The 71,702-nt window shown below is 42.8% G+C and overlaps 3 protein-coding genes across 5 annotated transcripts in view; all 3 read right to left on the bottom strand.

Moving 5' to 3' along the window:
* Nucleotides 1-15,214: 15,214 nt before the first annotated feature.
* Nucleotides 15,215-44,448, bottom strand: MTX2 (metaxin 2). The gene is made up of 10 exons (XM_068195957.1): nt 44,312-44,448; nt 31,608-31,655; nt 30,575-30,621; nt 21,366-21,438; nt 19,981-20,057; nt 19,141-19,233; nt 18,409-18,447; nt 17,885-18,010; nt 17,192-17,268; nt 15,215-15,704 (listed from the first exon to the last, which is right to left on the bottom strand). Exons 1-10 carry the CDS (start codon nt 44,349-44,351, stop codon nt 15,497-15,499), a joined length of 828 nt encoding a protein of 275 aa, XP_068052058.1. The 5' UTR covers nt 44,352-44,448; the 3' UTR covers nt 15,215-15,496.
* Nucleotides 44,449-56,270: 11,822 nt separating this feature from the next.
* HOXD1 (homeobox D1) lies at nt 56,271-58,392 on the bottom strand. Its single transcript, XM_068196808.1, has 2 exons — nt 57,815-58,392; nt 56,271-57,677 (listed from the first exon to the last, which is right to left on the bottom strand). Exons 1-2 carry the CDS (start codon nt 58,239-58,241, stop codon nt 57,406-57,408), a joined length of 699 nt encoding a protein of 232 aa, XP_068052909.1. The 5' UTR covers nt 58,242-58,392; the 3' UTR covers nt 56,271-57,405.
* Nucleotides 58,393-65,340: 6,948 nt separating this feature from the next.
* Nucleotides 65,341-71,702, bottom strand: part of HOXD3 (homeobox D3) — a 14,083-nt gene continuing 7,721 nt past the window's right edge. For all 3 annotated transcript variants that reach the window (XM_068195954.1, XM_068195953.1, XM_068195955.1), the window contains exons 3-4: nt 68,121-68,666; nt 65,341-67,719 (exon numbers count right to left, since the gene is read on the bottom strand). In XM_068195954.1, the coding sequence (XP_068052055.1) occupies nt 66,968-67,719; nt 68,121-68,616 (1,248 nt within the window). In that variant the 5' untranslated portion in view covers nt 68,617-68,666 and the 3' untranslated portion in view covers nt 65,341-66,967. The remainder of the gene's footprint in view (nt 67,720-68,120; nt 68,667-71,702) is intronic.

Raw genomic sequence — 71,702 nt, 5'->3', positions numbered from 1 at the left:
GTGGAAATGCACTTATTCTCTAGCAAGAATTTCTTAAGAGATGTGTGACCAAGCAGTTTGTAATCTGAATTTCCAGATAGCTGAAGCAAAGGAGGACCAACTGAGTCACAGCTTCAGATGCTAGTAGGAGGTGACCACTGGGGTCAGAAATCAGAAACCAGGACTATGCTGGCCTGTAATTTTTATCTTTGTTTTGTCTTTTCTGAGACTTTTTTCACTTCCTGGTGGAAATGTCTTAAGAGCAGAGAAGTTTGCCACAAAAGCAAACCTGGAGAGAGATGATGTGAGGCATGTAGGGCAGATCCTAATGTGGGCTAGTTCCATTTAGCTAGAAGTCTGTTGTAATCCTGAAATTCTTAGAAATGTAAGCATTACATTCAAATGGGATGTTGGAAGCAGGTCCTTGCTTGCAAGTTTGTTCCAGCCTGCAAGCCTGCTAGAGCTTGTGAATTTAATTTTAGCTCTGGAACTTGCTCCAGTTTTGTAAGGTTACTGAAAACCTGAAAGAAGCCAGATTTCTTACATGCACCAATAATAGCACGACAGTGTTTTCTCAAGAATTAAGACACACCCACCCACACACGCCCCCCCACCCCAAAAACAGTGCCCCCCAGCACCAAGGGCTGGAACCAGGTTTTCCCACGTGTCAAACACATGCTGGACCATTGCTATTTGATAGCAATCATTCCCCACCCCTTTCCTCCCAGGACCTACAAGGATTTAATTAGTGAGTTTTTTCCAGCCTCAGAAACCAGGAGACACAAAGAAGACAGGAGCCAACGTTTCTTGGTGCTGCAATTCATACTGAGCCCTCCTTAGCTTTGTCTCTGCTGCCTGCATTGCAAATAAAGAAAAAAAAACTGTTTCAAAAGTTAGAGCTGAGTTGGTTTGACTAACAGCGTGCTCCTTGCAAAGTATTTGTATTTGAGCTGATTAAACATTCATTATGTATCAGGTACTCAGCCTTGTAAAATTGATCCAGGAAAGGTTTGCTGCACCAGCTGTGCTCCTGCCTTGCTGGCTGTGTGTTGAAGAGTGCATTGCTTTTGCTCCACACTTGAGCAGATAGCACAGCTAAATTTCCCTGAAGCAGCCTGCGAGTGAGGGCACCAGAACAGCTCTTTTCCTGGCCATTAATTCAAACATCATGCAATCAATCAGATGAATCTGCCCTCCTTTGCAGCTCTTCTGGAGATTGCTGTGCTCTCAGCTCCCTCGAGTCACCTCGACTCAGTAGCCCATCTTCCTTTACTTAGAGTCCACAGTAACCCACGGGCAGGCTCGTTTTGCCAACAGACATGTATCACACAATGGTTTGGGAGAGAAGGGACCTTAAAAATCAGTTCCAACCCCTTGCCATAGGCAGGGGCATCTTCCACTAGACCAGGTTGCTCAAAGCCCCATCCACAAGTGGCCTTGAACACTTCCAGGAATGGGGCATCCATAGTTTTTCTGGACAAACTGTTCCAGTGCCTCATCACCCTCAAATTACACAGCCATCACTGCCTGGCATCAACAGATTGCTGTCTATAAACAGAGCTGACATGAAAGCAGCAGGCATGGCAACACCCCACGAGACCACAAACATATCTCTTATAGCCCTCCTCTCTGAGGCTGTCCCACAGCCTGGCTGGGTTTTCATGGTTTTCTTAATTTTGATCACATGTCAGAGCTGAGAGTGGCACATCAGCCTTGAAAGAGCCCTTTGAAAATGCCTGTGTAGGCAGTCTCATCTCAGCACCAAGCTCAACTGCTCTGGAGCAATGTGCATTTTAAGGAGAAACAGCTTTGGCAGTCCATCCATTTTCCTCTCTTGATGCTGCATATTTTATGTCACCACTGCATTGCAAAATGAATACTCCATATTATAAAATTAATATTGGAAATATTTCCTCTGCATTTTATAGACTTTATTTGTCCTTTGTTTTCATGAGATTATCTTATTTTTGCCTCTGGAGACTTAATAGTATTATTATCAAGGGCAAACAAGCCTGGAATTAATCTGATTTAATCTTTAATTATTACTTATGATGGGTTTTAGATTACATACCAGTATTGTCGAATGCCATTTTACGAGCTAGAAGAGAGAGATGCACAGTGAGCTGGGGCACTGGGATTTCTCTGAGACCGCCTCAGTGAGGTTTTTCAGCAGTGGCAACAGCCATTGTGTGTTGAGAAGTTTGGTTTAAATTGCTATTGCTCTAATCAAGCAAGCAGGGACGGCACTCGGACAGGAAGCTGAAAAAATTATAAAACTTTTAAAGCTGAGCTGAGAGTACCCACCTGGATAATTTCATAGTGAGCTCAGCTCAGGCAGCCCTGCCTTCCTCTTTGGCAGCAGCTGTTGTCTGGAAGGTTCACAGAGCATCTGCTACAACAAGGAATAAAAGAGAAACTGAAAGATTAGTGCACATGTGTTTAGTATCATCTATGTAAAGGCAATGGGGTATTTCTGTGGCTTCTTTTGAAAGCTGGTATGGTTGAGTTTCCCCCTAGAGTGTACCTGGCTGCCTGGCTTGCAGAAATCCTCAACTATACAGATGAAATTTTGGGCTCTCTGAAGTTCACAGATAAACTGCAGTTGGCATCAGTGAGAGGGAGGGAGTGAGACTGAGATTTTTTCCTAGCCTACTTCCTGCCTGCCCGGAGAGCAAGGGCATGGATCTGGCTGTGTCAAACATCCTGCATTGAAAGATGCTGAAGGTGACCTGCAAAAGCTGAGTGCAGGCCTGTGAGCAATCCATTCCTAGGAGGACAGTGATAGTGCACAGGTGAAACAGCCATGTGTTCATGTAGGGAAGTGGACACATCTTTTGAGATCATTTCCAGGCTTCCTAGAAAGGAAACTCTGGAAGCCCTGATGTTTGGCACTTTGTAGGCATCAAAATCAGTAGCAGGGCAGCATCATTCTCTTAAAGATGGGCTTGCAGACCCTGGGATAGTGCTGTCCTCAGCAGGGTTATGCTTTCTGCATTACTCCAGATTAGGAAGGGAGTTGGAGCTGTGTCCTCAGGACTAGCAGGATTGAAAATACCTGATTTCAACTCACGTTACCCAGTAGGAAAAATTGCTTTTAAATTTCTCTTTTTCTCTCAGTCTTTTTCTTGTTTTTTAACTTGAAGAGTGATTGCAATAATGGAGCTGAAGGGTGACCAAATATTGAATACAAATTGTTTCATTTAAAATAGGGCTTTATAACTCCTGGCAAGTCCCAGACAAATCATTCCTAAAACCTCCTAATTCCTTATGGCTGTCCACATTTGAAATTTAGTTTACATGAAGATTTAGGAGTAGTGCTAAATAATTACACGACAGGATAATCTGTTCTTTTTATATAAGATTATAATAATTTTTAAATCTATCCATGGAGTAGTTCAGCAAAAACTGTTCTTCAGCAGCTATTTTGGGTTAGCTCAATGCATAGTCTATTAGAGGTATTACTTCTGCTGCAGAGTAATGAATCATATTTGCAGCCATGAAGTCACTTGTGTAATTGTCATTAAATATAACGAATGCAGGGCTATTTAAAGAATTTCAGGACTGTCTGATGTTCTGGAAGACACTGTTTCTCTGGAGAAAAAGGGTCGAAGTCCCTTATTCCAGCTGTTCTCAGTGGTTTAATATGGAAGAAAGGGCACTGTCAGGGTTTGTGTAATGGAATATTGTCATGCTTTTGCAATTCCTATATAAAGTGAAAAGAGGGCTTCTTCATTTGGAAAATTGACCTGTAAGCAGGGTATAAAAGTATAGCAGAACTCCTCTGCATATTAAAGCTTTTATTATTGATTTAAAAACCATTCTCTTTGATTATTTATTCTGAGCCCTGTGTTAACACAGGACTTAAACCCCCTATTGCAAATCAAAGCAGAAACTCTGAAAATACTGATTGTTGCAGACAAATTCCCTGGTGCTTCATTTGACAAAAAGATGGATTAGAACAAACTCCAAAGTGTTATTATTACCCCATACATGAAAGATTGTTTCTTTTATTTGTATTAATTACTGATTAGCACTTTCTGTATCTTCAGCTCTTTCAGATCTTTTGAATGAGATGTATTGCTTTCCATAGTTTCTTATCTAAAGGGAACCCTGACAGAAAACTGGTGTCTAGCCACTGTGCACAAGGAAGTCATTGTGCTGAGACACTGTTCTTCAGGGAAAACCCTGGGTGAGATTCTTGGAGAGGTAAAAATAAGTTCACAAGTAATAATGTCAACAGATCATTTTCTATCCAACAAAATTGTCCTGAGTAAATGTATATAAATATAAATATAAATATAAATTGAAGCACAGAAGAAGAAGGAAGCTGAGTGTGTGGGGCGCCTTGGTTGTGTGGTACTTGGGGAGCAGCCTGGAGCTCTCAGCAGTCCCAGCTGTAGGAGCGTGGGGCAGTCCCTTGCTGGATGGCTTTCCAGCCCTGCAGGGCTGCCCAAACCATTCCTCTGGGCAGACTGGCACTGCTGGCATTATCTGCCTGTGGAAATGTTTGGGGGCTTTCAGTTACTTGGAAAGAAACCCAGTGGAGTGGCTCCCACTGCAGCTGGGACAGAAAGCTGTGGGACATGCCCTAGCCGAGGGCATAAGGGACAGGGTGGCTTCCGACTGCCAAGGGCCACATTAGCAGTCAGCCCTGGGGCTGGCAGCTGCTCCCAGACCTTACAGCTTGGTGTTCCAGTGGTCTCAGCTGGGAGGAAGAGTCTCCTCACACAAATCCCCTGAGTCTCACTGCTCAGAGGGAGCAGAGGCCTTTCTCTTTGCCTGGGGAAAGGCACTTGAAGAGCAGCAGTTACATAGGTAGGTGGAGGAGGTTGTGCTTAAGAACTTTAAAATATTATTGAGCCCTTGTTTCCCTGTGGAGATTTCAAAACAGAAAACTCCAAGGCAGGTTGCTAAGAGTAGGGATGCAGGTTCAGCATCCTACCTGAGCGTTCGGGGGAAAAAAAAGGTTTCCTGAGGTTCAGTGGTCTGGTTTTCATATGTTTTGTGCACATAACAAAGTGTTTTGAATGCTAGGAAGTGAGGCAAGGTATCAATTAAGGTATCAATTAACATGAGACCAATGTTTTGTCAGGTGACTGCATGAAATTCAGTGATGAACCTTTCATGGTCCAGGTTATGTTAAAAAGGGTAGTTTCAAAATAGCCTGTTGTACGTCATCAGTTGATATGTCATTTTCCATAATTCATGAGCACTGGTGCAAGATTAGACAATGGAGCCTTGAGTGAGAATTCATTAATTTCCTCCATGGTTTTAGAAATGTCAGAGGTGCAAAGCTGAGAATAATAAAAGTCAAACTCCTTAGATAGATCTACTGTGCTAGGAAGAATATTACTCTGAGCGTCTCTGATAGTATACAGTGTCTTAGCGTGCATGTGTCTTTAATTGGTATGCAAGGAGTTTATCTGCTTTACTGCCTGCACTTATCAGAAAAGATATAAAATGGGATGGTGATAATGGCTGCCTTCAAAGAAAAAGATATGTTCTTTCAAGGGTGTAAGTGCAATAAATCTTTCTGCTTTAAGGGCTCACTGGAAGCAGAAAGATTCTGTTCTGCTGACAACTGAATGTGGGGAATTTTCCCAGGGGAAAACAAATCACATTTCTCCATTCAAAATATAGTAAAAAAAAAAAAAATCACTGAAATGTGATACTCCAGAATGTATATTACAGTATTTCCCACTGAGTCCTTTACCAGTTAAGCACACTCGCAGTTCTGAAATGGTTAATCAAAGGTGTCTGGCACTGAATATGTTTAGAATACACTTGTAAACTCTCACAGTAATCTGCAGTTCAAATTTAAAAAACAAAAGACTAAAAATAAGTGGTCAGCTTTAGGTCTTTTTTTAAACTATACCGCAGGAATTAATTTGCCAGGAATAAGAGAGACAATGCCGAGGTCATTGCTATTCCAGAACCATTCTGCATGTCTGTGGAAAGCAGAGTTAATACTACCGGTACCTAAGGCCTCTCAAAGGGATTTTTTGTGAGTTGAAATCATTTTATTTACTTTAGAAAAGCCCACATTATTCATAAGAATCAAATGTTGTGCCTGACTGTTACAGCAAAACAAAACAGACACGGGTGTTTTAAATTAATCTGTCAGTATGGTGATTTCCAGTGCTCACTTTGTTCATGCAGCCAGCAACTGATGTTAGCATGAATTTAAATAATTCTTCTTGCTCTGAATAATGACCATGAAAGTTGAGTAATGGTATCTAGGAAATATCCAAACTTTTGAGGAGCTGCCTCTTATCTAGGACTGTTTGCTTGCTCCTCATCTCCCCCACCCCTAATTGCAGGGAGGTGCTCCACACAGCATATAACTGAACATAATACAATTTGATTTGTGTTACGGCGTTCTCCAAAGAACAAATCTGTAAAATTACAACATGTGAAAGCTTAACACAATGATACAAAATGGCAGTGGCATGGTTCATATCTTAAACTGACAGACTGATGGTGATTATTGCAAGGACAATGCCCTGCATATGTCAAACAATTTGCAAATAATTTATGTCACCTTATCCTCCATTATTGTTTTTGCAGAGGACATAAACTGTGTCACTAATATTAAACTGTCGGCAAAAAAAAAAGCCTACCTCAGCTCTTTCCTAGCTGAGAATGCAAAGACATCTGCACGGAGACAAACATGCATATGGCCATCATTTGTCCAACATCTTACACATTGTGAAGGTTTTTTACTTGAAATGCCAACCTATGTGGCAGATGATGTATGTGTTTCTTCAGTCCTGTGATTACCAGCACAGAGCTGCTCTGCAGTGCTCTTCACCTCATCAGTTCCACAAGCTGCACTCCAAGGTGTGTGAAACATTTGCAGGGAGATGGCATCTGACATGCAGCAAGGCAAAAGCATTCTGGTGTGAATATTTGACTCCAGATTTTGTTCAAATCAGGGTCAGATTCTGACCTGGAGAAATTAGTGTGGGTAGAGATTTAGCACTACAAAATAGCAATTTGAAAACGGGAATGAATATATTTTAAAGATTGGGAAGCAGAAGGAAGTGGTGCTGTCTCCTGTGTGACTCCCAAGGGGCTGCGAAGGAGAGGGGAAGGGGGAGGGCTTTATAAATTACCTGGGCTTTATTCTTTTGGAAACAAGCAGAGGACAAGGCAATCTTAGTCATTTCTGTTTGTTAAGTTGCATCATCTCAACTGCCGGGTTCTTTGTTTAGGTTTTGATGGTTCATTTATTACTACCAAGAAATGCCTTTGAAGAGTGATTTTCAGAGGCTGTTGTGGTTAAAAAAGCAGCAAAGAATGCAGTGTGGTGGTTGGAGCATGGAGCTGGGAAACGAGCCTTCAGCCTCCCGCTCTAGATTTTGCCCTGCTTACATTTGGGACAAATTACTTGCAACTGCTGTGGCTTGACTTACTCTTATGTCAGGCAGGTTTTGCTGTGTGACTCAACCAGTTGGTTAAATTCACCAAGTATTTCATAATCTTCAGCTGGAAATCATTCGTTTGATTGTAGATCAGTGACATTTCAAATAAGATGCATCAAATAGTTTCTGTTGGCTTCAGTGCAAGAGATGGTTCCAAATCACTGTGGTGAGATGGACAATGCACTGACAAACTCACTGAGCTAAGGACTGGAAGGCAGCTCGCTCCATTCTCTTGCTGCTACTAGTTTTTTCTCTTTTGGATGCTTCATTTAAGCATTTTGCACTTTTAACTCCCTCAGGAGTGAAGAATCTTCTCCTTGCCCTTCCAAGCTTTTCTCAGCCTGCTTCTCATTAAATCAGAGTTCATGGCTACATTGATAATTTTTTAGTGTTATAAGACATAAATGCCAATGAAATTTGAGAGAGCTGCATTATCCATACGAGTTTTAATCTCACTTCCCATTCTTTCAATGTTGAATTTTGTCAAGATTAAAAAAAAATCCCAGTTAACACCAATTACCTTGTTATTGCAATTGTTTGTGATTACTGAGTTAGAAAGCAAATTTTGGCATTCTAATTTTTTGGAAACAAAATGTTTTTTCTCTGGTAGCAGCTTTTGGACTCCCTATAAAAACACAGAGTAGAAGGATGTAAGCTTTTAGGATGATTCTTTGCCTAAGCAAATCCTTGAAAGCATGTTTGTTTCTCTACTCACACTAAAGGGATTTTACTGGCACAAGAAATCTCTTTCAAAGCAGAGGGAGGAATAGAGTCCACAGGTGTGAAAACCTTTCCCAGGAGTGGGACCCTTCCTTTTCTCAGTGCAGGAAGACCTTGAAGCATGAGAAAGGGCAGGGGAATCACAAAGGATATCAGGGAGAAGGGGCAGCAGTTTGGGCCCCAGGAAGATGCACTGAACCAAATGAAAGTGCCTCCATAGAAACAGGTCTGCAGGAGCTGTCCTCTGTGTGTCAAAAGCATTTCCATCAGATGACAGGCAGCTTTTTCCACAGCAGTGGCTTTGGGCTTTGCCTCAAATGTGCTTTGGCACAACAGCAAGACTTTGCACTCACATTTGCATGTAATACACAAGTCATGGTCAGGCCTGTGGTCTTTACACACACGTGCAGAAACCTACCTGTCTTTTGCAAAATGTTATAACCTACGACAAAACATGCTGGAAAGTTTATTTAAGTAGTAAAAAACTTACCCTTCCCATAATGCCCCCAAACTACTGATCTTCATCAACTGGTTCCTTAAACATGCCACAACACAGACTTAAAGCTGCAAATGAAAGAGATCATGGTGATAGCCAGTAATCTCAGTTACACACTTCTTTGCTAGGAGGCATCATAGATCAAGGTGCTACACACTTGTGAGGAAAGGAGCCAGTAGAAACTACAGAGGAACTTAAGGGAGGAATTTACAGGAATTAAGTTAGAAACAGCAGTGGACCTAAACAAAAGTTTTCAGTGTCTTGACAAGAAAAAAAAACTGGCTAGCTCTTACATAACAGTCCGAGTGATAACTGAAAGATGAAGGATAATTTCCACAAGATAATCTCATGTAATAATCCTGTGTGTTGGTGAAAAAAATGTTGATCTCAGCAGTGAGAGAATGTTATAACCAGAAACAGATGCCTTCAAAGTCAAGAAACCTGGACAAAACTGTACTTTGTAGCCAAAAGTTGAAAGAGATGTCACCAGCCATGAGAGTATGGCAGGGGCAACCTGAGATGTATGACTAGGGAGGTGGACTTGCTGTTGACAAATTCTTGGCAGGAAGAAGTGACAGAAAATGTAAATTCATGCTGAGAGAAGACAACCTTGGAAGAGATAAATGCTCCGGGGACTGGGTGATGCCATAGTTTGGCCAGACCAGCAGGGTGATGATTGGTCTTCTTTGCAGGTCTACAGAATTTGTCATGGCTAAGCTTCACTGATTCCTCCCCACAGTACCTACAACAAGGTTCATTCAGATACATTCTGCTGATTCCTTCTTAGCCTCAGAAGATGGTCTTTTGTTTGCAGCAAGCCATTTGCTGCTGTTTATATTTTCTATGAATGATCATCCTTTTCATTCTTGTTTTGAGTCTTTCTATGAGAACTGAGAACATAAACCCTGGAAGACTGATGATTTGAGCAGTGATTGTAGGGAAGGTGACCATTATGCCCAATATTCCTAAGATCTTTAATTTTCTTCTTAAGTGCAGAATAAACTTCTAGGTATGAAAATCTGGATGAGAAAACATATACCTGACACAACACTTACTTAGAAAAAAATATCTTTATTGACAAACTGGGTTACTGTCAACCCAGTACTATCAACCCACAGCTACTGCCAGGAGAGAGGTGAGTTCATGTTGACCTCTCATGTCAGCTCATTGTTTCAAGTCAGCTTCTGAGCACGTTGGCTTGTAGACAGGAGTTACTTTGGCTGCCATAGATGTCATGTGTGGCATTGATGGCAGTCCATCTGTGTCAACAGTGTGAAGTTCTTTTTCTCAACTACCACCAAATTTGAGGTCTGCAGCAATAGATGAGAATGGTTGATACTCTCTATGGAAAAGGCCTGTCCGTTCTTTCTAGATAATGAATTACTTGGAGCCAAAAGGGGTCTCTAAAGCTCTCACTTTAAATTTTTTCTTGTAAGTCTCAACAAGTGAAGAATCAACAATGTGTTTTCAGAGGTGAGGAATCTCTCCCAGGCTGACTTCTTTGACCATAGTAAATTTTTACATCTCATTTATGAACTCAGGAATTAGCACTTCTGGGGGCACTGCTACACATCAGCTCTTCAGCTGCCTGCAATGGCTGTCAGGGAGGGGATGCGGTGTCACCGCATTTGGTGGCTTGGGGCTCTAGCAGCTCACACAGACCTCATTCCAATGCAACCACTTCTGTGTAGGCCAACCCTTTCTGTAGGTGAGATACATGTGAAATACACCTGATCAGGCAGCTGTCATTTGTGGGCCTTTTTAATGCCATAGGTGCCTAACATTCCCAGTATGGATACTGGGTGTGAACTTCACTCTATCGATGTCACCGATCTTGTTTCCTGCACGCCTGTTACTGCCTTCACACAATGGTATTTTGCCAGGCTGGTAGCTGTTCCTGTGGCAAAACCTTCCAGCCTAGACAAGCCCTAGAAGCTTAGTTTCATTTCTTTCAAGGCAGTTACACAACAGGCCTCAAGCTCCCTGCCAAATGCTGTTTTTTCACAAAGTTGGCTCTGGGGATGTAAGCCAAGCATCACAAACCTGTGAAGCAGATGAGTGCATGTTAGTCAGTGAATGACAGAGTAGATCAGCCAGGAAGTTTCAAACTGCATCAGACTATAGCCTGACTTTGCTAATGCTTTCTACTTCCTACTCCTACTTTTATCCTAAGATCAGATAACGAGTAGCAGTTTTTCTTTGTAACAATTCATTAATCAGAGAAATGATCCTTGCTGGTGTTTAGATGTTTTACTTAATTTGGTACTTCGGGCCTGCTGCCCCAGTAGTGCCAAAATTATTATTTCTCACCCAGCAGGTGATAAATAACAACTTCAGTCATGATTAATACCATGAATTTCTCAACCTGACTAAGGCAAAAACTTCAAACCAGCAGAACAAGTGGGTGCTAATTGTTGTGAGAGCCATTGGAGCTGCACTCTGCTTATAAAGAAAGAAAGCCACAGGAAATGAAGTGTTTTCTAGCACCACAGCTGATCCTAAGAGGCATCATTAAGTGCAGCTCAGCAGCATTCTCCATGTGTAAGGCTATGCTACCCTCTTTTTTTTCCACAACACTGAGCTTTAAGTACATTTAAGAGGCAGGAGATTGCCAGGTTGTTTTTCTTTCCCTAGGGAGGAAAATGAAAAATTAAACAAAAGGCAGAGAAAACAGCAGTTTAATATCTCATTAACACCACTCAGTACTAAAATTTTTATAACTGATACGTGAAAAGTGATAGATCCTAGCAAAAGCTGCTCCCATCAAAACCCCTTCACATGTCTCCCTTGAAATCTCATCACATAATAAAAGGCAGCATCAAGAGGCTGCCCAGTCAAGGAGAACTTGCTTCAGAGAGGGACAGGAAAACCAGAAGATCAGGGAGGACTGTCAGCTGGTAACAATGATCCAGTATTATAAATTAGCCTGTGGCTGAGACCATGGCCACTTTCAAATCAGCAGCTGGTTTGTTACAGCCTGTGGTGGAGTAGGGTGGTTGCTCCTTTTCCTGTGCTGTACTTAAGAGTGGCACAGGGCACATAGGATCCACAGTCAGCTGTGTGTACAGTGCTGTGCTGGTCAGGCCAACGAGACCTTCACATGTGGAACTGGCACCTTATATATCTCTGATAGGAGCAGACACCAAAATCCAGCAAGGACATGAGCAGATAACTGTGCTGCGGGGGGTCTGTGCTGAGCAAGATTAGTCCACTCCACAGTCCCAAAGAAACATCTTTGGAATGGAGAAGCAGTCTGGTTTTCACCAGGACTTCCCCAATTGTTTTAGCTCCATCAGGTGAATAAAGTGTCTCCTATTTTCCAACTTGAGCACATAACTATGAAGCTAATTACTTGTGGAAGGAAAAGACTATGAGAAGCAAACCACAATGGTCAGGTGATTTGTACTCAGACTCAATTATGTCTATTCACTTGTAGCCCTGAGATCTTTTGTGACTGTGTGCTGTTTTGGTTGGGTAACTCCTGCACTTCCTTGTAGGGCATATTTAGAAGGTGAATGATAATCCATAGTACAGTTGCTTCTGACATTTTTTTCTGTTAGAAATCTAAATATTGTCTTTGGGGAAACTATAGAAGTTCCTGCTATCCCTCTTCACTCAAAATAGCCTGTAAGAACTTTGTATTTTTGAGCCTGAAAAGCTAGGAAAGAAAACCATCAACCATCATCCCCACTGTCCTGCTATGTGATACAAACCACAGGCGTTCCTGGCCGGATTCCTGTCTGGTGCAGCAGCTGTGCTTTAGTCATGGGAGATCTCCTAGAAACACCCACAACTCAAGAGTAAAATTCTCACGGACTGCACATGCACAGCCTTGTCTACTAGAGGGCCACTCAGACCAGCAGAAAGCCCTCGCTACTTCGCCTTGGAGAAGGCAGCTCAGTGTCCTTGCTCAATCCCCTTGCAAGAAAGGCTATGGAGTTGGGGTTGGTTTGGGGTTTTTTCCACCCTTGTTTTATTGCTGGTGTTGTTAGAACTTTTCATTCCCTTTCCTGAGCTGTGCCCAGCATTTCAGGAGCAATCAGTTTAAGTGTCCTTTGTAGGACTGCAGCTCCACTGAGTTAAAGCACAGCTTGCCAAGCAAGCCGAGGTCCTTGGAGCTCAGCCCAGTCTGCTCCACAGCACCAGTCATGCTACCAGTGTCACTTTAAAAGCATTAAAGGTTTCTTGTATTTATGAAGTACAAAGTCTGTCATTTGGCTAGGATTTTAATAGCTAGTTTCAACATGGGTAGCAAAGCCAAGATTTTCCTTCTAAGTTTAGATATCACCTAGAAAGAGGTGCAGCCTGAACTACAAACCAGCTATGTAGCAAATATGCCATACAGAAAGAATCCTCTTCAGTCAAAGAAGTAAGGAATGCTCTTTTCCATTTAAATGAAATTATCAAAGCCATGCACGAGGAATGAGGGGTGGTTAAACTTTCAGAAACTTCAGTGTAACTTGAGAGCTCAGTCTCTGCTTGTCCTCTCACTTCAATATTGAAAACTTGATGTGATTTGCCTGTCTCTGTATCCTTAAGTGGAGTCTGAGTAGCTCAGGTGGATTTACACAAACTTTGTTTGCAAGAGATCAGTATCTTTTGCCCAACCATTTCCACAGCATTTATTCTCTAGATGAGACATTCAAAGCAGGTTAATGCATATCATTCTGTGGGCTTTTTTTTTTGCTACTCTGGAGTTATAAAGCTCGCTGTATGCTACTGCACAAGATCTGCAATAACTTGCTGTTCAGCATTCAAGGTGTATTACCAGAGTTTGCTCTGCCTCACCTTGCCAGAATACAAAAAGTTTCATTCAATGCTGTTTCAAAGCAATTGCTGAAATTTGGCTACAAGGTGGCTAATGGCCGCTGAAGCCTTGAAAGAGGAGGAACACATGCCCACCTGCACTTTTTCAGACCAATACAAATTAATAGGTAGGTTTAGAAATCCATTAAGTAGATTAGTCCTGTAGTTCAGTCTACAGGTAGCAGAACTGTGAAAATAACAGAAGCTAGCTTAAAATCTTTCCTTGTGAATAGCAAGAGGTTAAAAAACCAGTTTAATTACCCTGGATTAAGATACTTGAGCTTTCACACAGGATTTCCCTATCACCATGGCATGCTAACTTTAGTCTGAGTGCTCAAAGTAGCATGTATCACAATATTCTCTCCAAACTTAAAAAAAAAACAAACAAGTTTGAAAGAAACATCTGGGTTCTCAGCTACCAACTGGTTTGATAGTGGAAATGGTCACTATGCAATCAAGAGCTGATGGAGTTTAGTTTAAAAAGGTATTCAACATAGAGACGTGTGAAATTTTAAGACTGAAATGCAGGACAAGGGCAATCTGCCTCTCCTGGCAAGAGTGGTGTGATGAAAGACCAAGACACCCTTATACACTGATACTTAGTGGATTTGACTGCAGTAGGACTTAAGACTTTTATATCAAAAAACAGGCAGTAAGAATTCAGCTCTGTTTTCCAGTCCAGCTGGCAAGAATGGCTCCCCACAAAAGCAGTAAGCAGGAGTGGTTCAGGAGCCTGTCATGGGAGATGCAGCCAGTCCAAGGCATGCAGCTGCTTTCTGCTCAGTTTTTAAGAGAGAAAGAAATGCCAGCCAAAACCTCATGACCATTGTATAACCATTTATAACCAGTTCAAGCCATTAAGTGTTCTGACACTGATGCATATAGTCAAATGGACATATTTCAAAATAAGAACACAATGGTTCCAACAAGCCAAACAGCCTGAGCTGGTTCCTAGCTGTGCCCATAACTTACTGAGTGCACAAGGTTTGTTTCTGCCACCAGCATGTTCCTGGTGATGCTTTTGGAAAAACATCAAGCTCAACTGACACAGCAGAACAGAGTAGTACCATATAATGCACTTAAAATAATACCAGTTAGATCAGTCCTTACCTACACACAAGAATTCTCCCTTGAAAAGTTCCAAGTTGCCAGAGTTTCTGGAGCACGACAGTGATATTTCTTTGTTTACTTTTGTATCATTGTGGCTACATGTACCAAGAAAAATGTGGAGGCAGAAGGACCAAGATATGCCAGCCACAGGCTCACAGTGACTCCTTTTTCTATGAGAACCACATCTGGTAGATAGATCAAAGTTCAGAAGCAATGTCAACATACTGGAAGTGGAAACAGTGAGGCAGACACTTACCTAGCAAATAAGTTTCTTAAAGAAATTGCAGGAAAAGCTGGGGATTAAAACTGGGAAGCTACAGGAAGAAAAAAAATTATAACCAAAAAACCAAAGAAGAATGAGAGATAAAAGCAGAGGCAAGACACACACAAGATGAAGAACTGACAGCCAGATGGTACTTTGACACAAAAATAGGAACTGACTGAATAAGATCACATTAATTGTGTGCTACAGAGCTCCAAGACATTTTTTTCACCCAATTTCTGAGTAAGTTTTAGCTGAGGCAGACAAACATTAAGATCTCTAATGCACACTTTCATTCCCAGCCTAGTCATTCTAACTAGTTCACAACTTTCTTCCAAGTGTCCTGTCAAAAGGATCCCACTTGTGGACTACACAGAAATTAAATTTAGTAAAAGAGGCATTCAGAAAAATCAGAGATCAACTTTCAGTGTTTTATTTTTTGAAATAGATACAATACTTCTCCAAGGTCACTTTACAGTAGGTGGCATACAGGCTATTAAAATGGAAACGCTCATACAGACATTTCAGCTTAAATGTGCACAGTATATTCTACAACACAGAAATTGTATTTAACATTTTTTCTTGCTCCAGAATGATTTGGCAGCTTCAAAAAGCTAACACACATTTCCATTCTCAAAATCAATTTATTGAGAAATGATAAACCCAAAACTGCAACGTGATCCACCCCAAGCACCACGCTTATCTCAGCAAGGGCCTCTTGGAAGATCGGGCTGCAATTGTAGAGCTGTCTTTCTCATGACCCTCAAAGTACTGCTGCTCTATTCGCCGACAAAACGCTGTGAGGTTACTGTAGTTCTTCACTTTTTCAGAGAGTTCATCAGTGATTAGTTGAGTAGTAAGGATTGTGAACAGATGTCCAAACACCAGAGCATCTAATTCAGTTGGACTGGGGAAAAAAAAAAAAAAAAAAAAAAAAAAAAACAGAATTTTGGAAGACAAGTATTTTGGAAGACAAGTCCTGATTAAGAAAAGAACCGTGCTGTTCTGAGTAACCTTTAGCTAGCCATGCAGTCTAAGAATTGGGATGAAATCAAGCAAGGCTAAACCAAATGTATGAAATCTGTGTATAGGGTATATTAAGAACCCTGCTTGTTCTCAGGATGGCATTTTCCTTGCTTTAGGGAGCTTGGAAATGTGGAAATAACATCTCAGACCAGACAGACTTACTGATCTAGTTTCAAACCATGCTCCACCTTTTAGTCTTGTAACAAGGGCAAATGCTTATCAGGTGTTTTGTGGCTCTTCTTCTGCAGGTGTGTGTTAAAAAATCCAACTATTATCTCACAAGGGGAAAAAAAAGGAGTTGAATGGAAGCTTACAACCCCCATTCCTTTTCTTGTGCTCTGCAACAGTTTGGAACTATTCAACCAACAAAAAAAGGGAGTTCCATGGTGGCAGCAGCTGGAACCATCCCTTTTCTGAAAGGGGATTACACAGAAGAAAACTGGTTTTTTGGGAATGTTTTAGGTATGATGACCCTTCTGACCGTGGACCTTTAAGTAGTCCATGTAAAAATAATTTTTTTAAAATCTAGTAATAACTTGAGTCCCCCTTTACTAACATTCAAAGGCACAGTGAAGAGAAGTAACCAAATGCTGCCATTTGATGACATCTCCCTGTTCAAATGCAGTAAACTGAAATCCACTCCTGAGCATTTCTAGACTGATCTATGCACAGGAGACAAGAGGGTGCTAATGTGATGTTATTTAAGTCTGTAACATTTCCAAAATTGTGAATTACTGGAGAGGAAAAAAAAATTAAAAGAGCATATTGCAATTTAAAGAAACTAGTAAGAGCAAAGGACATTCCATGGAGGTCAAGTAATTTCTTTTTTCTCTCCTGGCAATCTTGTTTTTCACTTTGCATTTAGTTCTTTGTGGATAAGCTAGCTTCTCCCCTAGTTCTAAGAACTTACAGGCACCTTCATGCTAATTCAATTCATTCAGAACTGCTTCTCATGTTAAGACAAGCTGTCCTGATCAGGTTGGTACAACATACGAACTCCTCTAGCAGAGAATGTTATCCAAGAAATACAAGTAAAGCTTTAAATGTATCATTTTTAATAAGAAAGTAACAATATTAAAATGTACATTTGTAGGCTACATAAGTTGTGGTAGAACCTGTAGAGAAGACAAGCAGGAGTAAAACGAAATCATAAATACAACAAACTTACAGAAGCTTTGTCTTTAAAACCTTTAAATACTTATTCCTGAAATTTCATGTTTAGATTCCAGTCACACATTTGTATTTTTACAAGTAATCACACAGCATTAAAACAAAATAGGAGTTTTATATAAATACACTTGTATGTATGTGGGTATATGCCTATATCTCATATTGCTGGATGCAGTATTTCAATGAAAAGTAACTTACTGCTTATTGAAGAAATATGGTTGTGTTCCTAATCTCTGGGAGAGAGCATGGCAGCACTGATCTACATCTTCAAGCACCTATCAAAATACACAAGAAAGAAAGAAAGATCCATATTTTCAGGAGGTAACACCATTGCAAGAAATAACCTCCTTATTCTATTTGCACCGACAGTGGGAACAAGGAATGTAACATGTTGGAATATCAAAAGTTGTTATAGTCAATCAAACCTACACAGCAGGCAGGTAGCAAAGTGTTACTTAATCTAACATTTGATGTAAGGCAACTCTGATTAAGTGCTTCCCATAACATTTACAACTAAGCTTAATAAAAGGCACTGACTTAAACCCTACAACCTGCCACAATTCCACAAAGAGTGCCTATCAGCATCATACAGGAAGCAGGGCACAGAACTCACAACCTATTTTTAGGACTATGGCCTAAACTAACACTGACAGAGTTGTACACTCATAGCAAAACATTCTTCCTTGAACCCCATCAGGTTGCACATCATTTAAAATTTATTGCTGCTGAAGGCAAATATCTGACTCCTGATAATGTTTAAAGTACAAAATATACATTTCACTACATCTGTTTCAGGAACATGCTACTCTCCAATGCCTATTAAAAAAAAAAAGAAAAAAGAAATCAAAAGGAAAACAGGGTAAAGAAATAAGGTTCATTTTTCATACTTACCTGTTCAAGTGTCTTTCCAGCCCATCCGATGGCTTTCATCTTTCGCCTGACCTCCCACTGCTTCTGATAGGACAAAATGCGGTTCAGAGGCCACGGGTATGGAGAGCCATACCTTGGGTGAGTAATCTGGTTGAAAAACAGAAAGGTACTGTGTTATAACACAAGAAAATACAGATACCTCTTGAACAAAACAGCTGATATTTAAACATTTCTCTCAGAAAAGGAGCTGCAGAAGAGAAAAGCAGCTGTGTGTATGCTGTAACTATCTGCACAGAATCCACTGTTTGCAGCATAACTATTTAAAGCTATTATTTCAGAAACATAAACAAAACCTGTATCTATTCTGTAGTCAGCTCCCTCCAATAACACAGCTTCCCTAAAATGCAAGTGAAATTAAAGTGAAAAGACTTTATCATTAATGGTATAAAACCCCATGTTTCATTTATGAGTAGGGACTTGCAGTTGTGAGCAAAAGTGTTTTCTCATTAAATTTTAATTAAGATGAATGCTGCAGAACCACTCACCTCCTCTACTGTAACATCATCACACCACTGGAGATAGAGCTAGAAAAAGAAAGAACACTTACTAAAACTTTCTAATAAAGGAGAATACAGAGACAATCATTTTTCACTAGCAGAATTTTCTTTTCTAAATTAGATTAAAATTTCCATTTCATTTCTTCTCATAGACCTTTGATGTACAAAAAAAAAAAAAAAACAAAACTGGAAGGCAAAAGCCCAGCTGCTAGTCCTTACTTCACCAGCACCAAAACTAAGTTGAGACCAAAAGCCTGCTCCACACCACACCCAGCTCCAGGCACAGGTGACCAGCCCCTCAGTCACCTGCATCCTCCCAGTGCTTCCAGCACTGCTCCCAGGCCAGGACTGAGGCACCCGAACTGGCCACAGACAGGCAGCACAGAGGATCCCAGGCTCCCAGCACACACAGCGTGCACATGGGGACAGTGACAGGGTGCCTGGCCAGCCAGGGGTGCGGTGGGACCCCAGGAACCACTGGCATTTTCTGGTCAGTTACTTCTACAGCTGTGTGCCACACTTGACATAGGTGAGGGGAATCACACATGGCTACAGGAACAGGTCAGCAAGCAACCCACAGTGTAGGAGAATTTATTCCTTATTATTCATTTCACCTCAAAAGCTGATAACCTAATCTAGGAACAGCACTACTTCCACTACAGGGAAAAATCCTAAAACTTTCTTGCCTACAGCGTGTAGCGTTACTAGGGTTTGCTGTACCTCTGCTGTCAAGAGCATATTATTGACCAATTCCATGTAGGCTTTCATCTCAGCTTTTTGGACTTCATCCAACCCATCACTGAGAGAATGGCCCTAATGGCAAAAAGAAAAAAAAACACACATGTAAGAACGGGTATTGGAATATTCAGCAACATATGACCCAAGGACCTTAAACATCAGTGAGCTTTGGCTCACATCCTATTCTCTTACGTAGTTCAATAAAAAATTACGTATGAAATTTTTACATACAGTATCCTTTACAATTAAAACCAAATCATCATAATGTAACTAATCTAATCTATAAGAAATCTAAAGTAATCTACAAGAAATTTAGACTATTATCAGTTATAGAAGGGCACACTTTGAGCATACAACCTCCTGGTTAGTGTATCCTTATGGCAAGAAGTAAACACAAATTTACATCTGTGATACAGATTCAACTTCAGTGAAAATATGGCATTTTTTAAAATAGAGGGGAGGCTGGGGGTGAGAGAATAAAGGCAAAGTTGAAAGGTATCTGACATTTCAGGAATTAAAACAGTCAATTCTGGGCTTAAGACCTCTGAGACCCAGAGACAAAGCATATAGGAAAACAGTCTCAGAAACTGGCTCTGGTATGCAGCTATTCTGCATAGAATTTACTTGGAGATTTTGAGGAAATTACAAAGAAAAACATCTTCACCTCAGGAACTCCTGTTCCACGATACCTTTCTTTTAAAACAGCACTAGATTCCTATATTATTTAAACAAATTCAGTAACATTCCAGAAAAGCACACAAAATCAGTGCAATGCTAAGCAGGATTAACATTCACTAATTAATGAAAAGAGTGTACTATTACCTTGGCTTTTACAAACTGGACTATGGGCCCAAGTTCAGATACTACTTGATTTCCCACATGAATAAAGGGTACCTTGCCTGTAAAAGGAGAAATGTATTGTAGTAATGAGACAGAGGGTGATGGGATGAGAGAAGGGAACAAATGCAAACCTTCTCTGAATTATCATTAAACCAATGTAAAGAAAGAAAACAAGGTAAGTGAGTAAAAGTGGGTAAAAACAGTAAAGGACTCCAGGAGTAAGGGAAAAAAGAATACGTGTAATTCTGCCTACATTTAAAATTGAAGCAGTATCATCTTCCCTCTTGTGCTCCTTGTTTTTAGAAGAAGAAGGAAGTGTTCAGACCTAAATTATAACATTAGATGCCAGTAAGTGTGGGCATGAGGTGTGAGTGGCAGAGAAGCCACAGCATGTAAGTGTCACCAGTCCTAGTCCCGCACATGCAAGATGTTCCTGTGTGCCTGGATTCAGCATTTCAAATTCTCTATTTACTAACAAATAATTCATATAACTGCATATTTTGCTTTTGCAGAGGTTTCACTCCTGCCAAATAATTGCTGGTTTTGGGTATTTTTTTAATTGCCTCATTTCACTGTTTTAACCAAAAATATCAGTACCAGCAGTAGAACCCATATAGCTGGCAGACATATACTGACAGGCACTTCCATGTGACTGTCATCAGCCAGAGCCAGGTAATCACTAAATATGGACCTCCTCACACAACAAAAGTCTGGGACAGTGTGCAAGGATCTCGGCACCTTGCGTTCTGTAATTCTTTCTGAAATTTGGGCAATATTCTGAAGCTGCTGTCTGGGCATTTTTAGGTGGTCACCTCCAACAAAAACAGGGTGTGTACCCTTCTAATACTTAACTTTTTGGTGGTGGGTCTGGATTTTTTTCCAGACAGTCTCATGGATCTAAGGAAGATTTAAAATCACCTGTCACCCTTAACAGTGAGAATGCACCCTTTGGTCTCCTGTATCCTAGCAATCAACTCCCACCCAGAGTAACAAAAGCGAACCTTTCTCCAGTATTGTTTCACTCCAGCCATAGGAAAATAGAACAGCATTTACTGGAATATTCCCTGGATGCAGAATAAAGCCATTTTGGACACATATGTCTTTCTGCTTTAGGACATTTGAGAGAAGGTTTCCATCAGACGCTGAGCTGTGTGAACACTTCACACAGGTACTGTTACACATTGTGCCAATGTTGCTTTGCATTTCACTGTTTTGATCGCTTGCAGAGGAGAAACTGCTGGGGAGGAGGGGGAAAGGCAACCCACACACAGTAGCACTGCCCGGCTGTTATCAGCAAGACAAGGCCTAGTTGCCATGGTATCAACATGGAGGTGTAACACAGTAATCTAAATGAAGGCCACACTTACCAGATGGGGACATGTACTCAGCGTTTGCCCTGCAAATCACCCGGACTGGCAGATTGCACATTTGCAAAAAGGCCTGGAAACAAAGAGTCGCATTTGAAAAGCATTCATACACCAGTGGCAAACAAATGTGGTGCTCTCAGTACATTTGCCTGTGTCAGCTGGTTCCCAGCACACACTTATGAAAGTATAGTTCCTTGCATACTGTTTTTAGGAAGAAAGAAGAAGGGTAAGTAAAAGAAAAACAAACGCATTTTAATTTCATTAGACAACTGTTTATCATTCAAACACTGACTGGAATTCTTCTAATGCAGTTTCATCTGTTTTTACTGTTTTTTCAAGATGGGCAAAGAAGCAGTATCTGACAGAAACAATTAGTGCTGTGGCTGTACAAAACTGAGTAACATTTTGCCCCTTTTAAAAACCAAAATACTAATTTCTCCTGGCTAAAGCTGGCTAGTCAAGGTAATGTTATGTAACATGGCAAACACATATGGCACCTTCCCACATTATAATTACAATAGCTGCCAGAAATTTTGCTCTGTGATACTGTCAAAGCACAAGTCTGGTTTGGGACAAAGTATTATTTTTAATTTATGGGATTCATGGAGAGCATAAGTGATTAATTTACCATTTCCTTCTCTATGTGTTCTTAGATTCAAAGCTTTCTCAGAAGGATAACAATTTCTGTCAGCACCTGCCACTACCACAAAATCCATAGGCTGTTTCTGTTGAAATATCAAAATATCAAGACAAATATTTGCAGTTTGGACAGAACATGGCAAATAAGGAATCTCTTACTCACTAGAGACTCTCACAACTCAGCTCAGCCCTATCATTCATTTTGTGTCTGCAATTAGACAGGTCACAAGTCCAGATTCCAAAATTATTCTATTGCCTATTTATACAATGAGACTTGAGGTAAAAAAGCCTAGAGCAACAAGGCTCCCACCATGAAGAAAAATAGTGCTGCAACACAGCACTTTCTACACAAGCCTCCTCCCTGCTCTTCAGATGGCAGGATCTAGCAGGAAACCACATTCTCACAGCTTTAGCTGCTCAGACTCTAATCACACACATGAAAGCAACCTAAACCTTAACTTTAAGATTTGCTACTCTTCATAATAGAGCACAGATTCTAGTAATGTCAGAAATCATTTAGTCTACCCTTAGTTAAAAAAAATCAAAATGAAAAAGAAATTTAAGACGACCCTACAGTAAACACCAAATCAAAAACCTGAGAAAACTTCCTTGGAATAGTCATCTTCAGTTCTGATGAATGCTTCATTAAATGAGAGACCAGGACTGACACTGAGAAGAATGATTCAGGCTTAAAACTAGATAAACCCATCCAATACTGTATATACCACATCAGGCCTCCTGTGAGGTTCTGAAACAGTGACCACTGACTACTGGAGCAGCAGCTTTACAAGGCTTCTTCCAGCAACCCCCTTCAGTATTCCCATGCCAAGATCTGTTCAATTTCAGTCTTTGTCTATATTTAGGATTGGTTTTAAGATGAGTGATGAAATAAACCTAAATATGTAATACACTAGGTAATATTAATAGTATAACCTAAATATAAAACACAATCAACCTAAGAAAATAATTTTTAACAAAACCCTGCCATTACATCTTTTAAGATAGAAGCCCAGGGAATAAAAAGACCAGTATGTCTGTCTATTATGAGCTGTAACTTGTATCCAAAGCATGACCTGCTCAACTTTAAGTGCTCCTTACATAATGTTCTGCAGCAAAATGAAGGAAAGGTCCACAGTATAAGACAATTTTTATCCTTATTGAATCTACACTGCTTAACTAATCATTAACTAGAGAAGTAGGCCAGTATCTACTTCTTGCTTCAGCTTAAACTAATGGTCCACTGGGCACCCTTCTAGTCAACGAAAATATTCACGTGAATCATTAAAAGACAACAGTATTATCCCAAATTAGGAGGGCTCAGCCTAAGAAATAAGCATTGCAATTTGCATGACTATGACTACTTACATTATTTCATTGATGTAACTGACTGGCTTTGGGAATTATTAGCATTAACAAGTCAGGTGGTTTTGACTTTTCAAGCACAGCGAATGCATTCCATATTTATGGAAATTATAGTTTCTTTTAGAAAAAAAACATGGACAAGGATCATGACCAATGCATTCCTATAAATATTCATTGCCGGAAATTTTTTCTGATGTGTTCAACTAGGTATGCTAGATATTAGACAATAACTGATATTAGACAGTAAGTGGCATGAACTATTACCAAAATAGTTGAAACTGGAACAGATCAAAGAAATCCTAGAGAGAGAATATAGGACAAAGCAGCAATTTCTCTGAGTCTTTATCTCATTACATGCTTTAGCCTAGTGATCAAGGGAGGATTTGTTCCCTTTTTGACCACTCACGCAGAATGTCAAGAACCAGCACATTTGGTGTGCAGATGGTATGAGACCACCATGGCTTCCAGCTCTGATAAAAGATGCCACGGAACACTGATTACTTCAGCTCAGAACATCTTGTTTCCCTTTGGGTACCTCACATACACAGTTTGAGCAGGCAAGTTACCCTTGCTTTTCTTGTGAGAGAAATCTTTTTCTGTGAGCAAATGAGAGTGTGCTCAGCTCTTCTGAGTGCTTTTGGGCAAGAGATTGAAGGCTGAAACCACCCCAGTGCAGTTTTGCTGAGATTTACGAAGATAACAACAACCCCTTCAAAGACACGGCATCAAAAGTTGAGCAATCTGAAAGACCAAGGGTGCAGGCTTATTCTAGTACATCAGAATAACATCCTAAATTTGGCTGATCAACTTAAAAAAGGACTGAAAGTGGCCAACTGAATTCCAAGTAATATACAATCTAGTATGTTACTAGACACCTTTGTGAAAATTCAACAGGAAATGGCAAGCAAGTAACAGCAAAACTAGAAACAAGACATTTAACTAAGACATTAACCCTGTTCCACCTCACAAAGACGCCTCTAGTTCCAAGTAACAGCATTAAATTTCCAGCTCCCTCCTCCTCTGGAAAAAAAAGTGTACTACCAAAGAAGAAAGAGGGTGACACTACAGGCCTCAACCTGGATCTCCTCCAGCACCAGACACAGAGTGTATCCTTTCTTTGGATGAGGTTAATGTAAGAAACAGATAAAGGCATTAAAAAATAAAGATTTGGCTTAATAGAGTCCATCAGTTTCTCTCCCACACATGCTTTCTGCGTCTTTCCTGCAGTCTAACAGTCTCCTCTCTCACACTCTTCCAGCCTCTCTAGCTGTAGCATTACCTAACACATAGAAAGTGAAGAAAGAAATATGAAAAAACATTTTTAGCAATGATACCTCTCTTTTTCCAGACTGAAACCACTGAGTCTACAGTGCTGCTACTGCCCCTTTGCACCTTGTTTTTAATGGGAGACTCTGCTGTAGACAGAGATGGAAGGTTTCTGCACATCCATGAGGAGAAAGGGATGAGAAGGAGGCAAACAGATGCAACCAGATGAATAATATCTGTCCTCCCCTAGCCTCCCAATATTTACTGTTACAGAGTAGGGAAGAAAGAGTTGTGGACAATGAACTGAAGAAAAGTATGGGGAAGCCTCTCAGTGCATTTCCTGCCCCACTGCACACTGATCCACACAGGACTATGGTTTGTATTGAACTGCCTTATGCATACAGAGAAGAGCATGAGCCACTCTCTTCAAAATCAGGTGGAACAACCAAGTTCATATTTTTGTTGTGAGAGAATGAGGTAACTATGTGAACAGGGCTGATAGGAAGCTTTGAGGTGACACTTGTTACAAAATTAATCAAATATCTTATGTCTATCATTCATTTCAATCATGGCAGGTGACACTTCCTGCCAGAATTATGGAGTGTATTTACAACAGCATTGCTTAAAAGACACAATCCATGTAAGGCTTGCTTCTTCTTATAGCCCACCCAATTTAAAATTCAAAATACAAGTAGAATGCTGGATTTCAATTATCTAAAAAAACAATCACAGCAATCACCTTTGCGCTGATTTGGCATAGTTCAAAAGCCCAGAGCCCAGAAACTGCAGCCAGACACGGGACACCTCACCCCACCCTTCCCTTCCTCCTCCCTCCCCATCCTCCTCTTCTCACAGGACTGACATTCTCATCTCCGCTGCTGCCCCCCCTGGAACAATGCAAGAAAGGGGTGCCATTGTGTCTTCCTCTGATGACAAGTATGGGAAGTGACTGTGCATGAAATACAATGGGAAGGCACAGGAGAAGGGAGAGAGGAGTTTTCTTGTTTATTCCTAGAGTTAATTGGTTTAGGTGTGATTTTGCTCTCCCTTCCTCTTTGCCCTGCCAGCTAAGGACACCGTCAGTTGAACACATGACATGCGTGGGGCAGCAAATCACCCTGTCAGAGCTCCATCACAATGCTCTCCTCTTCCCCTACAGTTTCCTCCCTGAAAAACACATATGAGCAAACACATACAATCATTAAAAATGAGTTACAACTTGAAGTAAATCATATCCAGATTGTAGTTTCTGAGATCAGAGGCAAGAATGAAATTACTTAAGCCAAGACTCAAATAGTTCACAATTTACGTCGCCACATGAGGAACGCTATTTTCAGATGGCACAGTCCAGGCTTCATTTGAAGAAGATATATTCATGATTAATTTTTAATAAAGAACAAGCCATTCCAAGCCATCTCTTATTCAGCAGCACTTCTAAAGGCACTCACACAACATACTGTTAGGAAGAGGGAGTGAAATGCATTTTCTGTTTTCATTTTTATGTTATTTCATGAGCATACAATGGACAGTATGTGATGACAACTAAAGAGTTATTCTCTACTTTACTGCAGGAACACATTTTAAAATTAAAACCCATGAAGAAATCTACAGAATAATTCAGTTTTCATATCAAACAGCTGCAGTCCCTGTAACTGAAATAGTGTGTCTAAGGTTATAAATGAAAACTGTTCAGTATCATTGCTTGAGTGACAGATTAAATTCCTAATCCAGTTATGGTAATGGCCACATGTGTAGTTTAACATAAATTAAGATCTTAATTATATTTGTGACTATTTTAAACAAAATAACAAATTCCTCTGTACCTGTGAATGTAATTTATAGCAAAGCCACGTTCATTCTCCAAAACAATCTATTTTATACTGCATCATGGCACTGGCTCTAATGGTATAATGTAATTCTTGTTGTAGAATGCAGAAAGAGTGGATTCACTGGTAGCACAGAGGTTTTGAAGATAAATGAAGATTCTATTCATTCAGAGGTAATTTCATCTTAGAACTATATGAAAGATGTTTCACTCACAAACCGTACCTGTATAGCTTGGGATTTAAGCATGTTTTCAGAAACAACACAGTGTTGCTAGATGGATTATGTTGATACTGCATTTCTCATCATGAAGAATTCCAGCTTTTATTCTCTTTTAAAAAAAGGGATTGGCAGATTTTCATTTCAGTACCAAGCTTTTGTTTAAGACTCAGCAACAAGTTCAAATTTCTGCCAATGTTTTGTCTAGAGAAAAACCAAACCACAATTCATACACACACATAGAGAAAAAAAATCACAAATCTGTCAAGGGCAATTAATCATGTAGGATTTACACATTTATTTGATTACTTGTTGAAGTAAATAAGCAATTGGTCTGTGTAACACAATTTTAAATTGCCCAAACTTCCTTCTGTCATTCAGGTCTAAGAACAGGCAATTTTAAAAGCACTTCCCTGGAATATGTTAAGACCACTTATAAGGACATTGACTGAACAAGCAATTAATACGTATCTTAACTAAATGAGCTGCAGGCTCTCTAACCTCAGGACAGCTGTCAGAATTTCCACATTTCTGAACATTTTAGACAGCCTTTTGAGCAAGACTATGAGACTAACTGCATAAAGATTCCAGAAGAACCTGTAATAAGAGAGGCAGTCTCAACATCCACATTCCTCTTCCTGACAAGTTGGAACAGTGTAAAATTTTGATGCTTTGAGCTGCCATTTGAGGCAAGAGGCCTGGCAGACTGCAGCTGTATTAACCCACTCCCTCCTACTTGGCCAGGCACTAAACAAAATAGCTTTACCTGCACCAGGCATCAATAAGGAGACAGTGCTTGGACAGACCCTCTGCTTCAGACTGAAATATACTCTCCTATGGTAAACCTATTTTAATCTACTTCAAACTCCTTCTCCCTCCTTAAACTTGTAGCATTGTTTTGTTATTGAGACATATTTGCGTATTGGTTTTGGTGGCTTTTTTTCACTGTGATAAGCCAGATAAACAGGAATGCTGTGTAATGATAGTTGCACAGTAAATACATGGAGAATGGTTTTAACCATGTGTCATGTTACCCAGGAGGTATGTTTTCATTAACATTGATGGGAAGAGGGCTAAGTGTCTCACAAGAACAGAGCCTTCATTCTGTTACAATCTCCTTTCAATAGCTGGATAATCATTAATGGTTAGTAGTTTCCCTTGATTTTAATTAATTCACAGTGAAAATAAAATTTCATTCAATATCAAGGCTTTGCAGCCCAAGATCAAGTGGACTTGGCTGTATAATACACTACTTCAAGTTAACAAACAAGAAGTGCAAACACCAAGATGTACCAGAGATAATGGACTTGCTACTTGAAGTTATGTTGTATTTTCAGAAAACACTAAGAATCTGAACCAGTAAAAGACAAAGAAATTGCTAAACTAGTCTGTTTCCAAAATAAACAATGAGCAGAAGATTAATTAAAAACAAACAAACAAACAAAAATAAACAGCCCTACCAGAATCAACAGAGAAGTTCCACAAGATGAGAAGGATTGTTGGTTTTGGTTGGTTTTGAACTATTATAGGCACCAGCACAGTTACCCAGCAATTCCCAGAAGACTCTGTCATCCCTTCTCTCATCTGACATGTGGCTGGACAAGAGTCTAGATTTTATTGCACAACGAGAAGTTTTAAGTCCAATCATTATTAAAACAGCAAGACTCAACCAACTTCCTCCATTCAACCTGCAGCCCTCTCTACTCATTAATTACATCTGCAGTGAGAGTAGCTTGCTCTGCTGTCTGCTTGATCTGCTCTGTTAACAAGCAGTACCTGAAATGCCATCTGTGTCGCAGGGTTGGCAACTTTGAAACAGTCAAGTTTTACTCTGACTATTACTTACTATGGCACTGGATCCTATGTGTTATTTTACGTGTAGGTATCAGCGTGTATGTCCCTCAGAGACCGGAGAGCAGCTTTACAAAGAGGTGCTACAAGGAGATTTTACAAAATACCTGAAAGACTGGCTGCAGCACATTCAGTGTCTTGCTGTTAAACCATGTTTCTTAAAGCCTTGATGGCGGCTGATTCCACATGCTCTTTCTGCTCAAACTTCTGATGTTTTCACCACATGAAAGTTCAACAACCACAAACAAGGTATGTATCTGCTCTGGTGATATTGATGTGCCCCAAATCAGTAACAGGGGGAAAAACAATGACAGTACTAGGAAAGAAGTCCCAGGTACCAGCTCCTATTTCTCCTCCTATCCCTCATTCCCAAATATTCCTTTGAGAAAGTCACACATCCCCCAACACCCACCCCCCCCTTAAAAAAAACCAAAACCAGAAAAACAGACAAACAAGCTCTCATCAAAATAAAAAGCAAATTCCTTATGCAAAACACACTGATGTATTTAAACCTCTCTGATCACTACATATTCTAGTATTGTTTCAAATGGATCAAAGTCACCAAGAATAGTTATCCTTTCCCTGTCACAACCATGTTACACAGATTCTTCAAAATTGATACAATTTCCCAATACAGAATTATTCTATAAAGTTTAAGATCAGATATCTACCAGAGCCATATTTATAGTCATGGCTACTATCAGCTGTCCGGCTAGAGAATATTGAAGAAAAACAAGGATTTTTAATATATTATAGTTAATTTATCATCTAAGTGACATGTGTAGGATAACAATGTACTAGGAACAGTAAAGAAAAATGATACATTAGAAAAGGAAATTTTAGGGTTATTTTGTTGGTGAGATAGTGGGGGGGTTGTGTTTTAAATACAAGCCACATATACATGCATTGTTAGATGGGAAGAAATGAGATGAGAACCCACAAAAATACAGTTCTTGGGGTAAAAAGGAACACTGAGATCAATATAAAACATATTACTCAAACAAATAAACACTGCCCCATTCATTAGGTGTATCAGAGGTGATTCCTCTTCCCAGCAAAGGATAAACCTATCTTCTTCCTGTGATCGAATTTACTCTTAGAGCTATCTCCTAGAGTACCAGACTGGAAGGAAAAAAGTTAAGAGATCCGGGAAGTAGCTACCATGATCAAGTGATCCTAACCTTTTTACCAGGAACATCAGTTACAATCTCCAAGTGCCTCATTTTGGTAAATGAGATGTGACCTCTTTGGACAGCCCTCAAAGACTGCTTGCTGAAGCTTCTCTGAGCTAGACCACACACAAAAAGCAAGACACAGGAGAACAGTTCAACTCCCTGCTAAGCAAAGCAGCCACAAAATTGCTTTGAAGGACAACAGCCTTACAGACATCCCGCTCCCCACCACTCCGACAGCCACGCCTTCACTACTAACAGGGAAAACGTCCCCTTGAGATTTGGGGTTACTGAACCTAACAGGTTAATGGAGATTACATGGACTTCACAGCCACAGAGGTGCTATTAAGTCAATTAGAGGTGCAAGTTTGTCAATTATATGGACTATTTCTAAAAACCACATTGGAGCTCCAGTCTGTACACATGATGAAATTGAAAAAAACCTACCAGAGACATAGAAAGACATGATACTCACAGCATGAAGCAAATATGCCCTGACTTTGGGCATTTTTGGGCATAGTATTAGCTATGAGAATTTAATGACTGGCAAACATCATGCAAGATGCTACAAGACAAACATGCATAGCAAGTAACAAAAGGTATGAACCATGCACAGTTCCCAGAGTAAGTAGGCAAGACCAATATAAACAGGAATACAAGAAGCAGCACTCTACATAGGACTTTCAAAATCTTCAAATCATTTAGGCTCTGGCACAATGACAATTAAAGCAAATCAGAGGCAGGTAGTAAGTAATTTGTTTTGGCAGAAATAATTCTTAAATTAATCTTTTTAAATAAGTAGTTATGTTACCTAGATAATAATTTAAAAAATAAAATTGCATTAACATCTTTAGTTTAGAAAATATTATATTTTACCTGAACAGCAAGGGAAGATGCATTATCAGAAAGCAAAATTTGTTCCTCTGTTGAAAGAAAAAAAATAAAAAAATAAACCACACAATTACAAAAAACCAGTGCCCATTTAGCTACTGACCTGTAACTGTAAACCATGCTGGGCTGCATTTCTTATGCATAAGGAGCATAAGATGGAGCACATATATAATTATTATGCAGCTGGACTAGAAAATCTGTAATATGAATATTAAAAAACAGGAAAAAAACCCCAGGATTTTTTTCTCCTGCAAATGCAATTGCACTTATCATATATTACCACCAATGTTCAACAAAAAACACTACAAGGAAAAAAAAAGAAATGCCTGACTTTTATGCCAATTACTCTCCTTCTAATCAAAGTTAAATAAAATCACATCTTCATACCTCCTCTGGCTAAAAAGTAGAAGTATTCAGAAACCTATAAAAGCAGCTTGCAGCTAATATTGCACACTGTGTCTAGGTCTGTCACACAAAAGAAAGATGACAAGTTCACTGCAATAAAAATTCCATGCTTAGAAGACTAGAGCTGCTACCTATTAGTCTTCATTACTTTGCAGTCTTCTGACAACTGTAGCAGGCTGCTGAGCCCCAAATGGGGGCCATAATGTGATCTGATGATATATGAAGAGCTGCTAAAGGGAGAGTGAACCATCCTAGCCTATACATTTTAACAGTTCCTTTTTACTGAGAGCCCACTTTACCACAAGACTTCAAAAATCTGCTGCCTCAGCTATTGGTGCAGTAAATCTGCCAACTGTGCCTGCAACCACATCATTTTACACTGGCTACAGCAGCCAATATAATGAGTCAATAATAAACCAAGGACCTCATAGGCCATGAATAGCTGGTTTATATTGGCAGATGCAAGCATAACTAAAACCTCTGACCAAACAAAAAAACACAAAGGACTATTTTAACAGTTTCTGTGCTTCCTTGCAGTTAATTATCTTAGTGCATATTTAATGTGTTTTCTAAAAATAAGGTCATTATTAATAGCCAAAACCAGTGTACCTACCCTTCAGTTGCTGATACAATGCAGCATTTTCAGGCCAAGGCTCTGCGGCTGTGGAAAGAGAAGAAATTAATTAAGCAAGCTGAATAGCAATGTGCTTATAAATGCTAATGGAGCACGAATGTTACCCAGAGCAAGAACTTAGACTGCAAAGATGATGATGTAAAATTTAGCCTGCTCTAAAAATGTCCCACTGACACGCTCTTCTCCTGCACTTCTCTCCTGCTCACAGAGGGACATCATGGAGAAGAAAGTCCCAGAATGTAATGTCGCAAGAAGAGCTAAAATTCAAGCTATGTTACAGAATGGCCTTGTAATTCTGAAGCAACTGATGCAGCTGTTTTCCCTTCACCATAAAGATATCTTTGTGCACATTCCCATCCTAATTCTGGCCACTCCCAAGAGCAACTATTTATTAAGGTACTAAACGAAGAATTCTGGAGAGAACAGAACAAGACACAGAGGAAAGAAGCACAAACTTCTAACATCTGAAGAATGCTTTAGGAAAATGGAAAAGCTTTCTGCCTTTTAAAGTTGTGTCCTTACAATCCTCTGTCAGAACTCTGCCCACCAGGATGACCAGAGCTGCCTACAGCTTTACGTTATGTACTGCTCAACCCTAAAATGGGAATGTCAATATGCATTCAAGAAACTGAATCATCAGTTCAAAACAGTTGAGCAGTTGTTAAAAAATGAGGCAAGGAAATAAAAAACAATCACATCCTCCAGTTGAGAACCATTGCATGTAATCAATCATACACCATATGAATGTAAGAGAAGGCAAAAATAATAATCAGTACCAATTTACTGTTAATGATAGCATTAAGGTAACAGTTCATCACATTTTTTGTATCCGTTACATTCCTTGTTAATGTCTAATTAAAAATCTGGTTTTAAATATCAGTTCAAACCTTGCATTCTACCCAAAATAGCCTTTTGTAAATACAATTTATGCTCTAATCATGTAAATTATTTTTTAAAGCAATAATGTATATAAATAGCTATGTGTGGATCAAGCATAAATATGTCACTGGCTTAAATAAGGCTTTGCATCTTTGCCTTTAGAACTCAAACAGAAAAAGTGAAGAATTTTCTATCATTCCTTTTGGATACTCATGAAGTATTAACTTTTATGGAAGTCACACAGAATGTAAAGCTTAAAACACTGTACACAGTTTTGTGAAGGTCACTGACTCTAACATTAAGGCATAGAGCCTATCAGTGATACTAGTATGGGCATGAGAAAGCAACTAATCACATTTAAGTGTCATGGAAAAATGTTTTATGTTTTATTGTAGCAGATATTGGTTTTACACCCAGCCATTAAAGTTTTGCCCTGAAGTAAAAATTCTTGAGGTGGAAGTACATTTACATCTTTAAATAAAAAGAATCTAAGATAGTGTCTGCAGTACTACCTTAAGCATTTAAAATAATTTATCTAATATACATTTCTTCAAGTACACTGAAGTCTTGCAGGAGCAAATGGAAGGAGGAAATTAAGAATGTTATTACTATATTTTAGCAAACTTATCAGTTTTGGACTCTGAGATACTTACAGAAGTAACTAAGCGACAAAGTTACAATGATCTTGTAAATGCTCCAGCCAAACAGTGAAAACATTCTTTTTACATGCCCAAAAGAGTACAGAGAGCTTCAACTGCATGGGCCCATTCCTACTGAAACCTTTTTGCCTGATCCTCTTCTGACTGAAATGTCAGATTTATAACTAATTCTTGGATTCCAGCCTAAACTGCAAGTCACCTATTTTTTACACAAGCACATGACTGAAATATTTCTGGACTACAAAAATCAAGCAAACTTTTCCTTCTCAAACAAAAGAGCTAGGTACATTCCAAGAAATTCAGATTCTAATTCCAGTCTGATTTTGGCACTAAGCTATATGCAGCCATGGAGATACAGAGAGATAATACACACACACACCCCCACCAGCTTCTTGGCACACAGAATCCAAAACCACACTGCTGCTAAGGCGTGCTATATCCATGCTATAAACTAAAATACAAGTAGAAGATTATACATACACTGTTTAGATGTGTACTAATATATGTTTCTGACGAGTAAGCCAAATTAAAATCTCAGCCTTCATTATGAGTACACCTGGAACTCCAAATTTCAGCTGTTGTAAGAAAATTAATAATACACCCTGCACTTGGCACCTGACAGTCTCCAGAGTGAGGGCACAACTCTGACCATGTCTGGATGAGGTAGACACATGCTCACAAGCCTTGAACCAAAGTCTTCAGTTCTTTGTATGCAAAGCATACAAACTGATTTCACTATTTCTATACAGACTGGATTTAAAATTATCCGTTTCACATTAAGATTCACATGTTATTACCTATATCCTAGAAAATAAACAAATTCTGCAGTATCCATTCAGAATTGCATGCAGATCAATGTTCCGCAATATCAGAGGTACAAACGCCTGTGCAATACTCTGGAAATCAAATAATTAAATACCCATTCACTATCTGTCCCATACCTTATAATTTCTACTCATTCTCCCTCTTCCAAGATGTCTAGAATATGAAACATTTCTTTCTGAGGAAGAGAGAAGTTTAAATACACAGTGCTACGTAAGAGGTTCGGGCTCATCAGGTACAAGCTAAATTCAAGTACGAGCTCCCTCGCTGCCTTCGGTTAGTTCCAAGGTGCAAGCATGCAGCTAAGGGAGACCAGAGCCCTGCTGGGGAAGAGAGGAGGAGGAATCACTGAGGGCTTGTCACATGTCTCCACAAGAGGAGAAAGTGTGTAACATCTTTAATGTGCAGCAATGACTCTTGCCTTATGAATGTAGGTGAAGACATAATTTGTAGAATAATAGGCACTAATATTACACGCTGCTTCAGTTCTGTCATATTTCCAATCCATCAAGTTGATTAATGCTATAATAACTCCTCACAAACTTATCATTTGTGCACTAATGAAGTCAAATCCAGTTTATCCTTCGGCAACTATAATCTTCTGGTCTGTAGATGTTCATTTCCCTGCTAACCACGGCTACTGTGGCACTCGGTATATAAAGAGAAAATTAACAAATGTGATGTCAATTCAGCTTCAGAAGCTTTCAACACAGAATCACATTTATGTGTTAGATCCTACGCAACAGACATTTTTATCATTACTTGCTCACAGGATGAAATAACTGCCTGGAAGCATGCCTTACAGGAATAGCTTCTCTACATTTCTTAGGAATAAGGAACTATTTCATTCTTCCTTCTGCCTCCATAATCAGAGGAATTACTATTGTGTGGTTTTCAATGGGTCTGTCTCGCAGGCTTGCAGTCTTTAGTAAAAATTGTTTTCCCACCCTACCGAAACTTCCCATGATTAACAAATTCAAATATTTAGTCTTTCATGTGGATTTTCTGCTGTTCAGGACAATCAAATCTCATACTATTGTCTTTCCCTACTTCTCTACCACACTGCTTGTTGATTAAAACAATAATGCCAGTTATAGGAAACAGCCTATGAGAAACAATCTGTGGAATTATTCCCCCCCCAACCCCCTCCATTAACAAAGTCTGAAAAGGGTTTGAGTTCAAAAGTAACAGGGAAATAAGAATTAAAAGGATGTGGATACAGAAAACATCACTACATAAGCCTTGTTATCCTGGGTGCTGAGAATTTAGCAGACACAGCACCCCAACAAATGGGGAAGTCAAACAGCAAGCAAACCTACACCAAACCTTCTTTGGTTTTGTGGATGACTAAAAATGCATTAAAATTTCACTAAGCTCAATGTATTTGTTAGTCTAAGTGTTTTACTTATTAACAGTTTAGCATAGAAAATGCTAAAGATTTCAAAGTGATAACAGGGTTCTTAGTTGTCAAATTAGAAGAAAATTCTGTGAACTGGTGTGTTGCACATTCCCAGTAGAATGTACTCAGGTGTACTCAGGTAGAATTAAGTACTCAGGTTTGTAAATATAATAATAGGAAACAGATTCCTAACTCCTCACCTGTCATATCAGAGAATGACTTAGAAAAAGCATAATTTTTGCTCTTAAAAAAAAACCTTCCAAAGCAAAGAATGAGTTATGACAGTTACATCAAATTCTTTGCCACTGAATGTGTATTGCATTAGGTGCGCTTTTCAGATTTACACATTGTGTGAAATGTTTTACTTGAGCAACATTAAGACCAGAGAGAGATATTCAAATAAAAATTTGATTTCAATGTTTCCAGATGTTGCAGACTGACATTTTAATAATAAGACTTTACATACCCAAATACTTTTGGGACAGTAAGAGAAAAGAGGGCATACATGCTGTAAGACATACTCAAGAGCACTGAGACCCCCTACCAGCAGGCGATCAGCAACTCACCTAAAGCCTACATAGCTGCAACTAAAGCTCTCAAAACAGGACATAATTCACTTGCACATTCGTGAACCTTAATTCCAAGAATGAGAGGCTGCACTAACACTCCCCCAGTGAACTCTGTTCAAAAGGAAGCACCATATCCCCAAGATGCTCTACAGTCCCTCAGCCCCACCAATTCCTTATCCAGGCTGTTCAGAATTATTTATGAGTGCACAAAACTTGGTTTCATCTTCTACACTCTGAATTATTGGGAAACTCTTCATCCTGTGTCAGTGCTGCCAGGATATACGGGGGAAACAAACATTTTTATCCACCTTCCCCAAGCAGCTTCAGGATGATGAAAGAGAGGTAATGAAATAAATGGTTTACAGTTATGCCTTTAATCCTCTTACTTAAAAAATAAGGCTCTGACTGTGAAAATGAGAAGACAAAATACTTTGCATGTTAAATTGTGGAAAATGCTAAACAACAATTTAGCCACTTCAGTGGTCTAGTATGAATAGCCAGTTTCAGCAGTAGGGTAGGCAGTGTGATTTGCCCTGTAGTCTGCTAGTTTAGCTTGCTGGCAAGCTGTGGCATTCTTGAATACCAGCCACAGACAAAAGCCAGAGAGCTCTAGATCCAGGCATCAAGATGTTCCCTACTGAATGAGAAATTAAGTCATCAACAAGTTAAAAGTCTTTTAGGAAAACACTCAACTTGAAATTTGGCTGTTCCCAGCTCTCAGCAATACTATAGAATTCTGTTGGGACAAGAATATTTTTGGAAGGCAATGCAGATAGAAATATTTTTCTGTTATAAAAGTAGCCTATGCCTAATAGGAAACAAGGCTAATAAACAGTAAATAAAGAAAATTTCTGCCCCAAATCTCCTCTGAACTAAAATTTACTATATTCTCAGTTTGTCACCAATTTATTCTATGATACCTTCTGTTTCTGTAAATGCAGTATTCAGTTGACTAACAATCAACTGAATCAACAATTCCATACAGTTCACTGTGTGCTGTTGTGTAGGCAAGGCTAGGACCTGGCCTGGGAATATTTGCCCTTCTTTAACACAGCAATTTCATGAAACGTTATGAAGCTGTAATGGATCATATAAAAATAAAGACTTCTTCTCTAAAATCGCCACATTTGCATGAATCACTTTCTGTTACATTTTTCTTAAACATTTTGATACTGAACTTACATTAAAAAAAGGAGGAAAGCTATAACATCTGTATTTACCAGTTTGGTTCACATGGCATTAAAGGCCTGCTATAAGAGCCAAGAGGCAAGATATCGCCTATTAAAAACAAGCAAACAAAAATACTTGGCATTAATCTGAATCACTGTATTGCAGTATTACAGCTGGAGAGATTAACTTCCACATTATTTTCACACAGCTTCCTTTAGCCTCTCCCTAGGTACAGATTTGATTAAAATATAATGAGAATTCTCAAAACTGCTTTTTCACAAAACACTAAAAAGAAATTCAGTCTTACATCTGGGCAACATCTATATCCAACAATATTACTTACAAGTCTCTAAACATCATGGAGCAAACATCACAACAATCAGCAGGAAAAGTTACTCTTTTTGGTTTCCAAACACTGGTGATATGGTGGGGACCTGCTGCTCAATACCAAAGTATCACAGAATATTCTGAGTTGGAAGGCACCACAATGTTCTAAATGTAGTAACCAAAAGAAAAACATACGGAAAGCTATTCCCCAGACTGCCGAAAGAAGGATTATAAGACACTTGATGTTAAAATGCATCAAAAAAGAAGCAGTTCATACTCTTTTAACACAAATCTGTATTTTCAAGTAGCAATACATTGTTTAAAAAGAAATTGCCAGGATTCTAGTATTCAGGAAATAAATGGAGGGGTACATTTGGCTAATACAGTAAAGCTGCAGCCACTTTGGAACCAAAGCAGTTAAATGTCTACATCTCATACATTAAGAGTGATCAATAAAGGAAGTACAAGAAAGTTGTGAATAAGCTTCCTTAAGACCTACCATTTCAACCCACCCACACTGAGTTCACATCAATTTCATGTAATTGCCTGATCCTGTAAACTAACAAGGGCCAAGAAAAAACGAAAGCATCAGCAACTCCCTGGCTCTGCTGACAAAGGACCAAAACATGTTTCATAGTGCCTTGCCAAATGAAAACCAACTTTCACACTAGTTAAACACTATGCATTAAATCATACATCAAATAATTACATCATTTGCTTAAATCTGTCCCTGGCCTCCTTTGTAGAGATATTACAATTCAGATAAAACATGACTGTCCAGTAATTATTGACTGAACAGATATTCAATGTAAAGACTCAATCTCAGCAGCAATTCTCAAACTTGAGTTTCCTGTAGCTGTGCCACTATGATAGTCAGCATGAGACATTACTGCAGCAGCCATTTAACATGACATAATCTGCTTCTTCACCCTCCAAGAAAGCTATTAATTGCATGTATTTAAGCATTAGTCCAATTCTGTTACTGTCTTTGAGTTGACTTTCAAGAGTGTACACATCTGTGGTTCAATCCTCTAGGGTGCTTAGCACTCTTGCAGTTCGGGCAGGCCACAGGAGGGAGATCCTGTCAGGAGACAAGGCCAAAAAAATCTCAACAAAATCAAGTCCATAAATAAAAGTTGTTCCTAAATCAACATCTGGAGCTCTTCAGAAAAATCAGAGAGTGTGCCAGCTAAATGATCTCAAAAGATTTATTTATGAAGTCCCGACAAGCTGGAGTTATTTTACTTATTTCTGATATTCAGCATAAATGCTCCATCTCAAAGAAGCTCTGTAAGTCTTAAAATTAGCTTTTTATAGATTTCCAAATCAATCCCTTCCCTTTGTGCTACTTAACTCCCTTGCTCCTTTTTGGTCCTGACCCAAGAAGTCAAACTTCAAGCACAGGAGCTGTGAAGAGCAGGACAATGGAGGTATGATACTTATTAATGCCTTATTGGACTGGAATATTTCTTAGCCATGATACCTACATTTGCAGATATGTACATTTTAAATGAGTCCTTTGAAAGCTCTCCTAGATTGGGACCCCCTTTTCTGTGGTAGTCTGAACTCCTCCTCCCCTAAAGATGTTTGGCAGGCAGTCTGACCACCACTTCTGTAGAGTGCCCCAAGGAGTTCCCTGCTTTCATGTTCACAGTACCCCTGCTCTGGTCCACAACAAAGACCCTACACATCTGTCCCACCAGACAGGACCTCAGTATCCCATACCTGCTCCAAAAGCTGCTACCCACACGCAATTCTGGCTCACCCAGCCCTGGTCCCTCTGGCCTTTCATTAAGGCTCCCCTTCACTGTCTCATTCCCTATCCTGCCCGTAGCCCTAAGCACAGCAGCATCAGTCTTGCAAAGGTGCAAGATGAGCCGAGATCCCCAGGCAGGAGAGCTCTGCAGGGTAGAAATGCAGACAGTTAGCACTGGTGCAGCCAGCCAAGTGGTGCTGCTATCAAGGGGGAAGATGCTGCTTTAGGGCTACAAGCCTTTAAGTTACCCGACAGCAGACTGTGGTACTTGCCATAGCACCTCTCATGCTCTCCCTCACGTCTGGGAAACACTGCAAACTCCCTGCTTCAAAACCTGAAAACCTATCCTGTTCTCTTCATCATGCCCTCACAATCTTCCTCATTTCTTTTCCAAGGCTTTCAATGAGAACACACCAATGCATCCAGAGTTTCTCCAATACTGCATTCAAATGCACAAAAAAAATACACATGCAGTTGAGCTTTCGAAGTTCTTGCCAGGAATGCAAATATTGGCTTCACTGTCATTTTACCACAACTAGAAGGCAGAACTGTTAAAAATTCCCATCTCTCAGCATTTTTACTTTCTAATTTGGTATGTACAAACCGATTTTTTTAGTTGAGCTCCCATCCTCCCCAATGAGACCTGGCCTGCCTTCTTTGCAGCATCATTGGAATTTTTTCCTTTGATGTTTCCAATACTTCCTGAGCATTCCATAGGTTTTATTACTACATAAAACTTCTTATAGTTTGTGTTAAAACATCCACGTTCATGTGATATCTACATCATCTTCTTAATAACTGAAGACCAGAATGCAAAGGTAATAATAATAAAAATTTGAGAGTATGCTGTGTACTTTCTCTCTGTCCTCACCATGGCTTGCATGCAGCTGCAATTTCTCACTCATTTCAAAAGAGACAGCTGAAAATGCCCAGCAGTGTACAACATGTGATGCCTGTTCAACTAGAGCAAAGAATACCAACCAAGCTCTTGCATTTATTCTTGTTTTGAAAAAAAAAAAAGGTGACTCACCTGATCCTGTTCTCTACAGGAACAGACCAGGTTTATGCCTGAGGACAGTCAGAGAACAGAGCATCCAAGGACCAGAGAGAAAAAAGGAGTGAGAAAGAGAAGGACAATCTGATTCCTCTCCAAAGTTGTTCTCACTATTTGCTATTTTTTTTCTACGACCTCTTGAGCTGAGGCTCCAAAACAGCACTCTCCTCCAAACCACTTGTCATGGTTTCATCGGCCAATGAAAGTTTACTTGAAATTCAAACTGGACAATATCAAAATAGGTGCTACGTTTGGTTTACTAGTTTTTATATCATTATTTCTAGAGCAATCTCATTTCTGGAATGAGAAAAGAAGACATCACTTTAGCAGAAAACATGTAACAATAAAATGCTGATTAGAGAAAGACTGCTTAGTCTTAATGGAGACAGAAACAATTATAGAAGCATGTTCTATTATAAACTGTAATTACGCTGCTGCTTAAAAACAAGAAAAAACAATATTTCAAAATGAAATATGTACTATACTACAATAATTGTGAAAGTAATGTTTTCCCCTACCCAAAAAAAATAGATTGGATAAGCAATCCACTCAAAGGATTGGTCGGAACCGAGTCATGAAACATGTCTGAGCATAAATTGGCAGGAGAGACATAAGAAACTTACTTATTGAAACTGAACGGGAGTTAAAAGGGATTCCTTTCAGCTTGATTACCAAATGAAAAGCACATATGTAAAAAACACTGTAAGATAAAATCATGTAGTCTGACAAATTTGGTATTTTCAAATAAACTTGAATTTTTTATTACAAGAACTTCTGCAGCAGGCTTAAACAATCTCTGCTGCCAACAACCTATTTTAAGCAAGAATAGCTATTTTTCTTAACCTCACACGTGGAGGAAGTACTAACATATACCTATGCACATTTTGATGCCCAAAATGCATACTCAGTTCAAATATCATGTCTTTATGTATGGGAACAATTTAGGTGGTCAGGTTTTGTTCCCAACGAATTTTTCTCACTCAGATTGAAGCTTGTCTCAATACATAAAATATGCATGTCAAAGATTTATTTGTACTCTGGCATGCCACACTTGAGGCAGACTCACTATGAACATAAAATACCTTAAGGCAGAAAGGCACCTGCTTTTCACACTGCATTCATTTCCTTAGTATTAAATCCAGCCTAAGACCCTTGGACATAACAGCAATAAACAGAAGTAGTTTTCCAGAGATCAAAGGACAAGCAACAATTATTATTTTCTCTCTTTTGATCACTGACCTAAAACTAATGTATTTTGGGGGGAAAAAAATAAAGCATACGGAGTAATTTAGTGATCAATTAAATGTATGTTCAACAATCGTTTAGAGATTATTTTAGCAGTCAGCTTCTCAAAACTACTAGAGTTAGAAAGATTAATGTTGTAGACCACTTGAAAGCTGGTACTCTAATTCTTCTTACAGTATAAACATTCATTTCCTATCCTGTTAATATGTGATTGATGCTGAGCTATTCCAAATAAATTCTCTACCATATTATTCAATTAATATTTTCTACAGTTTAGAAATGGATGATTTAAACTGTGATGCTTCTTTTTCATGAAAGCTTCCAACTCATGCAGTTATGGAAATATTTATTTTTCCTTGAGACATAATATCAACCTCTTTGTATTTCTGAATGAGCAAATGGCTGAATGCCACTAATGCAAGCATTACACTCCACACAGGTGATTCGGTCATAGCCTTGTGTTTAATCATTGACGCATTAGAGCAGCAGGCTGTGCCCAGCGTGGTCAGGTGAATGCATGTTGCTCAGGGAGGATGCTGAATTACTGCAGCACTGCAAGTAGGCTGAGAACTGATGGGCACAGAACCACTGAGGCTGGAAGGCACTTCTTGGATGTCCACAGCAAGCCACAGCAGGTTGCCCATCTCCACTCTCCTCCAGGGATGGAGACTCCACAAGTGCACTGAGCAATCTGCTCCAATGTTAAATCATCCTCACACTGAAAGAAGGTTTTCTTTCATTCAGATGGTGTTTTCTCTGTTTCAGTTTGTGCTGAGATGGTGAAAGTGAATGCACAATGCACAGGCAAAGTGAAGATAGGTAAATCCAAACACATACACAAAAAGTTGGTGTGTAAAAGGAAGTACTGGCCCTCTTCTCTACTAAAACCCTCTCCTAAGCTTTTAAAACATTTCTAGAAAACAAATTATGCTGAGCTCATTGTCTTATATACTTGTATGTAAGGACCCATGCATTACAGCTGTTATATGTTAAGAGCAGCAGCAGCTGGTTGCAACTTCTATGACAAAGGGACATCTTCATGAACAGGAACCCAATGAAAATTCAATAAAATTTCATTTTTAGGAAAAGGGAAAAAATTCTCAATCATTCACATCCAGAGATATGGGATATGATGGTATTAAAACAAGTGTAATTGTAAAGCAGTATCATTTCCTTGCAGATACACCATTTTTCTTCCTCACAAATATTCCTAGATTTGGGGGATATTTATATCTTCTTAGTACCAGAATTAAATACTCCCTATGTCTGTGTTAACATCTCAGGAAATCCAACTGTATGGTGGGTATTGGCCAAGATCCTGGTTAGCCTTCTTTAAATTTGAAAAATCTTTCATATGAACAAATTGAGCAATGTTGCCATTACTTACTTTCAATCTGGACCTGGTGCCTAGCACAGACAAGCTAGAAAGGGCATGCATGACCCACTGGCAAAGATATCTTTTGTTTTTAAGGCAGACAACTGCTTTTAAAACTGTGAAACAACGGCTTTTTGAATAACATAGCAATGAGATGCCTACATACACTACAGTCTTGAGTTGTAGTTGTAATTCCAGAAAGAATAAGTATTAGCAAGCTGCCACTCTAGAATATTCACAAAGGTTACAGAGCAGACAGGAGAACCAAGATTCAGTCATGTATGCCATTATCCTTGTATTTCACAATATAAATAAAATATACTAACGAGATCATAAAGGCAAGTAAATACCCTATTCTCCACATCCCAAGGACCCAGGGCTCTGGCCCTCAGTACATAAGCATGGCTTGTGCTAACACCTATGTATTAGCAATTGCCAACTCAACAGGCTAGCACAACCGTCAGCCTTGTCTATGGGTACCTCTACAGACCCAGACTGAAGACCCACCACCTTCACATGACCTACAAGTCAGGGTACACTCAGAATAGAGAATCCAACTCAGATTCTTATGTTGAGGCCTCTACCAAGTGACAGAAGACCCAGCTCCTGAGACAAAACTAGCATCCTCCTCAACAGGTCAGTATTAATCAACATGCTGCTTAGTAGTAAAAATTACAGAACGGGGAATAGAAGAAAGGAGAAACTGACCAAGGCACTTATTTTAAGCATGCAACACATTAACTGGGTTTTGAACTTCCTAGCCAGGCACTGTCTAAGGTTCATGTTTTGGTTTTCTCCTTAAGAGCATACTATTATAATTTTTTTGCTAAATAGCTCCACGGTGGCACACACTCTTCTGTTTTATCTCAAGGTCACGTCCAGCGCAGAGGGCGCGGCCGCAGCGGCTCCCGGGAGCACGGGCAGGTAGCAAAGGTCCCGTCACACGCCGGAGCCTCCCCGCGGGACACAGGGGACACAGCGCGCACCCGCGGGGCGCGGGCGCGGCACGACGCCGCACCGAGCTCTCCCACGCAGCGGGGCTCAACGCCAGCTGCCAGAATTACAAACATGACGCGGTTTTTTGGACCACTGAAGAAAATTAATCCGTTTCAAAGAAGAAGTTATGAAAGTAAAGTAACGATACGGCCCCGGCACAGCCGGGCTTAAGGGAGCCCATAGAGTGGCCGCGCACGGCTGTGCTCGCTGAGGAGCCGTGCGGAGGGACCTGTCGCCGTCCTCCGGGGCCGGGCTCCGTGCGGCACCGCGGCCGCCCCCAGCCTGCCGCAGCCCCCTCCCCGCGGCCCCATCCCGAGGGGTCACGCCGGGGACTGAGGCCGCGGGAGCTCGGCGCCGCCGCCGCCCTCACCCCGCGGCTCCGAGCGCGGCGCCCGGCACGGCCCCGGCGTCCCGCCCGCCCCCGCCCCTCACCGGCCAGCTGAGTCACGAAGGCCTCCGCCACCAGCGACATGTCGCGGAGGGCGGGCGGCCGAGGGCACGCACAGGAACTGGGCGCCGCGCCGCCGGCGGGGCAGCGACTGCATCCGGGGCCGGGGCGGGGCCCCGCGGCTCCCCCGCCCGCGGGGCGCAGCGCCGCGGCTGCCGGCCGGAGCGGCAGGCATGCTCCGAGGGGAATTTCCGAGCACCCCGGCCTGGGAGCGACAGTCACTCCCCTTGTTATCCCAGCCCGAGGGCAAACCCCCGGGAACTCCCAGCGGGGCACCGCCTGCTCAGCCTCTGCCCCCTTAGCTTGGAAATAGGCACGCAAGGGAGCGGAACTCCGAAATGCTTCCCGAAGCGTCTCGGCACGATAGGTTAGAACTAAAGGGTACAGCTGCCTTTTCTTCGTCCCAGGTTGAGAGTCTTAATTCCAGAAGACAAGCTCTGCTTTTTGGAACGTACACCTTGCCTTTAAGCAACCATAAATTTTTTGGTCTTAATTCTATAATATAAAGCCTACCTAAGTGTTGGAAAATGCTATAAAATTACATACTCGGTATGTTGATTGAAGAGAAGATAAAAGATATGTGAATTACTTCTTTCATTATCTTGCAGTCCCTTTTGATCCTCATATCTTTAGCCACACTTTAATAAGAATTAGAATATCTCATTTTATCAAGTATTACTTACTCAGCTGTGAAGGACAGCACAACATTTCAGTCTTGTAAAATCTTAAATATTCTATGTACAGAGGACATGGGATATAAACATGTATTAATGTTTGTAAAGTATGTTAAAGTCCTCTGGTGACACTTACTATTGAATCAATCTTCACATTAATATATTGAATATATTCTTCACATGATAGTGGAAGCATGCTATTAGAATAGTAGCAAAAGCAGAAGAGCCAGTAGATACAGAAGAGCCAGTAGAGTAGATAAGTCCTCAGTAGTAGGACTGAGGACTTAAAACAGTGAAGTTTAAGAAAACTGAATATGTTTAAATCCTGATGAAAGCTTCATTTCTAATTACAGCTATAAGTTGAATAGCATTGAAATTACAGAAATTCTGAGCAGTCTTGAGAAGCTGAGTGGCTTTACATTAAGAGATTGCAAGAGTCTAAATTAAGCTGGTTTGTGCTGTTTGAGTCCTTTCATCATCAGCAGTACTTAGAAGGCTAAAAACACAAGCCATGGGGCAAAAGGCTGAGCTTGAACTAGGAATAAGCTAGGCCAAATCCATATATTAGCAGCCAATTAAAAAAATAATGTTTCTTTGTAGAGCTCAGTTTGATAAAAAGATGTCATCTGCTGAAATGGAGGCGGACGATGCAAAATGAATCAGAACAAAAATCAGGAAGTAATCCAGCAAGTATGAACAAATAAATATCAACAGAAATCTGCTACCAAATCCAATTAGTCAAAACAGGAGGAAAACTGAGTGGTGCTCAGGCCATGCCTCCAACAAGTAGCAGAACACAGACGTGTTCTGCCAGGCTTCTGTCTCTGGGACAGGAGATTGGGGCAGTAGTTTTGTTTCTGCATTCCCAGTCCTCTTCCCTGCTCCCACTGAAAGGACTGTTTTAGCAGAGTGTGTTGTAGGAAATCCTCCAGGGACAACAGATGGGAGCAATGAAACTGACTGCATCCCCAGCTTCAACTTTATTCAATATGCCTCTCTCCTCCAGCTTTTCAAGGAAATGCATCAGTCTCATGAGCCTGGCTTCCTGCAGGATCTGCATGTGAATTGTTTCTTCAGATGGCCTCACCATTAACAAACTTCTTTTTGGTAATTCTTGCTCCATGCCATGGAAAGCTCCCTAGCTTCCGTAGATTTCAATGGCTTCACAGCAGATCTCAAGGTGCTGGTCCCTCTGATTTCAGTGCAGAGAAGGATGGGTTTTCAAGGGAAACTGAAAAGAGAATTACACTGTCCCTTGGGCTTTGCATTTCAGAAGGTCAGCCCTCAATGAGGGGTGCTTACACGGGCACACCAAAAAGATGGAGTTCAGTTTTCTTGTAGCCCATCTTTCCACTGGGCTGCCTTTGCCCTGTAATGTATTATTTGCTGGGGTTAAACTGACTGCAGGTGAAACAGGACTAGGACACATATACACATACATTACATTTGAAATAGTATGGGACTTGAATAGGATTCATATTCTGCCTAGGAAAAATTAGTTTCTCAAAAACTGAGAATGCTGCTAGGTGTCATGTGCAGTTCTCAAGTTCATGGAGCACATAATGGGCCAAGTCCAGTTTAAGGTGGATACAAGAGTATTGTATCAGTCCAACACTGATTGCAAATATTCCTCTTCAGAAAACTATTGAGATGGTAGGGGACACTGCAGAGTTGATCTGTGTTGCAGTATAACCTTTCTTCATCCCAATACAGCAAGCTCGGGGCACATGCTGCTCAGCAGACCTCATCAGAGCACTTTCTCAGTGCACAGCTGGGGACGTCTGCCCAAAACACTGCTCTGCATTTCCACGGAGCAGGTCTCTAACAAGTTAGGCCTTTCCAAGACACAGGAGGAATGCTGACAGTCACAGATTCAATTAGCAATGGTTCTGTCAAAGAGAACTATGCAGAAATTTTGCACATGGGTGAAGTGTCTGAAGACTACTTGTGTGGTACAACTGGAGTTTTGAGAGATGGCCAAGAAGTAGAGAGCCATGGGGGAAAAAAACCAGCACTGAAATGACTTCTCCTTGCCTGGCCCACAGTCAGGCTGCCCCTCTCATGCAACTTAGGGCATCCTGGGGGCTGCTCAGCATTATGGTGCCTGTCAGTGTCTTTAAAGAGCTATTATGGCTGCTGGAAATCTCTACAATGACAGAAGACTTGAGTAAGTCCTTCCCTGCCAACACATCCAGTGCCAGGCAGCAGCAGGAGGGTGTTTTTAGCGTGACTTCATGCCAGAGATTCTCTGTACACTAAACACTCTGGCAAAGTACACAGACCAACAGAAACAGATTAATCTGGACTAGCATGATTAAATGGATCTAATAGGATATTTGGTATACTTTTAAGGCAAACGTTTGCCTATCAGCCATTTCCTGCGATCCACTGTTCAGTATGAGGGTTGGTGCCAAAACTACTCAAGCATGAGCCAAGTTGTAAATTTTTCAGTTACACACACAGTCCTGTGAGTTTACTAAAGAGATACCATTTTATGGAACCTGAATTCAAAATTGAGGTCAAACTCAACTCTGTAGCTCCAACGCATTTTCTTGGAAAGTTGGTGTAAATATTTTGTGGTAGTGTCCCTGATGGAGTAAGAAATAAATTTGGGTTTATGAAAGTTCAGGTGTACCTTACAATCGATTTTCATACTAAAATGAATTGCATGCTGCTGACAGTACTCTCTTATTTTCATAATCAGGTAGGCTCAAAAGGGTTTAATTGTTGTGCAAACAAGATAAGGTATGATTTCTAGGAACATATGTCTATAAAAATGCAATAGTCAGAGTACTAACATTAATCACTTCACACTTAAGGAAGATACTGCATTCTTAATTGACAAACAAAAAAATGCTGATGCATTTTCCAGCAACTTACATGAAGATAAAAAGAGTTTATTAGAGTTTTAAGAGATACATGAATAGCATTTCTGAAAGCAAACAGGGAGTCACAAACTGTATGAATGCCATTAGATTAATCATTTTCTTCTCCTTTTCTCACCTCCTGCATTCTTTTATTCAGCAGGGTGAGATTTTCAGGGGTGCCTGGCCTACTCTAGCCCATCTGTCATCCCTGCTGCTGCACTGAGCGGACATCAAAGCAGCTGTGCAGAAGCCCAAACTTCACTATTTTATTCACTGAAGGTGTTACCAGCCCCCAGGCTCTTGCATATCCCTGTCATTCCCAGCAGCTGCTGAGGAATCTTCCTCTGTGCTCTGAAATAGCTAAGATGTTGAAGTCAGACCTTGATGTTCCCAGCTTTACCTGAGCTTTCCCAGAGCTCTGTAGGTGGGCAGGACATAGCCTCTACAGCCCATCCCATGCTCTCAGCCCAGGGCATCAGGCACTTCCACAGGCACAGAGACATCAGCTCATAGGTCAGAGTCTAAATAAGGAGGAGCCATGGCTAGGCAAAGAGGGCAATGACCTGGACTGAGCTCTGAATCGATCCACTGGGCCACTGGAGCGGAGGCTGTCCCAGCTGGGGCCCAGGACCATGACAGTGTCTCAGCTGCCCATGGCGCTTATTTCTCCATGCAAGTGGTGGATTTAGAGCAACAGGTTTCACACAGCTTATGCTTTATCGGATCAGGATTTGGCTTTTAAACAAAATCTCAGATCAGAGGGACCTGCAAGCAGGAGCTTCCAGACGGGAGACAACAGGTTTGTCCTGGTTTCCCTGCCGGTGCTACTGTAGAGTCCACCCTGCCTTCCTCTACTCTTCCTGCCAAACTCTGCCTTTGGTTTCCTTGGATCCAACCTGTGTTAACAGGCTGTTTCCATACTTGTCTATCTCTTTTTTAATCCCTAGTTGACCAGACACCAACAAGTCTTTTTTTTAAAGCACGGATCTGACCTGCATTGTCAAATAGCACAAATGTCAAAGCAGCAATCATGACTCCAGCTCGCAGTAGCAATGTCTGTAAAGGTTTATCCTGATATTTGTATAGCTCATACTGTAGCAAAATCCAGATCCATCTTGTTAATGAAAATAAGAATAATGATTCACAGTTTGACTGTAGGCACTGGTTAGGCAAGTCTTCTCAAACTCTAGAGATGTTATCTGGAAAATTAAGGAGCTGCAATTGAATTCAGTTTCTGGTACTGCATGGTAAATACTGAAGAGGTTTATTAATTCATCAAAGCTCCTTGGGAGAGGGTCTAAATCCTTTTCTGGAGGCCAGCATAGAAAGAAAGTACTTTCTCCTTCTTGCTGTAGAAATTATCAAAACTGCCTACCCTGCATGGAGGGAAGATGCAGCTGTAGTGAAATATTTATCTGCAACACACTGTAAGAGGGATGTGCTGTGAATTATTGTGGAGCTGGGCAAGAAATGGTTGCCTTGTCCCGAAAGATTTTTTGAGATTAAGAATGTGTCGCTATTCCACACCAGGATAAAACCAAAACCCTTTACATAATCTAAGAAAGGGAGAGGGAGCAAGACCCACCTACAAAACTCTCTCATCAGTCATATGTGTGGAATTCTTAGAACACCTGAGAAGAAAGTTTGGTAGAGAATTCATCAGATCCAAGCTATCCCATTCAACCTCCACATCCCTGGAGAGTGCTTTATGGAGACCAACATGCAGGAGCAGGGACATGAGCCGTGCTGACCTTGCATGAATGCTGTCTCTGCTGAGCCAGGATGGGGCTTAGCTCTTGGCTTTTCATGCTGTTCATTTCACTTCAGCAAAAGAGTCATGACTGGTTATGCCTGATTACTTAGTCCTCGCAGAAGCAACCCATTGTTTATACTGACTGGCTTTCCCTTTTTTACAGCTAAATGCTGCAGAGCTGAATGATCTTTTATAAATTTTTTACCTCTATATGGGAAATCTCCTCTTTTAAAAAGCTTACATGGAAGTGACTTTATTTTCTGAATAATTTCCCCTATGTATCTCATAAATAAGAAGTTTTCTCTAGTGGGGTTTGTTGTTTTTTTTTTCCAACACCCCCAGTTTAGACACATAGCCTGATCATCAGAGTGCCATTCTGTATTTTTAAGGGAGGCAGAGAACTGATTCAGTAGATACAATAAAGCAGAACTTCAGAAGTTGAATTTATTCCATCTAAAATCATTGTCTTGTTCCATAAAAGGAACAAGAAAAGCTTTGCCATATCTTCATTACAGCTGTAGAAGTTTATACTTGACATAGTTTCTCCCCAGGGTACAGCTGTGGTAAGGAAAAAAAAAATCATGCTGACTGAAATAACTTGAATGTATATACATTAAAAACACATGGTCTTTCTGGTTGTAGGTATGAGTTGGTGAGACTGGGAACCTCCTGAGATTTGTGAGGAGATGTGGCAGATCAGATTGATCCTTTTCCTGGCACCAGGAGAAGGATGTGAGAAAAGCACCAGGTGTTTTCTTTGGTCTTTGTAGAGACAGAGCAAGCAGAAATAAAAAGTCGTGCAGCAATGATTTCAGAACATTTTGTAAATAAGATGCAATTTTAATCTTTTTGAGCACAGGGACATGGAAAAGGAATGCCTGGTTGAGAAATATTTTGAGCCACATGATCTATATTCAGTTTACATAAGTGTGCAGAGAGCACAGGCTAGCTAAATTTCAACTTAATCCAGCTAAATTCCAGCCTAGTCCAGCTAACAGCCATGTGTATGCATGATGTTCCAAATCCCTTACTTCCTCTCAGTTCCCTGGAGGCTGGAAAAAGTTACAAGAGTAATGTTGCTAGGATCTGAAACCCTCTTAGTCAGATGTTTTAGAACTAAATGTGTTTAGTTAAATTAATTCTGGTATAGAAGACTTACAGTGATGAGTCAGATGGCCAGTCTGCCTGAACTATCAGCAGAGTTGGATGCCGAGAGGACCAATGCACAACAAGCCCTGAGACTGACAAATCCAGCAAATGTCAGTGGTTGCTGGTGACATTGCTTGTACATCATGTGGCCACTGGTGAGGCTCAGGCTGCAGCTGATGAAGACTTCAGGACACAAATTGCAGGCTGGCAGTGACCACAGATCTGGGTGTCTCTGTCTGGATGTGAGTGATGCCAACAACATCTAGATATGCCATCATACCATCATCTTTTTATCAAATACAATGAAATTCAAATTTAGGAAATTTTTCTTCATAAAAACAGGGCAAAGCCGTGTTCTTCCAATTTTGAAAGCATGGCCATCTGCCTCTGGGATGGGTGAGCTGTGTTGCAGGCCTTAGATCACTGGTGATGGACACAACAGCTTCACAGATGAGTGGCACTGACAACCTGCAGACAGGATGTAAAGTTTTTATTCTTGTTTGGGTGTGTCTTTATTTTTTTCTTTCAAATTTGTTCTCACCAGATTTGTGAGAGCCATTTTCTTGTATAACTCTTGCTGCAAAAATTCACACATATAGAGTCCCAAATCAGATTAACAAATCTATTTGATTTAGTACTACATTTGAAAAGCAACCAGAAGCATCAGGTAGTCCACTTCTTAAGTGAGACATGACATTAAGAGTGTTCAGCCAGTCCTGTCCTATTTTTTTAACTTTCTGCCTGGTCACATTGAAATTAAAGTCACAGTTCTCACAGTGCTGGTTACAATAACAAAGTTTTCCAAAATCTTGGACCTATTAGAAGATGTCACCCTGTTATGTGCACTTTTTTTTCTCCAGCATGAGAAAATGGGGTTGATAGCTCATTGGTGTCATGTACCTACTACATATTTACTCAGCTGAATTTCTAAAGGGAAAGATAGATTATTTTATTGATAGGCTTTTAACACTGTTTGATAATTATAATTGGATTTGATACACTTGGATGTTGAAGAAAATGTTACTCCACATAAATTGTGTAATTTATAAATCTATAAATGTCTGTGTATTAAAAATAATTATACCAATATCTATGCTTAAAATATGGATCAAATACTGGAGGTTTCCAGGATTAGAAACTGTTTCCATTATCTGAATGGTAGCTGGGCAAAATCGGATCTGAGTAGTCATTAAAAAATTTCGTTATATTTTTATCTATTTTTAAATACCACTCTAAACTTTATAGTGTTTAATCTAGCTTACTTGTTAAAGGAACATAAAAAGAGGCATTAGAAATGTAGATTTAGTGCAGCACAGCCATTAAGATGAAGAGTAATGGTAGGAAAGCCTTAGCTCTCAGATTCTCCTGCTATTCTAATGCCACCAAGATCATATTACTGGCTTACAGGTGTTTTTCATTGGCTGTATGGACAGAAGGAATGGGTTTTTTTGCCCCACAGAAGCAGGTCTCCTGATCCACTGAATTCACACATGGGTGGCATTTTATACTCACCCACAGCAGCATGAATTGATGCATTGCTAAGGTCTTTGTTCTCTGTGTAAGGGCTCAAGAACCCAGGTTAGTGTGTCCCCCATGCTGGTCAGCGTAGAGGTCTCACTCTAAGGTCAGGACCATGGGCCAGACTGATTGAGTTAGACCTGTTAAACACTTCCATAAGGCATGATATGCCATCCTGGTTAAAAATGCTACATTTTTCAGGATAAAATGATTTTTTTTGAGTTATTATTTGCAACACTATGCTTTCTGATGAAGTGTAGTAAAAAAGATCTGTTTTCCAGGTGGTGGGAAGTCTGCTAAGCTAGTAGGAAAGAAACTGACTGGATTTGTTCCTGTGCTTGTTTGTTGACTTAAACTGCTGGTTTTCAATCTGCTAATCACTAGTGGCTGTTGTCTTTTGAAGAAACAAAAACACAAGAGTACCAAAATTGTTTATGAAAAGCTCTTTTGTGGATCAGTGGTCTAAATTTTTTCAATATAAAGGAAGCTTTGTCCAGTTTACAAAAAGGTCTCAGGACTGTATATCCAGCAGAGATTTTAAAATTCTATGTAAGAGTAAATTGCCTTAAACAGCCAAGGAAGATTTACAGCTGAGGGTTACTTTGTTCACTTGGCTGATGATCAAGAACAGCAAAAGACTTCCAGATAAAGCTAAACTACAGTAAGACGTTGGCTCTGTGGAGCATCTTTTCCCTATATATTTCCCAGAATTATTTGGAGGACATTTTAGAGATGTGGTTAAGTAGACATGTGAATAACAGATATTGTTACGATAGGGAGAAGAATGATTTGTCATTTGGTTCACCTTTCTTTGTCAGGGTGACTTTCCTTTGCTAAAGACTCCTTAGTTCACTGACATGAGGAAAAGTCATAAAAAACAATGGTTGAGATTGAGCGAATCACATAAACATATCGCTGTATGTAGCCATATATTGCAAATAGAACAGAATGTGTGTCCCCTAAACTTCAGTCACCTCTCAATGATAAACTGGTAACAGCCATGTCTCATCTGGGGTTTCTCCCCATACCTATTTCTCTTCAGTTGTCAGGGATTTGCAAGGTTTCTTGGGGGTTCCTTGGTACTTAGGCTAACAGAGTGGTGCAGGACAATCATAAGTATGATTTCGTAGCTGCTAGAGACAAGTTCTTGGAACTCCAAGGAGGTGTTTGCAATTTGTAATTTTGTCTGCAAAGATTTTTCTTAGAAGAAATAACAGTCTGTTCTCCTTTGCTAGCAATCTGTACCATTATTAGCATAAACCACAGTTCCAGGTTGTACTAATAAATAATGGAGAGGGACACTTTCAAAAGGAGATTAAAATGTGGGGGTTGGGTTGCATTTTTTTTTCTAGCTTACTGCTGGATACTTGCATGGTCAAAATAAACCTGGATATGCAGCTCATACCGTAAAACAGAGTTGTTGGTTTGACCCTCAGCAGAGTGCTCCCTGTGCTGTAATTCCTAGCAGTAACATATTAAATCTGGCCCACTTGGGAGGACAGATAGCCAGGCAAACCTGAGTTCTTGCCTAAACTTGGTTTTCAAAGAGGTGTGATCTTCTGTTATCATTTACCTATCCAAAAGATATAAAATCTCTACATTCACATATACCACTTAGGGCCGGTAATTTTACAAATTTTTTTCCTCTTGGAAGCCTTCCAAATCAATATTTTTGTTCTGTTTGAGGCAAAATGGGAGCACAAAAAAAATTACTTTGTTCGTATCCCTTTGTAGCCTGAGGCCCTTTGAGCAACAGTCAGTAGGCAAAAACTTAATATATGACTGAAAGAGAATGGTCTTTTTGTGGTTTCTGATGATGGCTTAGGAAAAATAAGGCAAGGAAATAGCAGTTTCATAATTTGTGAAAAATTATATGGTGGTGCATATCTACTGAGTCCAGTCTGGAATATTTTGTTCCGATTGCAGTGAAAACTGCAGCTTGTGCTCTTACAACTAGCTGCCAAATCTAAAACCTGTTTCCAACTGCTAGGCATCAAATTGAGCATGTGTGAGACACAACTCTTGGGATTAAGTTTAAATGAGTGAATCTTAGACCTTATCTATCATTTATTTGTCTCATGTGTGCACCCACGGATATCACAGGCATTTTTATTTAATTATTTAAGAATTGGCACGTGACTTGCATTAACTCCTTCCTTTGGGTATCTTGCTGACAGAATAGTGCAAAGGAGCAATACCTAATCCTCATACAGCTAGAGCTGTTTGTGAAGAGAAAGATCCTATTAAACTGGCCCTGTCATGTGAGCGGAAATTACAATGAATATGAAGTACTGGTTCTTAAGACAGAATATAGTTGTGCTCATACCACCAAATTCAGACTGCCATAAGAGAGTCATAAGGTTTCATCTTAATTTCAGAGTAAATCTCTGTGCATTTGGTCGGTGTCATTTTGATGGATACAGAATTGTGCACTGCTACAAGGCCAGGACATGTATTTATTTATTTATTCAGGAAAATATATGTCACAAAAACATTCATTGTAAAAGACTTAGTGTGCTCTAATGGTCTGATCCAGCACCACTGAAATCAATGAGAATCTTTCTTTCCATGTTGGTAGTGCAGGAGTGTGCCAGCAGCACAGAAAGCATTCCTCTGGCCTGAAGTGCCTGGCACAAATGTCAAAATCATTAGGAAAATAAAAGGCTGACAAACAAGCATCTTCATAGACATGCGACAAATTTGAAGGCGACTGAAAATACAGCTGTTTTCTAAAGTTTGTATGTGAAATGTGTTCTGAGAAAAATGAGTTATTCCAGCTGTATGTCTATGCTCATTTGTAGTATTAAAAAAAAAAAAAACAAATGAAACAGTAGTAACAGAAGAGTTAATAAAAATGGACCTTAAAAACAGCTGCAGAAAAGGGCTGGTTAGTAGTGTACTGGCCTTTAAAATTCAACTTGCAAAACAAATTTGATTAATTCAAATTTTTATTAATTTTACCAGATTTTGCTTTATTCTGCTTTAAGTAGCACCTTCCAAAAAAAAAAAAAGGTGGCTGAAATATTACTTCCTGGTTTTTAATTAACTATCAGCCTGCAGTATAAACACTTGTTTGGTGTCATTGCTTTAATGAAGAACTGCAAACCACACATTTTGGTTGCAGCTAGTTTCACACGAGTACTTCAGTCCTGGGAATTTTTAGGTCTGTGCCATGAAGTGAACCAGCCTAAGGGACATGAACCATACCTCTATGTACAGAACAAAAATGTGCCTGTGTGCATGCACAACCACGAGCCTCTAGCAGTATTGTCCTTTGCCAGTATAGTCAGGATATGATGTGTGACAACCCTTCTGTCTTGGGAAGTCCCTTCCTTTGGATGTTCACCGTGGGGAACATCCATTTCTTTGCCAAGGAGGCTACTGCCCCTGTTTAGCCATGGACTTGTTGCCACAACATCATCATAACTTGCCTGCCCAGCTTTTGGGTGTAGTTTCCCAGGGTTCCCACCAACCTCTGCTGAAGCTTCCATCAGCAGTGGCTTCCCAGTCCCTCAGCAGATGTCTTCAGAAGAAAGCCTCAGCAGAAAATCTTCAGAAGAAAGCCTTAAGCAGAAGGGCACCTGGGAGGATGGCAGGTATTACAGAGGATAAGAATCTTCTTCATTGCAGTCTTTTTGACTTGAGACATCCATCTTCATCTTCTCTCTATGCTCGTTTTACCCAGCAAGCATCCAACAAAGACAAATAGTTGTTGGTGTCTGGGGCTGCCTTCCAGACAGGGACCCAATGCATTCCACAAGTCTCCTTGAAGTCTGTCTCCCCTAGTCCCATAATTGGTTTTTCACCCAAAGTCCAACACTCAGCAGAAACCCAGGGCAGAAAGAGGCTTGTCCAAAATAAAAGTCCTGTCCACAAATAAATAAAATCACCTTCACGTAAATCCAGATGTCATTCCTCTCCACGTTGCTGTTTTGCTTTCCCACACACATTTTGCTTTCCCACATACAAATGGGAAGAAGTCTAAACTTGGTTCTTTTGTCCACTTTGATACTGTTATTTTATCTATGGGAACATTGCCAATCTTTTTTTGTGCAAGTATCTAAGCAAAAGACCCAGGAATCCTCTTGCCCTTTTGCCAGCATTAGTCTTTGGTCAAACTTTCTGAGCTTCAACAGGTCTTGAGGTTTTGCATGTGGTGAGATTTGTTGCAAACCTATTTATAATGATGCAATTTTTTAACCATAATATACAATAAAGACTGAGAGGGCTAAATGAACTGATTCTGGCCCTAGATGCCGTAAGAGGTTTTATATTGTCTACACACATGTGAGGGGAGCTGGGTGTTGGCAGAGTGACCACTGGCCAGTCCTGGGCTGTCCAGAGCCTCCGCAAGAGAAATCCCAGCACCTCTTGCAGTTCAAAAGGGAAGAGGTGCTCCTCTTAAGGCTTTATTTCTTTTTAAATTTTACCTTGCAGTTTTTCCTGTCACAAACAGACTTTTTACTATATCAGCCACGTCAGGAAAAGAAATGGGAATGAATGAATGAATGAATGAATGAATGAATGAATGAATGAATGAATACAAGCACAACCAACCTCTTTTTGGCAGCAATTTTGCAAAGGGCAGGGCAGAAGACAAGAACACTTCTTTCAAAAGGGGATCTTCGATTCATGCCATGACCATTCCTTACCCTTCGTGTAAGAGGAAGTTTCCCTGTTCTCCCTTGCTCTGCCTTCTCGGGGTTTCTCCCCTTCTGTACCAACTCTGCCTGAGCCCATGGCTCTGTTTTTTTAACTGCAAAACGGAGAAAGGGTCGGGAGCATGGGGCAGCCCCTCCACGCACCCACCTCCGCCCGAACTCAGGGGAGCTGGCAGAGCCGCTCACTGCCCTGCCTCGGGGGACCGGCGCTCTCCGCTAACTCCTAGCTGCACCCGCCCGCTGCCTCGGCCCGGTCCGACACCGAGCAGCGTCGCTCCGGGCCGGCGGTTTTCCCTGAATCCTCATAAATAAAACTGTACCTAAAGTTGCAACAGAAAAAGCAGCGGAACTGCATAGCTGCGGTCCCGCGTGAAGGGACCCCCGATGCCTCGCCGGCCGCAGCTTCCAGCCCAGCCCCGACGTCCCCGCGGGCACCTCCGTGGGGGCGGCGGAGCCTCAGGCGGGGCTGCCCGGGACAGCCGCGGGCGCGGCGGCGGGGGCGGCCAGCGCCTCCCGCTCCCGCTTCTTCTGCTTCATGCGGCGGTTCTGGAACCAGACCTTCACCTGGGCGTCGCGGAGGCGCAGCGAGCGGGCCACCTCGAGGCGGCGGGCCCGCGACAGGTACCGGCTGAAGTGAAACTCCTTCTCCAGCTCCGTGAGCTGCCGGGTGCTGAAGCTGCTTCGTGCGGAGCAGGCGGGAGGTTCCTTCCCGCACGGCGCCGCACCGCCTGCAACGCCAAAAAACACCGCGTTTCAGAGGGGGCAAAGGCAGGGGGAGGAAACGGGGCGGGGGTCGAGGCAGGAGAAGGGCCGAGGGGAGTCGGGATGGGAGCAATCCCCGCCCGCTCCCCGCCACCCCACTCACTTCTCCCGGGCGGGCTCCGCTTCGCTCGCATCCACTCGAAGGTGCGGGGCGCCGCCGGGGCCGCCGCGGGAGCCGGGCAGCCGGGCGCGGGGGCGGCCCCGGGGCAGAGCGAGAGGTGCCGCAGCGCCCCGCCGCTCGCGCCGAGGCGGGGACAGGAACGCTCGGGGTCCGGCGGCGGCGAGCGGCCGCTCCCGGGAAGGATGGACGTAGCGTAGACCGGCGGTCCGGCTCCCCGGGACGGCCGGTAGCTGGGGCCCGGCGCCGCGGGGGCAGCGGCCGCGTACCCCAGCGCCTGCGAGGGGGACGCGGCGCTGGCCGTGGTGCCCAGCGCCAGGAAGGCGTCGTCCCCTCGTTGGGGGAACGGGGCCTGCGAGGCACCGCGGCACAGCCCCGGCGGAAAGGCGAGAGCAAAGTACCCCAGGTCCATGACCCACGGGGCAACACCGTGCCCCGCCGGGGCAATATTGCTCTAATATAGGCCCTGGAGCGGGGCGGCACGTCCCGCCCCGCGGCCAATGGGAGCCCGGAGGGGGGAGCCCACGCCGGGGGTCCCGGGCGCCGCCAGCTCCCCGGTCCACGCCCGGCTGCCCGGGGCTGCCGCGGGACTGCAGGTGGGCAGCCGGGCGTGGACCGGGGAGCTGGATTCCCCCGGGACAGTCCGTTCCCCCTCGACGGAGTCGCCGCACACTTGGGACGTTTGCCGGGAGTTTAGACGGTGAGTGAGCTGGCGATTTTCCGCTATCCGGGCTCCCGTCCGGGCACAGGTCTGCGCTCTCCCTTGCCCTGCAGCCGGCCGGGCTCCTGGGGGCTCCCTGGGAGCCCACGCTGGCACACCCAGGTCTCCACACCCGGAGGCTGGGACGAGGGGCGGGTTGCTACTGCATCCCATGGCACTTAATGGTCTCGTTCCATCAGATAAGTGCTCTGCAGCCTCTCAAAAATGAATCCCCTCACCGTTAACAGGCTCACACTGTTAATGGACTTTTATTTTTCCCTTGGCGATTCGGCATTGTTTACTGAGTGTTTGCAGCTGGCAGAAGAACACCAAGTTACTCTACTCAGCCAAATTGTCCAATTCCCTCTTGGTTTTCAATCCCCCAGAATGGTAGGAAACAGCAACAAGGTGAAGGAGGTGAAATCTGGACTCCCAAAGTGATCTCTTTCCCTAAATGTCTCCAAGTGGCATTTGACCATCCAGTCTGAGCCACGCTGATGTTTGATTTGGGTAATGATCGGTTTCATCCAATGCCTCAGCTGATAAACACATGTCAGTGCAGTTCAGAGCAGCAGAAGGGTGTGCTGGGCAGAGTACACCTGGGCTTTGGTGACTTGGGACTGGACATACAAGGAACACGAAGAAGTGCTACATCATGCTGCTTTGAATTGGACTTGCAACCTTCTAATTCTTAGTAGGTGGATGTGGAGTCAGCTGGGAAATGAAAGGGTTGTACGTTATTTAAAAATACATGTTATTTCTAAATAAAAGCATGAAATTTATATGCTGTCATCCATCATCCAGTGCCTTCCACTCAACAGCTCAAGGAGCTCTACAAGCTCTTGGAAAAAGTGCCATTTGCCATGGTCAAGAAGAGGCCACAAATTTTGCAAAGACAGAGCTTGGTGCCAACCTCATGAAGGCAACCGGAATCTCCAGAGAAGGAAACAGTCCACTGGATCTCCTGTGGATTTCAGAGGGCCAGACTGGTGAAAGGAAAAGGATATAATGAGGAGACATGATCAGACCATTTCACTGACTCAGTATCAACTCTTTCCCATGGAGATTTATACTGTGCAGCTCAGCTCCACCATTATACCCAGCTGATGAATTCAGAGCAGATCCTGCAAAGGCCCTGAGAGGACACATTGCTAGGACAGGCATACACATCCTGCAAAGGTACAGGAGCATTTCCCTGCACAGGGACTCTGATCAGTGACATGGCCTCCTGTCAGCCCCACTTTCTCCCCAGCTAATATTGTTCATCTACTATAAAACAACTATTGCAGAGCAAAGACTGGCTTTGTACGGATTATGTCTTAAGGGTGCTTGAACTTCGAGTCTACAGACACAGCAGTCACTGAAATGGCAGAGCCCTGAAGCTTGGTGTTCTCCTGGCGCAGAATTGCTCACTCTGATGGGCTGTGTTGCCCAGATACTCTAATAATGGAGGATCACCTAAATTCTATTTTCAGGGGATGCGGACATAAATTAGAAGAACAGTTTAAATCAAATACACTTTTCAGGAAACATACATTTTGAGGAAGGTGTTAAATTCTGCATGATGCAAACTTTCTCAGCACTCCCATGGCAATCAGAGCAGTTTGGAAAATGTTATCTTCTGAAAAATCAGAAGCCTGGGAACAACAGGTTTTCTCTTTAGCAGAGAATGGCTGTCCATGCAGGAGAGCATCTGTGCTCTTCAGTCTCCCCTGCTGTAAAAATTCCTGCCTCCAGTGAAGAAAAGAAAATTGGCTTCAGAACAGGGCTTCTGCTTTACTTGAATCTTGTGTTTGCAGAATGCAACTGGTTTAATTACACCTAAGACTGTTTTAAATGCTAGAAAAGCTGTCTGTGTTCACACCAACATACGATCTTTCCATTTACCCAGCTGGATGCTGTTATGAGTTTCCTGTTCATTACCTGTTTGTTTTGGTAGGACTGTTCAAGGGTGACAAAAGCAGAAATCAGTGGCTAAATAGAGGCAAAACATCTCTTGTTGGTGCTCTGGCTTTTGAGGGAGGGCTTTTTCTACACACAGGGATTTCAGTGTTCGGACTTAAAAAGTTAAGTTCCAGTGACAGAGAATAGAGTGACTGAAGCTGTTTTTTTACAAGGAGTCTAACGGGAAAGATGAAGGACTCCTTGGAAGCCAAAAGAAGGAAGAAGAAAAGTGGGAGAAAAAAAGAATGTGAAGAACATGGTGCTGTCAGAGACAATTTGAGAATGGCTGGGAGGTTTAGGGATGCTGTGTGAGTAGTCAAGTGCGGACAAGTCAGGGGAGCTGCTGGGGCAAAAACCTCTGTGAGAACAATGGACCAAATGAGTCCCTGTGTCACCATGTTTCTGGAAGTATGTGGGTCTCTACAAAGCATGAGAAAGCCGCTGTGGAACCAAGACATGATGTAGGAGAAAGTCCAGCCAAAAAGCCCTGGGTGCCTTAAGGTGCAGACACCGGCCACTCACCCTGGGGGGGCTGCTTGAGCAGCATGTGTGCTGAAGGCAATGGCAGCCCCAAACCACAGACACTGCTTTGAGACTGGGACACGTGGCCTTTCTCCCTAGAACAGGAGTCCTCCCTCTGTGCTTGTCACAATAACTAACACACAGGAGATCCAACAGATCCCTCCCCAGCCCCCAGACCTGGAAGGTGTGGTTCAAGCATTACCTTGTCCTTACCCCTCTGGTGCTACAACACTGCCAGCTGGGCAAAGCTGGTTCTCAGTGGTAAGTGGGGATGTACATTCGTGGTGTGGAGACAGCTAGGGTGTGGATGGGCATCCTGAAGGGATGTAAGCAAACACTGGGTATTTAACCAGTGGCCCTGTTAGCACAAACAAACCACCAAAGGCTCCTGTGAGAAAGGCTATTACAGAAGGAGGGGAAGCTCTTGGGATTTTATTTTGTAAAATGTGAATAAACCCAGGGATGAACAGAGACTCCAGGGCAGAGATGGGGAATTGTTCTGGCACTCCAGGGGAGCCATCCTCAGCTCCTGCATTAGCACAGCCCTTTCAGGCAGTCACAACAACTCTCAGGAAGGGATGTTTACCTCTGCCATCAACGTTTCCCTGGCACAAGTTCCCCTTTCCCAGATGACCCCGGGCAGGAGCCCCTGTTCTACTAGTATGTGGGATTAATGACAAAGATCCTTTATATAGACACAGAGAAGAGAAAAGTCTATCCGTTCTTCTGTAAAGATTTGCTCTGAATAGTGATTCCGCTCTGGCCCCTTGCTGCGTAAAGCCCTGTTTCCAGTCCCGTGGCTGTGAATTTGTTGGGACAGAAATATTACATATATTGATAACCCAGAGGTGTCAACAGAAGTGTCAATGAGTTTGCAGCCAAAATTTCTGTCTTGTCTAGCCTTTCTTACTCCCAAAGATCCCAAAATGTAGACCAGGTTTCTTAGAGGAAAGATTGAGGCTGTATACCTCACTCAGCATGGGATTGCCTACCACTCCCAAAACTTCAGCTGTTGCAAGAAAAACTGCACGTCAGCAAATAAAAAAATTAAGTGTTCAAATTCTACATTCATTAGTATTTTTACCCAGAAGACATCCATCCTGTCTAGTACAAATTCCTTTCTGTTTTCACTCCGCTTTGTGTTTATTGTCATTGCAGCTTTCATCTGAGAATGTTCGGAAAGCTTCAGGACTCTGGGCTCCAAAAGGAGATTCACCTCAAAAAAAGACTCACCTCTGCTCCTGAGGAGCATCTGCAGAGGCCTAGGCATGTGCAGGCACAGATACCTTACTGTGTTCCATTTTATATCTTAGCCTATGTGACCAAAGGGGTTCAGTCCTGCCCTGTTACTCCATGGCTCTCAGGCTCTGGGACTGCTTTTTGCTTCTGCTGGATGGGGTTTCTGCTTGTGTCCCAGCTGGCTCATGTCCAAGCAGAAGTAGGAGGACCCACTGTCGAGTAAAAAGTGCTCTTTGTGTAATTGATGACCCTTAACAGAGCCAGCCCTCTCACTCCCCTGGCAGCCCCACTCCAAGCAAGCACCACGGGGTACCCACTGCTGCCTCTCACATGGGAACAGAGAGACATTGCCTCTTCAGGAATTCACTTGCCGTTCAATCTCTGGAAAGTGGCTGCAGCCAACACAGCTCTGGCCCAGCTTATCCTGCACCTTTTAAAAGCAGAGGTATCTTGTTCATCACTGTGTAACATCATGTGACACCCAGCCAACCACCATGACCCTAATTGCCCTGGCAGCACCAGCCCCTTTGTGCTGCCCGCCCAGCTCCAGCTTTTGTTCCCAGGCAGGTCTGCAGTGGAGTGCTGGACATCTGGGCCTGCCCACCGTGCAGCACACTGTGCCTTTGCCAGGCTGCCATTGTGTGTGGCCGCTGGACACGCACAGCAGGCTGGCATATAGAAGGATGGCATCACAACCTGCAGTTCCTTTCCTCTCTCCTCAGCTGACAACTATCAGCAAGGCACCCTCCCAGTGGTAGACCAGCAGCCCCATCCCCTTTACCCTGTTTTTTCCCCTGGTCAAGTAGTCCTTTTAGTGCCTGGATGTCCCTGCAGGCTGTTTCAAAGGGCTTCCCATGGGGCTGGAGGGGTGCAGACACCCCAGTGGTGGATCCTGCCTTCAGACTTTTTGCCATGGAGCCCAAAAGACCCAGCTGGCCCTCAAGAAAGTCAGAGGACTTCTAGTTGATGCTGGTGGGCTCCCTCTTTCTTAAGACAGCCTCCTCCCTGCATACTCTTGCCTCCTGGGTGTGCAGCCAGCTGCATCCCCTTCATCTTTGGACAAGGTTACCTGAAGCCCCAGACGACCCTGGTGTGGCCTCATAGTGGAAGTCATGGGGGTGCCCCTGAGTCCTTCCCTGGCCTACCCATGGACCAGGGCTGGGAGCCTGCAGTGTCTGCTCAGGAAGTACTTGCTAATGGAGCAGGAGGCATTTGGCTTTTTTTTCCAGCCAAACACAAGTGGCACCTACAAAACAGTGGCATCCCTGGAAGCCCCTGGCTGTGCCTGTCTAGGTTCTCCTGCTCTAGTGCTGCTAACCAGGCCATGCGCAGTGGGACACTGATGGGCTCCCCCTCAAAAAGAAACAGGATGCAAAAGGGTAGCTCAGCCCTGCACTGACTGCGAGGAGATAACACAAAGCTTCAGCTCCTTTTTGCACTGGGGAAACTGCTGGAATGCTATTAAATGGTGGGTTACTATAAAGGCCAAACCAGAAAGTCAAGACCCAAACCCCACTGATCTGAACAGAAGAATTTGCATGGCCTCACTGAAGCTCGATGCACCCCTGACACGTCTCAACCAGTTCTGTCAGTAGCTCCCTATCCCAAATAGTGCAATATCACTGTCAGCATTTAGAGGCCCTGGCTCACTGACCCTTTTACGGGTCTGGAGCAGATGGAGGGAGCAGGGAAGGAGCAGGGAAGGGGTGCTGTACCTCCTATTTGTAAAGAAAGGCAAAGCTAAGATCAGCCCCAGGGTGGACTTGGCTGACTAGTTGTGTTTTAAAGAGCTGACTGGAGTTCATCACATCAGATGCTGTTGCAAAGGAGCTGAGCTCCTGTTGAGTGTGAAAGGGGGTTGTTTATAATTTATGGGTTTTTAATGAATGGCCAAAAAAAGTCTGGCTTGTGCCAAATTGTATCTCTCCTCTAGACTGCTGATGCTTGTACAAACATTGTAAAAATGCCAGCAATCTTGCTAAAGTTACATTACTTCTAATAATTAGGTTATCATCATGGATTTCTATTGCATTACAAAGAAGACACCTCTGCCAGAGTCATGGAGAAGAAAGTGAGTTTATTTACAAGAAAATTCTCCCTCATGCAAGCTCCTCCTCCTCCCCCGCTGGAAACCATGTCTGCTGTCCTGGTCTTTCTGCAACATGAAAGTAATTCAGGGCAGTGGGACTCAGTAACACTGTGTTTGTGCTCAGGGCTCCTCTGAACTCCCTTCCTTCCCCAGATCTCTAAGCAGCCTTTTCTTTCTTAGATTTAATGAAGGACTAATAGTGTAAGTTGGGGCAGACACTGTTTGACTAACAGCCTACAGAGCACAAAGCAAAAGGGAAAAGGACACTGGGTGTCCTGCAGAAATGGTGGTGCCTTGCTGTTTCACAGATAGAAGCAGGTGATGCAAAATAGATTGTGTTTCAAGAACACACAAAAAACCTACATGGACAATTTTGTTTGTGGGCACATTGCAGAAAGTTTTGGAGAGACAAACGTATGTATATATTTATGGCATATTACAGAAGTATAAATCACAAGTGGTGTCTAGCATTACTTTTAGTGTTGTTCTAAGTAACAATTTGTGTGAAAGCTTCCATAGAATACAATTTTAGGGCTTAAAAGGGTTAAAATATGTCTCCAAACAAAGAAGTTTATTCTGTTCTGTTTTGTTTACAGATCTGTAACACATATATCCAAATTTGCTTGGTTAAAAGTGAATTTTAACAAAAGATACACTTCACTGTAGCACAGCATTGCTGAAATCTCACAGAGGGGAAAACAAAATCCTAAGCAATATTTTGAATCATCAGTGCTCAGCTGAACATAAATACCAAATGGCAAGGAAGAAAGCAGGGATGGGAAAGAAAAGAAGAACAAATAAAAGAAAACTTGTCTGTATTGACCAGAATGGGAGGTAGCAAAGTATTTCTCACAATAGGAATGCCAGGTCTGTCATTAGAGGATGGAGTAGGAGCTGCAGTGTTTGTCAAACTGGAAAGCAATGCATCAGATGCTTTGGTGGGGAATATAGAAGTTTGGATTAATATTTAACTCGACACTTTTAGAAAGAGATAAGAATAGTCTTCTCAGAGTGATATGTACTGTCAAGAAGAGACTTTAATCACAGCGTTTACAAAAGAAGGATCTCTGTAAATCCAGCGAGTTCAATACAGCCATGTAACTAGAGAGGAGGAAACACCAGGGTTCAGAGCATCGTTCCCTTTCTTTTTCCTATTTTTTTATCTTCTTGTTACTTTTTTCTTTTTCTTCCCCGTGTTAACTGTCCTCTTTGTGACAGGGAGAGGTGGCGGTGCCCCCCTACCGCGGTCAGGTCGGGTGGGACTGTCCTTGCCGGGCGCCGGGGGAGTGCGGCGGCACCGCCCAGCCACTGCCCGCACCCCGTCTCCGCACCTCCCTTCGGCTGTGTGTATCTGATTGTCAATTTTCTTTCAAAGTTTATATTTATGAAAAAAAAAACAAAACAAAACAAAACAAAAAAAAACACAAGAGGAAAAGCTCGGCCTTCCAAAGATGTCTAAAAATTGATTTATGGTTAGTATAAAGACAACAGTATAAAAATAACAAAGGAGGTGGCAGCTGCTGCACGGATTGCTATGGAGACCCTAATGAAATTAGCACTATCAGAGGGTTTCTAATTTTTTTGCCTTCTAAGCTTCTAATTTCTTTTCTATTTTGGATAGCCAGAGTGTAATTGGGGAAAAAAAAAAAAAAAAAAAAAAAAAAAAAGAAAGAAACGAAAATAGCCCACTGAAATAATATGCACGATAGATACCCAGCCAATAAATAAATGTTAACCTCACCGAGGTTTTCATATGCAGGATTTGATCTGAAACAAGATGGCCAAGAGCCCCTCTTTGTAGATCGCCTCTTCAAAGCGGCTGCGCTTCCATCTAAAGGTGGCTTCACGCGGCCGAGCCAGCTACCAGCCAAGCCACCGAGGCGCTCTAGTGGGGCCAGCCAATTAGAAATAAATACTTTAAAAATACTTTCAATATTTTTAAGAGTAACGGCTCTTTGTGTGATGCCACAGTTTGTTTTACTCTATTAATGATTTACGACTTGCTGTCTTAATTAATCCTTACATAAACTACAAACACCAGCCACTGTTACAACTGTTCAAGACTACTCTCTCAACTAGTTCAGACCGATTATACTAAATAGGTGAAATGTAAGTCACCACGGACCTGAATCCCTCTCCCGAAGTATTGGTGAAGAAACTCTACAAATACCCACATAAATACATTAAGACGAGGATAAATAATCAGTGATACAAAAAATGTCTCGCTTAAAATAATAAATACATATCATTTAGTCCAATGCGATCCTTACGTTACGGAAGAACTCATAAATTAACTTCTCTGAAATAAGCTTACGCGCGGGCGAGTTCCGACGGCTCACGACTGTCTAAAACACCTCAGCATGACGCGCTGCTAACACTACAGCATCTCTAAGACTTACCTTCAAGTACATCATTACCAGCTTATCAGTCCCTCGGTTGGCAGTATATTGCACTGTCATGCTTAAAACAGCTCTAAGAGAAAGGCTCCTGCTCACGGACCTACTCGGGGCCGCGGAAGAAAGAAGGGAGCTGCTAAGGGAGACAAATCCACTAATACTGTTGGCACTCGAGAGCACAGTAACACTGTCCCGTCAGAAAAGTGAGGTAATGGAGAGGGGAGCGGGGCGCGCTGGCCGCCGCCCCGTTACAGATGCGTGAGCTTGGGCGCCTCCTGCATCCGTCCCTGAGAGGTGTGGTGAGAGGAAAGGTCCGTGTAGGTAGGGTGGGGGTCGCAAGGTCCGTGGTGGTGGCCGCCGGGGATCTGGGCGGCGCAGCTGTAGTCCACGCTGGCGGAGGAGGGATGCTGCAGGTGCCCCAGGTTGAACATGGGGCCCGAGGCCGGCATGGAGTCCACGAAGTTGCCCCCCACGTAGACGGGGCTGCCCTGCAGGCTGGGGTTGGCGAAGCCGCCGCCGCCGCTCTGCATGGGATGGGGGTCGTACTCCGCGCCCGCGTAGCGCTTCTGCTGCGGCAGGCAGCTGCTCAGCGGCGCCGTGTAGGCGGCCAGCCCGTACATGCTCTGCTGGGACTTGGCGAAGGAGGTGGGCGAGGGCGAGTCGTAGCTGAGGGTGTTGACGCCGGGGAGCTGGCTGGAGTAGCCGACGTGGTTTGGGCCGCTTAGAGGGGGGCTGCGGTCCGGGGACTGTCCGACGGGGGAGTGCATGATGCCTTTGGCTTTTTGGTCCTTTTTGTACTTCATCCGGCGGTTCTGGAACCAGATCTTGATCTGCCGCTCGGTCAGGTTGAGTAGGTTGGCCATCTCCACGCGGCGCGGCCGGCACAGGTAGCGGTTGAAGTGAAACTCCTTCTCCAGCTCCACCAACTGCGCGCTGGTGTAGGCTGTTCGCACCCTCTTGGAGGCCGGCCCGGGGGGGCTCTTGTCCTCGCAGCTCTCTCCTGCGGGGAAGAGGCACAAAGAGACATTGGTTCCCTCCACGAAAGACAGCCCCCCTCCTTCCTCCCGGGGTCCCTCGGAAACCTGCTATACCCTCTCGCTCTGTCGGCGCCCAGGGAGGGGGTGCAGAGGGCCCGGGGGCGGCCCGACATACACACCCTCCCGCAGCTGCCTCCCCCCAGAGACCACCAGCGGCCACCCGTCCAGGCGTCCCCGGCACCCCGCCCCCAGCCTGTCCCACCTGCAGCGCCCGGCAGGGCTGGGACCCCTCAGCGGGGGGCGGGGGGGGGGGAGGAAGAGGAGGGAGATGGCAGCTAGAGGAGTAGCAGACAAGGCCCGGAGCCAGGGGGCTCAGCCCGGCTCCCCGAGCAAGCAGTGGGTCGGGGCGGGGGTTTTGGGCTACCTGGGGGGGCGCAGGTGCTTTTCTGCTTGGAGTTCTGCCGGGACTCCTTCATCCAAGGAAATATCTGCTTGCTGAGGGTGGCGCTGGCCGAGCCCGAGGAGTTGGGGCCCCCCTTGGCTTTTTTCGGAGGGGGCACAGTGGGAGGGGGGTTGGGCGGGGAGGAGGGCGGCAGGGCCGGGGGTTGATGCTCGCCGATCCCCGGGGGCTGACTGCCCCCGGGGCCGCCCCCGCCCGGCCGCATGCAGCTCCCGCTCAGCTCGCTGCCCTTGTGGGCCGGAGCGCGGCCGGGCGCCGAGCCCTGGACGGAGCAGGCGGAGCCGGGGTACTCGCCGTCCAGGCCGGCCTGGCCGTAGGGCTGGTGGGCCGCGCCGTAGGGGTAGGCGTCGGCCTTGCTGTAGGTGTAGCCCCCGAAGAGCCCCGCGTTGTCGTAGTAGGCGGCTTTCTGCATCCTCTGCTCTGCGATCGCCGAGGCCCGCGGCCCCCGCTCAAATAACATTGACCGCCGCCCCGCGCCTCACGTCGTCGGCCCGGGCCACTCGCAGCCACCTGGGGAGAGAAACAGCAGGGACAGAAAGGAGGCTTTTAGAGGGGGAAACAGGCTGGTAGCGGCTGGCACAGGCCGGTCCCGGCACCCCCCGCACCCCGGCACAATCGGCCTCGGCCTCCCATCCAGGAGAGGGCTGGGAGACATCAAGCAAGGAGCAGGGAACCCAAAGAAGGACCAAGGGACAAGAGGGGAGGAGCAGGATCACCAGGCAGGAGTCAGGGCAAACTGGGCCACATCAGGGAGAGTGCAGAGTACACCTGGGAAGGAGCCGGGGCAGTGCAGGGAAAAAGCCACCCGAGAGCGATGGTGCAAGGGAGGACGGAACACATTGGCAGGACATCTTACATGCCACATTTTGAGGCATTCTGGGGATGTTTTATTTGCTTTGTTTTGCCTTTGGACCGTTCCCACTCGAGTTTGGCTGGATCGGACCCCGCGGTTGTAGGCAAGGGCTCTCAGTGAGCAGCTGTGCTGGGTGGCGTCCCCAAAGACCCAGCGGCCCATTTCGGAGAGCACCCGCGCCCCCCGCCCGGCACGCGTGCGCACGGCCGTGCACGGTTGACATGATGGATGGAGCCCGGGCTGCGGCCGGGCAGAGGCAGAAAAATCCCGTCCGCTTTGTAAACCCGCCCTTCTTCTTTCCCCGGATTCCTCCAGAGTTAAAGTATAACCGGCGCCATTCACTCCCTTTAACTTTGCACTATAAAGGAAGTCGCAGGTCAGCTCCCCTATTTTAATTCTGTGATGAATTAAATTCCCTCACCCAACGTTTCTCGTCCCTTTTATTTGTACCCAGTAGAAAGAACCTGAGACATTTGAGATAATTTTCAGAGGGTTCTTTTTTTTTTCGGCCTGCAAACTTATGGCTCTCCCCTCCCCGCCCCCCGGCTCCCACATGAGGCTGCTCCCACCGAAAGCGTACAGTCCCCTTAGGGCAGATGTTTTGAGGCTGGATGCTGTTACCTTTCTCCTTGCTGCTCCCAAAACTTCTCCGCGCTTAGTACAAGATGGAAACTGTTCTGCAATTTTCATGCGGCTTTTTAATATTCCCTGCCCTTATTTTTCTTGTGGGATAGGGGTTTTCTCTGACACTTCTGGTAATTTTGTAAATTAGCACATACTTCACCTGAAAATGTAAGTCTGTAAATCAACATATCTTAAGACTTCCTTGTTTTTCTGCAGGATTTAAGCCTACTAAGATACCAGAGAAAAGTAGCTAGAAATCTTTGAAAGGTATCCGACAATTATAGTTCTCCTGCCTGTACTTATGCAATACTAGGGGAGTACTCTTCTCTCGCAAGTACCGTTGGTCCCGCCAAGTACCGTTGATCTGTTCTCTAAAATTCTCCGGGAAACACATCTCTGTAAGTCAAAATAACCTCAGCGAGCTGCGATTCACGGCCGCTCTCGGCGGTTTATCCCGTGTCACAGACCGCCGGGGTCCTTTTCTTTCCTAAACAAAAGCTTGAGATGATTTGTGGAGCTGACAGAATGGGAACTGTTTTTCTCTCCTGGAAAATTTTAGTTTAAAAAGTCTGCAGAAATGGACGGTGGCGATAAAAATGAGTTTTAATACGATGTGATAATCTTGACGAGTCTTGGAAGTATTTTTGTCCAAATAACTCTGTCTCTCCTTTCTCACTTCTGTCATCTACATTTTCGGGACCGGTCTGGACTGAGGACTTTTGTTAGCACAACACTGCCTTAAGCGTAGGCTTTTATATGCCTTGTGAAATATAGTTCCCAAAAGAATACACAGAATCTTAAGAAAGAATATTGCTGTTAAGCTGTTAAAAGCCTTATTTCTTTTCTGAAATACCAACTGCTTGTGAACTCTGCTTGAACCTAAAAAGGAGGCTATGGGCCATAAATCACATGGACAATGCTCAACTGTTTGGTGGCTCATCTTTAGATCTTAAAAAGAGAGAGAGGGAGAGAAAGAGGGAGAGGGAGACCTATCCAGGGTTTGATTTTCCACGAGTGAAAGGCCCGGGGTGATGTTTTTATAGGTAACACCAAAGCAGGGGCTCAACACTTGGTGGTTTGGCCAGAAAAAGCCTACAGGGGAAAAAAAAAAAAAAAAAAAAAAGTGACATCCAAATGGTGAGGCCGAGCCGTGGGAGGTGGGCTTGGAGGCACCGAGGGTAGGAAACCGCAAAATATCCATGTCTGTGTTTCAGATTTCCCTTCTTCCTCTCCAGAAAGGTTAACCTCATCTGAACTGTTAGGCGTTGCACATAATAATGGGACTTATTGTCCTGCCACTGGTTCCAGTGCTTTTGCGGGATGCCGGCCCTCTCACGGCTCTGCCTGGAGAGCGGCTGGGAGCCCAAGCGTCCACCCGCGCGTGTGCGCGGAACCCGGCTGGCCCAGGCTGACATGGGCCCGGCACTGCCAGTCGCTTTCCTCCCGACACTTTCATATTAAGCAGTTCTCTACTAAAACTTCCACTACACTTAATTCTGCTTCGGATCAATATCTAATATGATACCGAATAAATAAGAGGCGGTGAGAGCAGCCAGCGAAGCGGTTATTAAAGCAGCCGGAGCTCTCAGGGTGCATATCAATGCACCTGTCATTGCGGTTGTAGCAAAATTTATGACTGCTAGCGCCGTGGCAGTAAACGCTCCGGCCAGGAATGAAAAGGAAAACACTTCCCAAGCCCCGGCACTTTCAGAAGTGCAAAGCAGCCGCCGCGTAGGAGGGAGCCCGGCAAAAGAATCCCCCGCTCGGCACGTTTCCCGGCCGCCGGCCCGGGGCAGCCCTGTATATAAGGAAAGCGCTGGAGCCGCCGCCGGACCCGGCCGCAAGCAGGGCAGCTGGGCACCCACCGCTGGGGCTGCGCCTGAGCCGGGGGATGTCTCGTCTTTGAGAGCACTGGGGGAGCGCGAAGGGGCCCTGCGAGACACGGAGCAGTGGCTGCCGTGGGGCCTCTTAAACCAGCTATGGAGCCCCTCAGGGAGCCACCCGCTCCCCGCGGCTGGGTCCAGGCCTTGGCTGCTCCCCAGCCGGGCTCGACTTCCGCGGAACAGGGG

Source organism: Anomalospiza imberbis, chromosome 7, assembly GCF_031753505.1.
Source record: "Anomalospiza imberbis isolate Cuckoo-Finch-1a 21T00152 chromosome 7, ASM3175350v1, whole genome shotgun sequence".
NCBI lineage: Eukaryota > Metazoa > Chordata > Aves > Passeriformes > Viduidae > Anomalospiza > Anomalospiza imberbis.
This window is presented reverse-complemented; position numbering and strand designations above follow the sequence as displayed.

What these genes read in the sequence shown, in the direction of transcription:
- HOXD1 (XM_068196808.1), bottom strand. Translation starts at nt 58,241, where the DNA reads ATGGACCTGGGGTACTTTGCTCTCGCCTTTCCGCCGGGGCTGTGCCGC. An exon ending in GCGGAGCCCGCCCGGGAGAA is followed by an intron (nt 57,678 to 57,814) that starts GTGAGTGGGGTG and finishes TTGGCGTTGCAG; the next exon opens with GCGGTGCGGCGCCGTGCGGG.
- MTX2 (XM_068195957.1), bottom strand. Translation starts at nt 44,351, where the DNA reads ATGTCGCTGGTGGCGGAGGCCTTCGTGACTCAGCTGGCCG. An exon ending in CTGGAAAGACACTTGAACAG is followed by an intron (nt 17,269 to 17,884) that starts GTAAGTATGAAA and finishes GTATTTTGATAG; the next exon opens with GTGCTTGAAGATGTAGATCA. An exon ending in CCATATTTCTTCAATAAGCA is followed by an intron (nt 15,705 to 17,191) that starts GTAAGTTACTTT and finishes TTTTTTCCCCAG; the next exon opens with TCCAACTGAATTAGATGCTC.